This window comes from Herpailurus yagouaroundi, unplaced genomic scaffold, assembly GCF_014898765.1.
Source record: "Herpailurus yagouaroundi ecotype Mexico unplaced genomic scaffold, PumYag 28, whole genome shotgun sequence".
Lineage (NCBI taxonomy): Eukaryota > Metazoa > Chordata > Mammalia > Carnivora > Felidae > Herpailurus > Herpailurus yagouaroundi.
Window position 1 is genome coordinate 99,893,698 of NW_024412376.1, and position 72,089 is coordinate 99,965,786.

Genomic DNA, 72,089 nt, shown 5'->3' on the forward strand with positions numbered 1-72,089 from the left:
CTGGAGCCTGTTTCCGATTCTGTGTCTCCCTCTCTCTCTGCCCCTCCCCCGTTCATGCTGTGTCTCTCTCTGTCTCAAAAATAAATAAAACGTTAAAAAAAAATTAAAAAAAAAAAACTGAGAACAAACTGAGGGTTGATGGGGGGTGGGTGATGGGTATTGAAGAGGGCATCTTTTGGGATGAGCACTGGGTGTAGTATGGAAACCAATTTGACAATAAATTTCATATATTAAAAAAAAAAAACCAAATGAGAGTAAAATCTATATAACTACATCTTGGATAAAAATATCATTTCTCTATCGCAAAGTTATAAACTTACTCCGCCGGCCAGAATTAACAGAATTACCAATTCAGGTCCACTGCTCCGAGTAAGGCAACAATCAGCTTTTTAGAAAGTCTAGAAACGATATAGAACCACCAGTATATCGGGTTCAGCCCTTTCTCAGGGGTCGGGTGCTGGGATTGTCCAAAGAAAGCCTGAGATGAGGACTTAGGGTAGGTAATTTTAAGGAGGAGATTTCAGGAAGCAGGGGTGAGAGATCAGGGAGACTGGAGGGGAAAAGATGGAAATTAGGGTTTGTTGCTGAGTTTACTACATTATGCAATGAGAGCACAGGTCTGCCAGTACTGGTGAGAAGCACGTGGGGTGCATCCCAGGGTTTTTCTTTTATTGCTCTCATAAGCCTCAGCAGCTCTCATTTTATAGTCACTTAATTGCCAGTTACAGTTTCTGTAAAGAACATCGACTTCAAGTAATATTGTTTTAAGGCCTGAAGCAATTACAGATAATGATTCTACTTATTTAAGCTCAAAAGTCACTTTCATAACTTTCCTGTCCCATTTGGGGAGTCAAATGATATCTTTTTTAAAATCTAAAACATCTCTAGGACTCACCCCCAAATCAGATGAAATGTAGTAGAAAAGTAAAAATTGGTCTAAGGATCAAATATTATGATGAACATAGAAGTACTTAAAATAGGTAAATCTGTAAAAATAAAGGATACATATATAGTAGTCTTCTCTTACACACAGGGGATAGTTTTCTAAGACCCCCAGTGAATGCCTAAAACCATGGGTAGTACCAAACCCTAAATACACTGGTTTTTTTTTTTTCTATGCACATATGCCTATGATAAAGTTTAATTTAGAATTTGTAGAGTTAACATTAAAAACGAATAATAAAATAGAAGTTATAACAATATACTATAATAAAAATTATGTGAATGTAGTCTCCCTCTCTCTCCCAAAATATCTTATCGTACTGCACTGACTCTTCTTCTTGTAGGGCACCCTTCTCTTGGGAAATGATAAAATGCCTGCATGATGAGATGAAATGGAGTAAATTATGTAGGCACTGTGATGTAGCCTGAGGCTACATCAGAGGCTGACCTTCAGATGATTTGTCAGGAGGAAAATCATCTGCTTCTGGATGACAATTGACCTCAGGTAAGTGAAACCACTGGAAAGTGAAAGCATGGAGAACAGAGGGGTTGGAGGGGGAGCAGATTACCATAAAATGAAGTGTTCTGGTTAACTCATCATTTAAACAAATATTTGTGGAGTGAATGAATTATTCACTATCTACTAGGTATTATGCTCCTGTTTTAAGTATCTAGAAAAATAAAACCAGATTATATATGTGTATATACATGATATACATATATATAGGATTTATTCTAAGAAATTGGCTCACATGAGTATGGAGGCTGGCAAGTCCCACATCTGCAGAGTAGGGCAGCAAGCTAGAGACCCAGGAAAGAGCCCCAGGAGACAGGAGAGAGGCAAGAGGCTGGAGACTAAGATCAATCACTGATGATCAATGATTTAATCAATAGTGCCTTTATAGTGAAGAATTGATTTAAAAAACTCTGGAACAGCAAGATTCAGAGTGCTTCCTGGTTGTTGGACATGTTGATATGGCGGGGGAGTGGTTCAATCTGACTCCATAGGGACATTTCTGTGTTTTGGACCCTTCTGAACTTTGCCCTATGTATGCCTCTTTATCTGGCTGTTCATTTATATCTTTTACAATAAAATATAATCATAAATGTGATGCTTCCTTGAGTTCTGGATTTCAAACCTGAGGGGGGATCACAGGAATGCTTAAATATGTAATCCATAAGGCAGAAGTAGAGTTATCCCGAAGACCCATTTGTTGCTGGCATCTGAAGTAGGGGTAGTCTTGGGGGACTGACTTAAATAATGGGGTCTGCACTAACTCTGTCTGGTTAATTACAGAAATGAGTTGAATTTAGGACACACAGTTGGTTTCAGAGAATAGGAGAATTGGGAATATTTGGGGAAACAACACAGAGCTTAACCTAGGAGCCTAGTTTGGGCTTAACCATGTGTCCATTTCAGGGAGATAAGAAATTTTATTATCTTTCTGGATCAGAGCAATTCACTAGACAAAGGGCTATAGATTGGATCTTCATGGTACATAAAAAGTAAAATATTTCTAGGAGGGGGAAGGTGAACATTCTCTATCATTATACTATACACATCTCTGTAGCCCAGAAGGCCAGTTCTTTTCATAGGAGCCCTGAGAAATTCAGGAGGATCTATTTCCCTACTTCTCAGAACTTTGTGTTCTTATTTTATTTATTTTTAAAAATTGTTTATTTATTTTCGAGAGAGAGACAGAGACAGAGACAGAGTGCAAGTGAGGGAGGGGAAGAAAGAGAGGGAGACACAGAATCTGACGCAGGCTCCAGGCTCTGAGCTGTCAGCACAGAGCCCAATGTGGTGCTCGAACCCATGAACTGTGAGATCACGACCTGAGCTGAAGTTGGACACTTAACCGACGGAGCCCCCCAGGTGCCCCTGTATGTGCTCTTAGACTAGCACGTCCTGCCTCCATCTCCTCTCCTCCTCCTATCCATCTTGGCTTAGTTAATTTGGCCCTGAACCTCAGATCTCAGACCACACATCACTTCTGGAAGACTTTCTTGACCTCACCACTCCAAGCTCAGGATATTCCTCCTGAGCGCGCCTACAGTGCCCTGGGCCTATATAACACAGCACTGCCACCTAGTATCAAATGCTGTCTGTTGTCCCCTCTAGTCTGTTCTCCTTGACAATAGCGCTTTCCCCCTTGACATACCCTGTGCTATGCACAGTGCTTTCATAAAACAAGAATTCAATAAACACCTTGTTAAATTTTGTTAAATGCCTAACTTTAAGGGGCTTACAATCAAAATAAGAACATAAAATTAGTATAATACAAAGGAAAATTACTTAAATTCTGTAAAACAGAATAAGCAAAGTTCTCCCGGTGTTTAAGGAGGGAACAATTGCATATAACTGAAGGACTAGGTCTATAACTCTGAAAGCCAGAGTGATAGTAATGGAAAGTCACTGCTCTCTCACATGAGTTTCAGTGGTAGAGAGTGTGGTCAAACAAAATAGAAAACTCAGAAACTCAACTTTCCCCTTCATCTCTTCCCCCTGACCCCAATCCAGTTCTAGGGCTGTTTCTCCAACAAACACAAAACCTGCTCTGTTCACAAGTCTAATGATTGCTCTAGAGCAATGAGCCCACCAAGCAAGCTGGAAGCCTAGCTCCAGATGAGGGCACTCACTGATGATGACAATTGTGGGACCACATCTGCAGTGAGCACTTTTTTGCATTGAGCTGCAGGAAAAAGGCTGTCTGGAGGCTTCAGTTTTCTTTGTATCTCCCCTGGGTTCTTTTCATCAAAGACAGGATAATGTGTATCATTGTCACTCCAAATTTAAATCTCCTAAAAATGATGAAAAGGAAAGGAAAAGGTGGGATTTTCTCCCCCAAATCTACATATATACTGAGAGGCTTCTAAGACGTATAACTAAGGATCACATTATATTGGCATATTCCGCTTCAGGGACAATCTAAGTCCTCGATATGCCTACAGAAACCCATCTTTCCAAAGGCCAAAGCAATGTCTTTGTTGGGCTTGAGTTTAAGAACTCAGATGAAAAATGCACTGAAACTGTTAAAGGAGAAACTGCGACACATTAAAATATTTAAGAGTTTATTTGAGCCTTTACTGGTTTGAATTGGGCAGCTCCAAATGCAAGTGGTTAGGAAAGCTCCCTGGACAGGAGCCAGGGCAAAGTCTTACATGGGAAAAGTGTAGAAGCAAAGAAATTATTTGATTGGCTATAGCTTAAAGCCTAATTGGCTATCTGTGATTGGTTGTTCTTAGTATTTTGATTTCATAATCCTATGGCATTTTATAGGCTTAAATTTTGGCTGTCACAGCATTGGAGCTACATCCATTTAATGGCTTCCTTGCTTAATGAATTTAGCAAGACGTGTATAAGAATGGCTGAATGGCCAGGAGTTCCCCTCCAGTAATGCTGGCCCTGTCTTCCAACTACCCGAGACATCCCACAACGATGCAGATCCCCCAAAAGCACCCTTATCCCAGTACTAATGCAGCCTCAGAAGTTTTTCACTGTCCTCCAATAACCTCCAAGACCTTCTTTCCTTCTGTAGCAAATCTGATCCAGCAAAATATTGTAACTTTCATAACTGGGTGAGAATAGGTAGGAAAAGTCCATGCCACATGGCTGGATCAGCAAGGGCTGTCACTTTAGAGCTTTCCTCATCCCCAGAGGCAGGTTTACAAGTTATTAATTGAAGTGCTTTATCTGTTTTATCTAATTGAAGTGCTTAATCTATTTATTTTGGCTTCAAAAGACTGGCAGTCTCTGTGTTACTGTGCATCAATATGCTCCAGTTACCTGCTCTTAAAAGTGAGCTTATCTGTTTCTAACTTCTGAGAGCAAGCTGCAAAGCCAGCAGGTACAAGTTAGGCTTCAAAATGCCACTGTGCTCTCTCTAAATAAATATTTATAGATTATATTGAATATTATATATATATATATATATATATATATATATATATATATATATATATAACTATGGTATAATAAATATACTTGGTCTTTCTCTCTAGTTCCTGGCACAAAGTTCCTAAACTCTTAGAACTTCCTCAGTGATAGGAGTGTCTTTTGTCATTCATAAGGAGCCCCTTTTGAGCACACCTGAGGTTTTGTTAACAAGGGGACTTTTGGAAAGTCCTGAAGGCTGGGAGCTGGTTGCCAGAGGAACCACCCCCACGTGTTATTAAAGGATTGGGACTTTTAGCCCAACATCCAACATCCAGGGAAGGAAAAGGGACTAGAGATTGAGTTCAGTCATCAATGGCCAAGGATGTCATCAATCATGCCTATGTAATGAAGTGTCCACAGTAAAACCCAGAACCACAAGGTTCAGAGAGCTTTACGGTTGGCAAACACATGAAGAGAGTTTAGGGAGAGTAGGAAATGGAAGCTCTGGGCCCTTTCCCACATATATTGCCCTAAGCATCTCTTCTATCTGGTTGTTCCTGAGTTACACACTTTTATAATAAACCAGTAATACAGTAAGTAATATATTTTCCTATGTTCTGTGAACCATTCTAGCAAATTAATCAAAGAGAAGAAGGGGTCTTCAGAACCTCCAATCTACAGCCAATAGGTCAGAAGTACAGGTCATAACCTGGACTTGCATTTAGCATCTGAAGTGGGGCAAGGAACTGTCTTGTGGGGCCAAGCCCTTAACCTGTGGGATCTGATGGTATCTTTAGATAGCAGGTGCCAGAATTGAGTTAAATGATAGGATTCCACATTTTGTCACAGAATTACTTGATATGCGGAAAACCCACACATCTGGTTTCAGAAGTGATGTAGTGTTGTAGCCGAGTACTGAGAGTAGAGGTAACACATACAGGAGGAAGTGTGTTTTTTCCTTTACAATTATATAGTAAAACTTCCTGATGCCTTGATCCCTCTGTCGGCAATCGGTGAACAAGTTGTGAGCTAGTTTTGTAGAATTATCAAGGACTGTCCCCTCCTACCACCACTGGAACCCCACGATATCACAGAATCACTGTTCTGGTTTTAAGGAAAGGGGTTTAAAGACTAAAGCAATTGAGGGTGCCTGGGTGGCTCAGTCGGTTGAGCCTCTGACTTCAGCTCTGGTCATGATTTCATGGTTTGTGAGTTAGAGCTCTGGATCGGGCTCCGTACTGACAGCTGAGCCTGGAGCCTGCTTCGGATTCTGTGTCTCCCTCTCTCTACCCCTCCCCTGGTTGTGCTCTCTCTCTCTCAAAAACAAATAAACATTAAAAAAAAAAAAGACTAACGCAATTCTCTATAATACTACAATGCAGATGAGTGACTTACCCATGGTCACTAAGTGGTTAAGTGGGATAATAACGTGCATAGTGCCCGTAACAGTGCCTGGCAAACAGCGCTATCCACGAATTGGCTGTAATTAAGAGCACGACCAGATGTTCTAGCTGCAGCCTCTTACCATCCCACAAGGCTCACTGCCTCTTGTTTACATTAAAGTCCTCTGAATTGACTGTCACATTTAAGATTTTCACTTGTGTAATGAATGTCCCTTAACTCTGAGTGCGGTTTTAATTTACATTCTTACATTTGGCGTTTGGCGCCCTTTTAGCTTTAAAAAGAAAACACCTGCCCGCAATCAATGTTTTGGTAGGTTTCCGAGCTTTTTTTTTTTTTTTCCTGGTACAACTGTTCCCAATAAATGAACACCATCCTTGTTCATTTATTGAGAAAGCGGATAATGGAATTCCCCTTAACTAAGAAACCGCCCCGGGTTAAAGCGACCACGACAATCCCTACTTCACCATAACTAGAAAGGCTCCGACTGCAACCCCACCCAGTCCGGCAGGCGTGGACCGTCATCCACTGACGTCACTGCGCAAGCCTGCCGCGACCTGACGCCAGAGAACGACCTCAGGCCTGTATGGAGCCACGCCCTCCCGAGCGCCATGCTGGGTGTTCGCGGCGCGGGGCTCGCGCGGGGCCTGCGGGTAATGACGCAGGCGTGGCTGCGGGATTCCGGCGCGCTGGCCCTCGCGCGCGCGGCCGGCACGCCCCGCGCCAGGCACTGGCAGCCTTCTGCCGGGCCGGGACCGCGCAGGCGTCGGCTCAGCCTGTCGGCCGCCGCGGTCGTGAACTCGGCGCCCCGCCCCTTGCAGCCCTACTTGCGCCTCATGCGTTTGGACAAGCCTATTGGTGAGTGCGAGCGGACACACCGCGGGGATGCGGGAGTAGCGGCGAAGCGGGAGTAGCGGCCGATAGTCTCGGAACGCCCGGAGGGGAGGTCCCTGGAGTGGCTCGCGGTCCTTCACATCCCCCTGAATCCTGAGTGCTCGGGACGGGCAAAAAGTTGGCAGAAAGTTGGCCCTTGTGTAAACAGTGAATCGAGCGGAAGTTCCGTTCTTGTGTCCCTTTTTGTACACAGATTTACAATATCGATACACGTCCACGTTCATTATGTTTGATCCTTCCTGTAATTCTTTAAGGCTCCCAAAGCAAAAACCTGGAACTGTCATTACAACTGAGGGAAGCAGAGCCAGACCAGGTGAACCTAGTTTTGATGCGGAGTTCTAGCTTTGCCCTCCACCACCCGTAACACAAAAGATTTAATTCAGGTGAATGCAGCAGGTACAGCACTTATGGACCGCCTATCAGCTGTCGCCTCCGAAGATTTCCGTGACCTTTCTATTTAAAATAACATCTGCCACCTCATTCTTTACATCTGTACTCTCCATTTTCCTTCACAATACTCACCACTAACTAACCTGATGCATTTATTGGTTGATTGAGTCTCCAATACAGTCTAAGCGCCACAAAAATGGGACATTTCTGTCTAGTGCCTCCTACATAGCTTGGCAATAGTATCAAACCAATTCGACCATATCACCTAGCCTCAGGGACGGAAAGAGCTATACACACTCACCGCTTTTAAGGAACTCCTAGTCTTGGTGGAAAAAGACAAATTATTGGGTGAGCTGGGAAAGAAGGAGATCAAACGTTAGTGGTACAGATGGCCAAGTGCTGTAGGAAAAGGAGTAATTAGTGTGGATCTCCATTGTATCTCAGAGGACAGGTAGATTTTGCAGAGGAGATATCTTCATGGTTGGGGGAAATGTTTTTGCAAAGACTCAAGGGTGGAGAGTTGGAACATCAAGAATATGAGTTGATCTAGAATGGCAGGTGGGTGTAGAAAATACTGGGAGGCGAGGCTGGATAAGAGCTGAACCAAAGAAGGATGGACAGTGGTGAGGGAGGGGCAGAGCTTAAACTCCAGGTCATCTAAGATGATAGCATTTGCCATTGCAATGCAGGGAAATACATTCAGATGCCTGGATGCATTCACTCCACCTTGGCCTAGCCAAGACCCAAATGTAGGTCTTGCTTGTGGTATTCTAGGTTTATGCACTACTTATTTGGGATCAGAGCACTAAGAGTTATAACGATTGGCTATTAAAGTATAAAAGCAAATTAATAGGGACAGTCCTGCCATCATAACCCCTTGTATTTTGGGTCCACATACAAGTTGATAGGCATAAATTTCCAAGCCTAGGTCTAATCTAAAGCATAACTATAATTCTGTTTTGGTGTCTGACGGAGCTGCAGTGTAGGCTTACAGACATCCAGGACAGATCAACAGCTGCCATTATTCCCATAGCCATAAACCTCTGGCTTTTTGCATTTGTGGCTGACCATCCCACCACATAAGAGGCTAGCTACATAGTTGTTCCAAGTAAAGCTCTGGAATCAGACCTCTTCTTTTCTCATCTATAAAATGAAGATACTGATAATACGGACTTTATAAGGTTGTCATGAAAATTATTTTATATATATATATGTGTGTTGAGTCCTTAGACCAATGACTGACATAATAAGTGCTCAAGAAAATGTTTGGCATTAATACCTGAGAAGAGGGAATTGGAGAAGACTGGGTTAATAGTTATGTATGTTAAGAAGATACCAGCTTGCACGCTCTAGTTCTAAATAAAGTGATAATTGTAGGTTTTTTTTAAGACAATTTACTAATAGTACTGTGTTGCAATTAATTCAACAAACATTTTTTGAGCCCTGTATGCCAGGAACAATAAATTGACAGAATTTATAAGTTTGGTATTTCTTCATTTAAATTCTTCTTTTGTGGGGTAAGTTGTATGTTCATTGTTTTACTTTGCTATAGTTGATTTGTTTTTATAAACCAAAGTGGGTTTCATTGTTTTTCAGAATGGATTGCAGCTTCTTTCAGATGTGTCACAAACTATAGTATTCCAGAAAGTTTCAGCAGGTGGCACTCTTTACACTAAATTGATGGTGTAATTTTTTGTTTTACTGCCTCTATGGGTAATTACGTTGTCTTGAAGATAATATGTAATTTAGTAAAGTTCTTGGAGTCAGTTTACACAGGCTTTTTGGTCTGCCCATTCTGCCCACACCTCTCAGAACTTGCTCATTTTATTTCCTCTCCCAGAGAATTTTTCCTTTTCCTACAATAGGCCTTTCTTTCTGTTTGCGTCCTCGTCACCTCTGCATCCTTCTTCATGGAAGAGAGAATAAGGACAGTGTAATAGGGAAGAAAGAAAAGAGCTGTTGCTGAGAATCAGGAGCACAAAGGAGCAATAGGAACTTAAGTGTTTGTAGAGATTTAGGTATACTGAGTTATCACTCAGCATTGACCTTGGACAGACTAGAACCAGACCAAAGTCTACAAACCTAACTTTACATGTCAACTCTGCCACTTTTTGCCTTTGTGACCTCGGGCAAATTACTTTTTCTGTGCTTCAGCTTTCGTATTTGTTAAGTGGGTATATTGAAAATAGTGCCTATCTCATAGGCTTGTCGTGAGAATCAAGTGTTCCATGACAGCACATAGTAACAGCTGTGTATTTGCTATTACTATTTTTATATTCATCATCACTAGTATTGTTTCCTCCTACCAACTCTGAGAGGTAGATATTCTTTCCCCTCATTTGTACTCGAGGAAGACTGAACCTTAAAGTTTAGTATACTTTAGTGTCCAGCATCACTCCATTTATTAGTGGCAGACATCAAACCGAATGTCTGACCTTCCCCTTGATTATAGAAACCCCCCTCATCCATAGGGATGCCCTACTGGTTCCTATAGGTAAGTGCCTATAGTACCTATAATATAGACTGATGGCAAAGGAAGTCTTGTTCCTGACAGGAAATGCTATAGGTGATTACACATCTTTTCTCTCCAGAATTCTTTTTTAAATAGACTCATTCTAATTGCACCAGGAAAATAATGCCTTTCAAGTGGTATTCTTTTGTTTCAGAGTAACCCTGCCCCTCTGAGCTGTCCTGGTAGGTCCAGGAAAAAGGAAGTAGTTCAACCCGTTGTTTCACTTGTTTCACGTAACCTCTCTGTGCATTTGTTTCCTCATCTGTAAAATAGAAACAGTAATAGAGTTTACTCTGTAAGGGTGTGGTTGAGGATTAAATGAGTTTGCATGAATAAAGCATTTAAAACAGTGGCTAACATTTCCTGAACCTGCAGTAAATGTGAGCGGTTGTTGCTGTTGTTTTATAAGGGACACACCCAATATGAGTCAGTCCCAGACACCCTGAACCCGAATTTGAGTCTGGACTCAAATTTCTTGTTTTCAGCCTCTCCTTATCTTTTCTTCTGTGTCTTCCCTGATCCCTCCCCCAGTGACTTGGGTGGCACTGTTTTATGCCTTTACAGGACCCTGTATTTGCCCTGTTTTTGAATTGATCTATTTTGTTGTTGTTATTTCTTTAGTTGTATTTCTTCCTTTTCATTTATAAGCTGGGTGAAGGCAGGAAGTCTCTCTCTTTTAGTCACTGTTGTATTCTTAGTTCCCATATGTGCTTTATAAATTCCTGTAAATGAATAAAGGTTAAACTTATGAAGCATAAATATGATTATAGGCACTTTGTCATTTGGCCATTTTTGTATAGGATCTCACCTTTATTTAGCCACATCCCCTTTTTCTCTTACGTGGCTGAATTGGGAAGGAAAGCTCAGAATTTATCTTAATAGGCACCATAGCCAAACATTTGTTGAAAGACTTTCTTTTGAAAGTAGAATATCAGAGTTCACATGTGAAGTCTCCCATCTGTATGGTCTATTTGGTTTTAGCTTAATTTCATCTAGCTTTTGGGCTGTGTGCCAAGAATGAATCCCATTTGTGCATGTAGCTGCAAAATATTTAAAAAACAGTAGGTTAATGATCTCTCTCCCTCAAGCCTATTTTATTTTATTGTGCTAGCAACAGTAAAGAAAGTTTTACTAACTTTTTTTTAGAGGTAATGCATGCATATGACACAATATTCAGAAAGTGCCAAGACGTAGAATGAAAACTAAGTCTTCCTCCCCTGTTTCCCAGCCACCCAGTTCCCATCCCCAGAGACCGATATTATTATCAGTTTCTAATATATCCTCCCTGACATGGTCTATGAACATACTGACATTCAAATACATGTATTTGGTGAGTGGGGGTGAGCACACACAGGGTAAAAATTTTTTGGTTGTCCTCCATATGGGTTGGACCACTTGGTGACCTCATGAGAAATGCGTATCAGACACTTCGGGGTGTGTTGTCAGACTTTGGGTTTTGCCCATCCGACACGTGAAAAATGTTATCTCAATGTAATTTTGATGTGTATTTCTCAAAGGTGATCTTTCATATAAAGAAGAATCATTTGTAGTTCTTTGTCTGTGAACTTTATCTTTTTTGTCTGTTTTTCCATTGGACTAGTGATCTCTTTCCAGTTTCTAGGAACCCTACATCTTGGGCCGAAGATTCATTTGTGATATGAGTTGTAAATTTATTTTCACGGTTTTGTCATGTGTTTTTGACTTTGTGTTCTTTACTTCTCTGGGATGTAGTGTTTAAACTAAAGACAGATAACTAACTTGAATATGCATCTTTTTTGTCTTTTATCTTTGCTTAGGAACCTGGCTGTTGTACCTGCCATGTACTTGGAGCATTGGTTTAGCAGCTGAACCAGGTTGTTTTCCAGATTGGTACATGTTGTCGCTCTTTGGCACTGGAGCTGTTCTGATGCGTGGAGCAGGCTGTACTATTAATGACATGTGGGACCGGGACTATGATAAAAAGGTAGTTTCTTGGGGCGCCTGGGTGGCTCAGTCGGTTGAGCAGCCGACTTCAGCTCAGGTCATGATCTCACGGTCCGTGAGTTCGAGCCCTGCGTCGGGCTCTGTGCTGACAGCTCAGAGCCTGGAGCCTGTTTCGGATTCTGTGTCTCCCTCTCTCTCTGACCCTTCCCCGTTCATGCTCTGTCTCTCTCTGTCTCAAAAATAAATAAACGTTAAAAAAAAAAAATTTAAAAAAAAAAAAAGGTAGTTTCTTCCTGGAAAGGAATAGGGAGGCTCCTCTCAATTCTGCAGAGTAACATGGTGGCATCACTTTCCACAAAAAGCAAAGGTTTTTTTTAGTGTACTTTAGTGTACCAGCATAATAAGTGCCATTTTTCAGTTGAATGGCAGGTGTCGCAAAGTGCAATGTACTTCCTTTCTCGACAGGAGCAGCCATGCAGGCAGGGCGTGTACTTCATTTTTACAAAATGAGTTAGAATTTAGAAGGCCAAGGTACGGATGTGAGGAGCGAAGGAAAAGTTCATCCTGAACCTTCAGGGATCCAAAACAACCATCATTCTTTCCTGTAAGATATATATTAGGGTCATGGGCACCTGGGTAGCTCAGTAGGTTAAGCTTCCGACTTTGGCTCAGGTCGTGAGCTCACAGTTTGTGAGTTCGAGCCCCACGTCGGGCTCTGCACTGACAGCTCAGAGCCTGGAGCCTGCTTGTGATTCTCTCTCTCCCTCTCTCTCTCTGCCCCTCCTTCACTCATTCTCTCTCTCTCTCTCTCTCTAAAAATAAATAAACATTAAAAAACAAAGTTACTCGGGGCACCTGGGTGGCTCAGTCGGTTAAGTGTCGGACTCTTTGATTTCGGCTCAGGTCATGATCTCACGATAGTGAGATCAAGCCCCACTTCAGGCTGTGTACTGACAGTGTGGAGCCTGCTTGGGATTTTCTCTCTCCCTCTCTCTCTGCCCCTCCCCTGCATTTTCTCTCTCTCACTCAAAATAAATAAACTTAAAAAAAATTATTATTCAAGAATAGCAAAATTAAAAGTAAACCACAGGAGAAATATGTGGGATACAAGAGGCAGTGGTAATCAACTACACAGGTGCCTGAGTCACTCAGTTGGTTAAGCCACCGACTTCGGCTCAGGTCATGATCTTACCACCTGAGTTTGAGCCTCATATTTGTCTCTGTGCTGACAGCTCTGAGCCTGGAGCCTGCTTCAGAGTCTGTGTCTCCCTCTCTGTGCCCCTTCCCCTGCTCACGCTCTCTCTCTCTGTCTCTCTCTCTCTCTCTCTCTCTCTCTCTCAAAAATAAATAAACATTTAAAAATATTTTTTAGGATATATATTAGAGTTGTAACTATTCTTCTATAAATCAAATATTTATTTACTTAAAAAATTTTTAATATAATTTATTGTCAAGTTAGCTAACATACAGTATCTACAGTGTCCTCTTGGTTTTGTGAATAGATTCCTGTGATTTATTGCTTACATACAACACCCAGTGCTCATCCCAACGAGTGCCCTCCTCAATGCCCATCACCCATTTTCTCCTCTTCTTCACCCCCACCCCATCAACTCTCAGTTTGTTCTCTGTATTTAAGAGCCCTTATGGTTTGCCTCCCTCTCTGTTTGAAACTATGTTTTCCCCTTCCATTCCCCTGTGGTCTTCTGTTAAATTTCTCAAGTTCCACATATGAGTGAAGTCATATGATTTTTGTCTTTCTCTGACTGACATATTTCACTTAGCATAATACCCTCCAGTTCTACCCATGTTGTTGCAAATGGCAGGATCAAATCTTAATTTAAACAAGCCAAGGAAGCCCCTGTTAGCATTTGCTATGATTATTTCTTTTAAAAAATGCAATTTTATTATTATTTTTTCTCCTTAGAAAAATAGTACTTGTTCGTTTAATCTGAAAAATTCAGACAGTACCAAAATAGAAAGTATAGAAAGTACAAGTGTTCCTTATTTCCTCTCCCAAACGCCCAGAGAAACTTCATGGAACCATTCGATGCATTGTATTTCTCTCAATTATTTTCTATGCATACTCTAATGCATGTGTATAATTATTTCTTTCTTCCTCAACAGACTGTTACTTTCTCAAGGGAAGCGTCCATCTCGTTTGCCTTTTATCTTAGCAATTGTGCATACCAAGTACAAGATCATTCATTAAATCTTTGAATAAATAATCAAGTAAACTTTCGATTTATTTATTTATTTTTTAAAAAGCACTTTATTTATTTATTTATTTATTTTTTGAAATTTATTGTCAAATTGGTTTCCATACAACACCCAGTGCTCATCCCAAAAGGTGCCCTCCTCAGTAAACTTTCGATTTAGAAGAAAGCCATGGTGGGGGCCCCTGGGTCATTCAATCAGTTAAGCATCCTAGTCTTGATTTCAGCTCAGGTCATGATCTCTCAATTCATGAGATCAAGCCCTGCCTCTGGCTCTGCACTGACAACACAGAGCCTGCTTGGGATTCTCTCTCCCTCTCTCTCTCTGCCCTTTCCATGCACGTGCGTATACTCTCTTGAATAAATAAACATTAAAAAAAATAATAAAGCCATAGTGAATATATAAAGTGAATACTCTTCTATACATTTATGTAAAGTGAATAATCGTCCCTAGTTTGCCTTTCATACTGGTCTGAATTTTCCTTCAGCAGGGCACACCTGTAACGATTTTTAGTTCATAAGAATGGTATCATAATGTATTTTTTAATTCAAAAAAATGTTTATTGAATACTTGCTGTGTGTGAGACGCAGTGACAGGTTTTAGGATTGCATGGATGAGAGACAGTATTTCTGACCTCACAATTTCATGGTTACACTACAGCAGCACTATCGTGAGAGTGGCGTCCGCAAGGGAACTTACGGAAGACCACCTACCTCAGCCTAAGAAGCAGAGAGAACTTCTTTCCAGGGGCGTGAACTTTGAACTGTGTCAGAACAAGATGGCAAAAAAGGGTGGGCTGTAGGGCAAAGGTCACTCTGTGCAGAAGGAACAGTAGATACGGAGGCTTGGCTGTGAGATGAAGTATAAAGCTTAACAACTGGAGCATTGTGGTTGGTGTGTGGCTGGAAGATAGGATAGTGGCAAGTGGCAGGAACTGCCTGATAAACACATTTCTGTCCCGCTGGCCCCATTGGGATAGGTTAGTCCATGCCAGGAGAAGCATGCTTGGTTGATTTGGGGTTCCTACACCTGGTTAGTTTTTCCTTCTGCATAACCATAGGATTGCAGCTTCTGGGATGTATCGCTTCAAAATACTTCTTGAACGTGTTTAGAGCAGCTGATGTCAAAGTCCTGGCTGTAGTATTTTACTGTAATGTAAAGTTTTGCAAATGTGAGTTACTCTTGGGGGAAACTGGATAAAGGGCATATGCAATCTCTATATTTTTAAAAACTAGAGATTTGGGGGGGGTTTCTTTTGTTTGTTTTTTAGATAGAGAGAGAGAAAGAGCAGGGGAAGGATAGAAAGAGAGGGAGAGAGAGACTCTCAAGCAGGCTCCATGCCCAATGCAGAGCCCGATGTGGGGCTGGATCTCATGACCACGAGATCCTGACCTGAGCCGAAATCAAGAGTCAGATGCTTAACCAACTGAGTCACCTAGGCACCCCAAAATGCAGAGATGTTTTTAAAAACTGAATATAAATCTACAGTTATCTCAAAAGAAAAAGGTTAATTAAGAAAATATTCAAACCAACCAGCTTTTAATTAACAGAACAGAACGATTTTAGTTTCCCTTTAAGTGATTTTTTTTCTCCTTTGGTAAAAGGTTATTGATTAGGTATATCTCCCCCATGACATTTTTCTCTGATTAGAAGATTCCAGTTTCTATTTAGTTTTTTAAAAATTTTAATGTTTGGGGCGCCTGGGTGGCGCAGTCGGTTAAGTGTCCGACTTCAGCCAGGTCACGATCTCGCGGTCCGGGAGTTCGAGCCCCGCGTCAGGCTCTGGGCTGATGGCTCAGAGCCTGGAGCCTGTTTCCGATTCTGTGTCTCCCTCTCTCTCTGCCCCTCCCCCGTTCATGCTCTGTCTCTCTCTGTCCCAAAAATAAACGTTGAAAAAAAAAATTAAAAAAAAAAATTTAATGTTTATTTTTGAGAGAGAGAGACAGAGACAGAGTGTGAGCAGGGGAGAGGCAGAGAGAGAGGGAGACATAGAATCTGAAACAGGCTCCAGGCTCCCTGCTGTCGGCACAGAACCTGACCTGGGGCTTGAACTCAGGAACCGTGACATCAGGACCTGAACCGAAATTGGATATTAACCAACTGAGCCACCTAGGTGCCCTGAGTCTAGATTCTATATAGACATATAACAAAGTTCTTAAATGAGTATTTTATAACTATTAAAGAGATTTTGCTAGCATGACTTAAAATGTTATTGGGGGGTGCCTGGGTGGCTCAGTCAGCTCAGATCATGATCTCAGAGTTTGTGGGTTCGAGCCCCTCATCGGGCTGTGTGCTGACAGCTTAGAGCCTGGAGCCTGCTTCGGATTCTGTGTCTCCCTCTCTCTCTGCTCCTCCCCCGCTCATGCTCTCTCTCTCCTTCAAAAATAAATTTAAAAAAAAGACATTAAAATGTTATCTGCATCTCTCTTTTGTAATCCAAGTTCTTTTCTAAAAAATTGTTGTTCAATTTATTTAAACTGGAGGAAAAAAAATCAGTTCACCCATTTCTCCCATTCCACTAGGCCTTCGGCCTCTGGCAACCACCAACCTGTTCTCTTTTTCTATGAGCTTGAGTTTTTGTTTTGCTTGTTTTAGATTCCACATGTAAGGGAGATCATATGGTGTTTGTCTTTCTGTAGGACTTATTTCACTGAGCATAAAGACCTTGAGATGCAAAATGGTAAGATTTTTTTAATGGCTGAATTGTATTCCATTTTGTGTATATGTGTGTGTGTACCACATTTCTTTTTATCCGTTCATCCATTAACAGACACTTAGATTGTTTCCATATTTTGACCATTGTAAATAATGCTTCAGTGAACATGGGAGTGTATATATCTTTTTGAATTAATGTATTTGTATTCCCTGGATAAATACCCAGAGGTTGAATTCTGGATTAGTGGGTAGTTCTATTTTTAATCTTTTGAGGAGCCTCCATATTGTTTTCCACAGGGGCTGTGTCAATTTACACTCCTGCCAACAGTGCACAGGAGTTCTCTTTTCTCCACATCCTCGGCGATAGGTGTTATTTCTTGTCTCTTTGTCTCTTAGCCACTCTAACAGGTGTGAGGTGATACCTCATTGTGGTTTTATTTGCATTTCTCTGGTGATTAATGATGTTGAGCATCTTTTCATGTGCCTATTGGCCATCTATATGTCTTCTTTGGAAAAATGTCTATCCAGATCTTCTGCCCATTTTTTATTTGGATTTTTTTAGGTTTTTTTTTTTACTATTGAGTTATATATGAGTTCTCTATATATTTTGATATTAACCCCTTATCAGGTACACGATTTGCGAACATTTTCCCCCATTCAGTAGGTTGATTTTCATTTTGTTGTGGTTTCCTTTGCTGTGAAGAAGCTTTTTCGTTTGATGTAGTCCCACTTGTTTATTTTTGCTTTTGTCACTTTTGCTTTTGGTCTCAGATCCACAAAATCATTGCCAAGACCTGTGTCAGGGGGCTTATTGCTGTGTTTTCTTCTAGGAGTTTTATGGTTTCAAGTCTTACATGCAAGTCTTTAAACCATTTTGAGTTAATTTTGTGTATGCTATAGGATAGGAGTCCAGATTTATTCTTTTTGCATGTAGCTGTCCAGTTTTCCCAGCACCATTTATTGAAGAGACTGTTCTTTCCCCATTTTATAGGGAATATACTACAGTCTTGGCTACTTGATCATAAATCAACAGACCATATATGTGTGGATTTATTTCTGGGCTCTCTGTTGTGTTTCATTGATCTGTTTTTATGCCAAAATCATACTGTTTTAATTATTGTAGCTTTGTAGTCTAGTTTGAAATCAGGAAGTGTGATGCCTCCAGCTTTGTTCTTCTTTCTCAAAATTTCTTTGGCTATTTGGGGTCTTTCATGGTTCCTTACAAATTTTAGGATTGTTCTATTTCTGTGGAAAATGCCATTAGAATTTTGATAGGGATTGCATTGAATCTGTAGATTGTTTTGGGTAGTATGGACATTTTAACAATATGAATTCCTCCAGTGCATGAGCATGGGACATCTTTCCATTTATTTGTGTTTTCTTTAATTTTTCTCATTAATGTTTAGTAGTTTTCAATATACAGGTCTCGCACCCCCTTGGTTAAATCTGTCTCTAGGTATTTTAGTCTTCACTGCAATTGTAAATGAGATTGTTTTCTTAATTTCTCTTTCAGATAGTTCATTATTAGCCTAAAGGAACACAACAGATTTTTGCATTTTTTTTTTAAATTTACATCCAAATTAGTTAGCATACAGTGCAACAATGATTTTAGGAGTAGATTCCTTAATGCCCCTTACCCATTTAGCCCATCCCTCCTCCCACAACCCCTCCCATAACCTTCTGTTTGTTCTCCATATTTAGGAGTCTCTTATGCTTTGTCCCCCTCCCTGTTTTTATATTATTTTTGTTTCCCTTCCCTTAGTTCATCCGTTTTGTCTCCTAAAGCCCTCATATGAGTGAAGTCATATGATATTTGTCTTTCTCTGACTAATTTCCCTCCAGTTCCATCCACGTAGTTGCAAGTGACAAGATTTCATTCTTTTTGATTGCCGAGTAATACTCCACTGTATATATATACCACATCTTCTTTATCCATTCATCCATCGATGGCCATTTGGGCTCTTTCCATACTTAGGCTGTTGTTGATAGTGCTGCTATAAACATTGAGATGCATGTGTCCCTTCGAAACAGCACACCTGTATCCCTTGGGTAAATACCTAGTAGTGCAATTGCTGGGTCATAGGGTAGTTCTATTTTTACTTTTTGAGGAACTGCCATACTGTTTATCAGAGTGGCTGCACCAGCTTTCATTCTCACAGATTTTTGCATGTTAAAGGATGAGTTAAAAAGCTTGGCCATGTTGTCATGCTTATCTCATGGTTTCTTAAAAACTCTATATCAATAAAGATATGTTTGTGGCTTGGGTTTTGTTTAGTACATTAGATAATAAGTAAATTGCTCATATATTGAATGATAAGTTGAATTACTATTCGGATATATGGGTTAATGTGTTTTTTTGACATATATAATCTGCCAACCATGCAATGAACGTTAGGTCCGTAAACATTAAAATAATCTCAAGGCACAGGTATTAATGATTTAATTTTACAAGCTGTGAGCAATCTGGTTTCATAAAAACCACACGGAATATGTTTTGATCATCAAATTACATCATTTTTAGTCTTTTGATGGAGTGCTTGTTTATTTTCAGCTTTCGAATTTAGCTAGGTTAATTATTTCGAATTTAGCTAGGTTAATTAATTATCACCACTAAAGCAACAGTATAATCTGTGGTTACTAGTGTGGTCAGTGGGCCTAGACAGACTGTTCTACTAACCATCTGTGACCTTGGAAAGTTACCAAGCTTCTTCTGCCTCATTTTTCGGTAACAAATGGCAGGAACTTGTGAGTGGCTAGAAGTCAGGGTTGTTGTAAGGATTCAGTGGTGTGATGCATACATAGTTGTCAGAATAGTGTCACATTGTGAGCACTCACGTACTAGCCGGAATAATTGTAACATCCTACAACAAATAGGACATAAATATATTTCCAACTAAGACTCTAGGGACAAAATCAAAGGTAAAAGATCCGATTCTGGCACTCTAACCAAGGCGAGTCATTGTAGCTTTTGACAAACTGTTGTATTGCACAGTGGGGCATGCTTATAAATTGGGTCAGCAAATTTTTTCTGTGAAGGACCAGATAGTAAATATTTTAGGCTTTGTGGGCCATACCATCTTTGTTGCAACTGCTTGATTCTGCTGGAGCACAAAAGCAGCCATATGCAATATGTTAACAATATGTTCGTTTCAATAGAATTTTATTTATGGATGCTGAAATTTGAATTTCGTATTATTTTCACATGTCATAATACATTACTCTTTTTTTTTTTTTTAACTTACTTTCAACTGTCTAAAAAAGTAAAATCCATTCTTTTTACTCATGGGCCAAACAAAAATAGGCAGTAGGCTGGATTTGGCCCACAGGCCATAGTTTGCTAACCCTTGATATAAATCGGAATCAAAACAAAAATATGTTATATTAATAGTAGCTAACATTTATTACATACTTACATGCTTTAGACACTGCATTTACTGTATGAGGTAGGCGTTCTTAATACCCCTTTCTCTTCTTCTTCTCCTTCTCTCTTTCTGTTTTTCTTTTAGCAGGAAAGTAACCTAAGCCCAAGAGAGGTTAAGTAATTTGCCAAAATTCATACAGCCAGTAGGTGATGGAACACTGGGCTCTTGGATCCCAGATCCTGAGTTCTTCTAACAATGATGACAATTTTGGTTTTTTGTTTTTTTTTTTTAATGGTTCAGTGTATAATAATCACATTTCATGATCTCTACACAGGAAAAGAATAATGTATATTATTTGTCCAAATAATAGCTCTGTCTGTTCATATTCTTACATTGAGTCTGCTCTTTACATTTGGGTACAATTAATATTAGATTATAGACGCATTCTTAAATACCTGGCAAAAGCACTCCCAGTTTCAAACCCAGATAATCTGTCTTCTTTCTGTATTTACATTTGATTTCTAATTGCAGTGCTTCCTGTAATCAAAACATTCACTGCAATTTCCTTTTTCCTGAGAATTATCATTATTATTGTCTCTCCTTGCTCTCTGAAAATTAGGCATATACTTGCTAATAAGCTGGGTAGCTAAATAGCCAGATAAGGAAGTTGCTTTGTTTTGTCTGTTTGGAGATGGAGATGGGAGAAGGAAAGGAAGTGGAATGAGTGGTGGGAATTTTTGGTACTTTTCAAAGCTGTTTTAAATATGAAGTTTTCATTTTTGGCAGTGTTTCCAATGTTGATTTCACTTTTTATTCATATTTTTGCTTTAGTGCTTGCCATGGCCATTCTCTTGATTGCATGTTTAAATCCATGATGGAACCATTACATGAGGCTAAGGTATCTGGTTTTATGTATTAAGGTTGTAAGAACAGCAAATCGTCCAATAGCTGCTGGAGACATCTCAATTTTTCAATCCTTTATTTTCCTCGGGGGACAGCTGACCTTGGCACTGGGTGTTCTTCTGTGTCTGAATTACTACAGGTATAGTGAATGTCTCTTTCAGAATCGTGTATAAAAATCTCTCTTTTGGAAGTGGAGAAAGTAGAAATAAATAAAATAGAAATATCTTTGTCACAGAATTGTTTATTGGTTACCTATTGAGCATCTGTAAGTTAGCAAGTATAAATAAGTTGCCACATGTTGTAAAATCAGGAATGTTTTCAGCCAAAGGAATTGGAAGAGCAGCATTTAATTTATCCTGAGCCACCATTATACTTTCATTGCATGTTCCCTGGGGAACACACGGCACCTTCATAGCTTTTCCAGATACATACATGGATGTGTGTATATACCCTTATGTGTAATTTTATTTATCCTGACAGTATCTCTAAAGTAGATAGAAGTAATTATACTCATTTTGCAAAAAGATTAACTGGGTCTTTCCCAGAGTCATGTTCATTATCAATGACAAAGGAAAAAAAATGGAAGAATTCATTCCTATGTCTCTTAAATAGAGACAGAATTAAACTTTTGTGCGTCAGATAGCTGCTTAGAAAGTACTTAAATGAGGGGCGCCTGGGTGGCGCAGTCGGTTAAGCGTCCGACTTCAGCCAGGTCACGATCTCCCAGTCCGTGAGTTCGAGCCCCGCGTCGGGCTCTGGGCTGATGGCTCGGGGCCTGGAGCCTGTTTCCGATTCTGTGTCTCCCTCTCTCTCTGCCCGTCCCCCGTTCATGCTCTGTCTCTCTCTGTCCCAAAAATAAATAAACATTGAAAAAAAAATAAAAAAAATAAATAAAAAAAAAATAAAGTACTTAAATGAGAAAAAAAAGGACAAAAAGTGTCACTTTATAGAAACTAGACTTAACTGCGTACTTTGCCCTGATAGCATCACGTGAAAATGCTTTTGGAAGGTCTGTCCTGGGAGGGCGGTGTTAGATGAGCTGGTGCCTAAGAACATCTTATGCTGTCATCCTTTTATAGGTGCTTTGTGACCTTGTCCTCTTCTGAGGAGTAGCACCCATCGTGCACATAGGGAGGAGTGTGTTGACTCTGATTCTGTTTGGACATCTCCAGTAATCTAAAACAACATTTAGAGAGGCACTAGCATAGAGTGGGTGTTAAGTTGGACTTTGGAGCCATCCTGCCTTAGGTTTGAATCCTGGCCCTGCTACTGACTGGCTCTGTGACAGTCGAGAAAGTACTTAATCTCTTTGTGCGTTAGTTTCCTCTTCTGCAAAAGCAAGTAGAATAAAACTGTCTGCCTCTTAGGTTTGTTGTGAAGATTATAATGAGTTAGCATATGTAAAGCAGTAAGAACAGCACCTAATGTATGAAAGCACTATATGCATTATTATTTTGTTTGGTTGTTTTATAATACTTAAAATACCTTCTAATCATCTTTTATCCTAATCAAGGTCCAGGAAAACAATTTTATGTAACAAAATATATAATTTAAGATCAATCATTTCCAATTAGTATTATTACTGTTGTCTTATTTAGCAATTTCTAACAGATGGTGACATTAATCTTTAATGTTTTTTCTTGATTTCAGTATAGCTCTGGGAGCAGCATCCCTACTTCTTGTCATCACCTACCCGCTAATGAAAAGAATTACATACTGGCCTCAATTAGCCTTGGGTGAGCTTGAAATAACTACAAGTATTTCCTTGGATACCCTCAAACTTCTTTGTGTGTGTGTGTGTGTGTGTGTGTGTGTGTAATGTGGCAGTGATAAAATGTCCAGTCAGTCATAAAGTTTTCTAAACCAAGAATAGAATTTCATATTTTAAGGTAGGGTAATTAGCCATTTTTATTGGCTAAGAAACCTTATATATTTATTAAGATTATCATCATTATTATTTCCTGAAATGCTTTTTTTAAAATCTGGTATGTCATGAAGAAGAAAATTAACGGATTTGACCATACCCTTCTCTTTAGGTGACTGACCTGGATGCCCTGAGCACTTGGAGGGTTGGGGTGAAAAGCACACTCAGGCAGGAAGGGTTAGTATGTGACAGCTTAGACAGCCCCTGTCTGTGAAGTCTTCCTTAGCCCTCCCAGAGAAAGTTAGCCAGTCTCGCCTCTGGCTCCCACAACACTCCGGAGTGGCACTTCCTCATTTCACCAGCAGTAACTAAACAAGAAGATGCTGGGGGCTTCCTCTGTCTCCCCAGTTATAAATAATAAATGCCTAACAGATAAAGCTTTCTTTGCATGTGGATGGCCCACCACCTACCATAGCACCTGGCACATCACAGGTATTCAATAAATATTTGTTGGTAGAGCAAACAAAAGACGGGTAGGTAAATCAAAATCTATTGCAAAAATGCCTTCTACTAGAATAAGCTAGAATATTCCTAAAGGTATTCTAGATGCTTGAACCATTTTTTCAGTGAATAAAAGAAGAAAGGGGGTTTCTGAGAAAACACCTGTGAGACCCACTGAGTATGAGGTACCTGAGGGACTTGCAGGTAGAGATGTCGAGCAGACAGTTCTAGGTCCAGTCTGAAGTGTAGAGCCGATCAGAATGCACATAGAGATTTGAGAGTTGTCCGCATGTCGATGTTCGTTTACAGTCCTCAGGATGGGCTTACAGAACGAATAAGTGTTCCCGTCTGTACTCATGTTTCTGTCACTTATGGGGGAAGGAGAGTGATTAAAGGACAGACCACAAGGTTTTGGCTCAGCTAGATCTAAGTTGAAACCCCAGCTTCTACCATTCATTGACTGCCAGGCACCGTGCTAGGTAGGGGGAATGTTCTCGTGAAACCTCCTATTAGGGTGATAGTACTTTTTCTATTACCTGTGTTATTTGAATTGTCAATTAACCTCTCTGAACCCGTTTCCTTTTTTGTGCAGAGTAGCTTTTCATCACCACAGAGAGCTGAGAGAATTTCAGGAATCGACCTAGTAGCAAACCGTGCACAGAACCTGATGCGTAGAAGCACTTGGTACATGCCAATGCCCCCTCCCCGCTTTGGGAGTCTAAAGTGTCTTTGCCCTCTCCCTCTGTCTCACCAATTGTAGGGTTGACTTTTAATTGGGGAGCATTACTTGGATGGTCTGCTATCAAGGGCTCCTGCGACCCATCTGTTTGTCTGCCTCTTTATTTTTCTGGAATTATGTGGACGCTAATTTATGATACTATCTATGCTCACCAGGTAAAAAATGTCTTTTTTCTTAACTCTGGTTTAGTTATTATCGCCGTTTAAGAACTTTATGAACCACATTAAAGGGAAAGTATGTTTTCTGAAAAGAAAATCATGCACACTTCTTTGGCACCAACAAGGTATTTTTGTTTCCTGTATATGTATGTTTACCAAAGAGATCAACTCTTTAATTTACAAGCATTTAAATTGTATATACTGTATTGCCAGGCACAGTTTAAAAAAAACCTTACAAATACTAGTTTAATCCTCTTAACAACCTGGGAGGGAAGGTGCTTTTAAAAAATTTTTTTTTTCAACGTTTATTTATTTTTGGGACAGAGAGAGACAGAGCATGAACGGGGGAGGGGCAGAGAGAGAGAGGGAGACACAGAATCGGAAACAGGCTCCAAGCTCTGAGCCATCAGCCCAGAGCCCGACGCGGGGCTCGAACTCACGGACCGCGAGATCGTGACCTGGCTGAAGTCGGACGCTTAACCGACTGCGCCACCCAGGTGCCCCGGGAAGGTGCTTTTATTATCCTCATTTTATAGATGAGGAAACATGTGGAGAAGAACCATATCTGTGTCACACAGTTAGTGGATGGCAGAGCTGAGATTCAGACCCAGACAGTCTCTACAGTCTGCACTTCTAACTGCCACGTTCTCCTCCCTTCCTTGGAGGCCTCTACCAGGCAGATCTTTTTCCTAGTCATGTGGGTAGTAAGCACTTTCCCATATTTTTTGTCATTACCACTCTAAGACTGCAGAATAATAATCCATTGATTTAATATGCCATAAATCTTTTTTTTGCCATAAATCTTTTTAATAATTTGTCCATTTGAGCCATTTAAGTTCTGAGAGTTTTTGCAATTATAAATAATGTTGTTCTAATCACTAATATCTTTATGTGTTTGGGGATGAATTTTTAGGAGTGTATTACTTAGTTAAGGAATATAAACATTTTTATAGCTTTTGATACTGCCTTTTTCATATGGCTAATAAAAAAACCCCACTTTTGCTTTTCTTGATTTATGTTCTTAATTTTCCTTTTACATTACGAACTTTGAAACAGTTTCTTCTCAGTATTTTTCTGAAATGTAACTGTCTTCTCAATTATTTACTTGAAGAATATATGTTGGTTCGATGGAATGTTTTCTGATATTCCAGTCTGGAATTCATCGTGCTTTCTTTCATTTACCCCTCTCCCCCACTGAGTTTGTATTGTCATGAAGAAGATTGCTAGGTCTCTAATCAGCCTGATTTCCTGAAGTGAAACTTGATTGACAGTTCAGAAGAGATGCCTATACTTTTCACAGTAATGTCTGGAACCAATGATGAGGATATCTGTATTTCAGTTAGATTCACTTCTTCAGTAAAACACCACACACTCATTCACACTTTGGTACTGCGTGTAATGAAAGACAGTTTGCACCTGAAGGTGCTTACAGTATGAAGGGAAAAACATACGTTAATCCTGCATTTGTTGTTACTTGGATTTGGAAGCCCAAAAGATAGCCTATCAGATAGCTATCTGGGTGCAGAGTTGGGCATTACAGCCTCTGACATCATGTGGCTGTAATCACAACAGTATGTGAAAGTTCTTAGAAATAAAATTGCTGGAAGAGATCGGGCAGGTGGATGGGAGTGTATCACCAGAATCGACCTTTACTTAGAGGATTTGATGGGAGAGGTGAGGAATAAACCACACTAGTAGTGAAATGTGAATAGATGTGGTCAGGTGCCAGTGGAGTGTTTTTCTGCATCTGCGGCTTCAAGATTGAAACTAAAATGTACAAGAAGTTTTTGGGACTTGAGTACTCAGAGGGAAGAAGGAGCTATGTGAACAGTTAGACTTGAGTTTGACTCTAATGTGGTCCGTGTAGAGTTAAAAGTCATTCATAGGGTGGTAAGCAATACAGTGACATGTAGCAATGTATAGAGCTGGAAGATAGTTTTAGCAGTGACATTTAACCTGGATTTGGCCTGCACATTCGTTACTGATCAGCCAGTGTTTCTAAGTTACTGTCAGCTTTCACAGCGTATGTCCTTTGAAAGACCGTTTCTTCTGGGGGGGTGGGGGGGAGGAAGATAAAGACCCTTTCTTCTGGAATTGGATAATGGTGGTAGTTATACAACCAGAATGGTGAATTTTGTGGTATGTCAATAAAAACCACACAGTTTATTATTACTTTCTGATGTTAGGACAAAAGAGATGATGCTCTGATTGGTCTTAAGTCCACGGCACTGCGGTTCCATGAAAACACCAAGCGGTGGCTTAGTGGCTTCGGTGTGGCGATGCTGGGGGCGCTGAGCCTGGTGGGAGTGAACAGTGCTCAGACGGTGCCCTACTACACTGCTCTGGCTGCTGTAGGAGCCCATCTGGCACACCAGGTTTGACCGTTTTCTTACGCTTTCCCTCATTGTTCCTTGGGTTATAAATTGTAAAAACTATTTAAACAGAAACAACCTCTTTGTTTACCAAGCAACGTACTTCTTTAAAACAAACAACTACTTGGCTTATACTATCTTGAACCACCCCCTCCCGTGCCTCAACATATCATCTAAAAAAGCTCACTGTATTACTTTAGACAAATAATCTAAAACTAAACCTAGATTTTTTTTTTTTTTTTTCCACTCTGATTTTTCTGGAATTACTTCTGATTGATGTCTGGGAGAATTTCAGCAATGTCTGAAGGTTGTGGGTTGAGCTGAATTGCTCTGAAAGCAAACTGATCAACATAACTGTACTTTTAATATGTGGGCTGCTGTGATGGTTAGCAAACTAATCATTCATAGGGATGGGTTCCACTGGCATTAGCAGTCAAGGCCAGATAGTACACGAAGTGCTCACATGTCAGACAGAATTCTGCCTACATAGTGGGAAACTGTCATTTCAGCGTGTTCAGCCATCATCCACAAGCTTATATTGGGATCTACGTTATTTACTTTTGTAAAATGAATGAACCAAATCTAATTTTAATGAAGTAGGTTGCTTGTAAATGGACTCTTTTTTTTTTTTCTTAAAATTTTTAAGTTTATTTATTTATTTTGAGAGAGAGAGGGAGAAAGCAGGGTAGGGGCAGAGAGAGGGGGGAGAGAGAGAATCCCAAGCAGGCTCTGCACTGTCAGCTCAGAGCCCAATGTGGGGCTCGAACTCACGAACTGTGAGATCATGACCTTAGCCGAAATTAAGAGACAGATGCTTTAGAGCCACCCAGGCGCCTCTAAATGGACTCTATTTTTGTATCAGTGTTACTGTTACTTTCTTTGAATGGATTCGAAAAGGTGTTAGCCTCTCTGTAGATGATCTGTTTTATACACATCATTACAAGTTACTTATCAGTGTAAACAAGACTTGCATAACATAGTAAGAAGGAAACCAAAACCTAATGTCCACAAAGTAAACCTCATGCTGTATCACCTTCATGGTTTTCCTCACAATGAAATTTTAAACGGTAGGAATTGGTGATTCTCCAGAATTCTCTAGATTTCACCATTTTCCTCCTCAGCATTTCTTAGCATCCCCTTTTGCCCATAACGCAGCACTGTGGGGGTTGTCACCATCAATTGATTGTCTTGCCAGGATAATGGATGTTTAGCCATATTTAAGCACCTGGATATTAGTGGACAAAGGCAAAAATTACGAGGGCAATTACAAATACTGTAAGCAATATTTAAACCCATCTTGAAATTCTAAATTGCATTTGTGGTCTTCTATCCAGTCCTTGCCACAATATTTTAAGATGGACATAGACTTCTAGGGGCGCCTGGGTGGCGCAGTCGGCTAAGCGTCCGACTTCAGCCAGGTCACGATCTCGCGGTCCGTGAGTTCGAGCCCCGCGTCGGGCTCTGGGCTGATGGCTCAGAGCCTGGAGCCTGTTTCCGATTCTGTGTCTCCCTCTCTCTCTGCCCCTCGCCCGTTCATGCTCTGTCTCTCTCTGTCCCAAAAATAAATAAACGTTGAAAAAAAAAAAATTTAAAAAAAGATGGACATAGACTTCTAGTATTTGGAAGAAAGGAAATCATGATGATTTGAAGTCTGGAGGCCGCATAATAAAGAATATTTGGGGAAATGAGGGATGCTAACGGTTAAGCCTAGGAATGAATAAGACAGGGACATGACACTTTTTTGACATATCTGCAGGACTGCCATGGAGAAAAAGGAACGTATTTGTTCTAGGTCACTAACAGTAGGTCTAGATTGCCAGGTCCCCTTCTCTGTGTGGGGATGGGAAGGAGATTTCCACATGCATGGGGGTATTTTCAGTTATCATAAATAAACTCGGCGGGGTATCCACAGTCATTTAGTGAGTGAGGGCCAGGTATGTTAAATACCTTCCAGTGCTCTAGACAGCCCTGCACAATAGACTTGTCCTTCCCAAATGGGATTTGTTCACCTGCTGGGAACCATTGCTCCAAAGAATAACGCTAGAACTGGAGGGTAGGAATTGTAGGAGGCAGACTTTAGATCAGTGTAAATATTTAGAGCTTTCTAATTAGTTAGAACTAAAAATAATGTGGGTTGCCTTTCAGAGCATTCATGCACCCCTCAAGTGGAAGTTTTTAGGACACAGCTTAGATAATACCTAGCCAGTGAGAGATAACAGTAGATTTTTCTACACTGGAAACAGTTTGGGGTACATTAAAGGCTTCCCACTGCTTAAAATCCTGTAAGAGAGTGCAATTTTCTTCTCTGTACTGATGTGTTTATTTGTGATGCCAGAAAATTTATTTTAAATACTAATGCAGCATTGTGATCTTCTCTTACAGATTTACACTCTAGATATCCACAGACCTGAGGATTGTTGGGATAAATTTACCTCCAACCGAACCCTAGGACTAATAGTTTTGTTAGGGATTGTCCTCGGGAATTTGTGGAAAGAAAAGAAGACAGATGAAGCAAAGGAAAGTATGGATAGTAGAATAGAAAATTAGCAAATGAAGTGGATCTAGGAATGTTGAAAACAAATTGTACAAAACACTCTCAGGTCTTGTTACCACATAATTAGATTTGAATAAACAGTCTTGCAATATGTTAAAGCATTAAGAACCACGAGATGAAGACGTAGACCATATTTGCCTGGATTTAGTTCAAGTATTTTCTAGGAAAATCCTTCCCCTGTCTCAGAAACCAGGAGCTCTTTAGCATTTGAGTGACCTTGAGTACCTAAGTGGATGCATTCTAACTGCTCATAATTCCCATCTGCAGTACGGTAATGGTAGGAGTTTGGGCACTTTAAAAGACACCTGATTTGTATCTCATTAAATGAATGAATGTAGGAAAATGGACTTTACTTTTAGGGAAAAATAAAAGCTGGCAAGTTGGGGTTTATTGTGCTTTGTTATGACCTTTACTCACTGCCAAAAGCTGTAAGTTAGGAAACCATTCTGTTTTTTTATATTTTAGGAGAATTTAAGTAAATAAAAGCTTTTATCTACGATATCCATACGGACTTCTGTTGTTACCAGTCTTGACATTTATTTCATACATCCGGTCTCTGGGTACAGCCATGGTAACCAAAGTAGGCAGGCAGGCAGTCACCAGGGACTGTTTTAATTCCTGTTGATTTCTTTTTTTATCTTACTTGCTTATGATTTATAGGATAATGGCATATTGGTTAAATGTGCTAACAGTTTCTTCCCTTGCTGTCTTCTCAGCATGGCATGTTCTCAGCACGGCAGCCAGAGTGATTTTCTTAAAACCTATACGAAGTTCTGTCATTCCTCTGCTCAGAACCTTCCAGGATCTTCTGAGGTCCCTCAGGACAAACCAAAACTCCTGTCACCTGTCAGGCCCTTCACGATTTGGCCTCATCTGAGACTACTTTCCCACACCCCTCTCTAGCTCCACTGGCTTCGTCACTGCTCCTCATCAGGCTGGTGGACTTCTGCCCCAGGGCCTTTGCATGGATACTTCCCTTTGCCTGGAATGCTGTCCTTGAATTATGTCAGTCCTTCACAGCAGGTCTTTTCCTAAATGTTACCTTCTCAGGCTTTTCTCAGCCACTGCTTGTAAAATTTCATAACAAATGCTACCTACACTTTGTATTTCCATGTTCTTTATTGTCTTTTTCTCTTCAGAACCTAGCAATATTCACCTAAAATATATTTTACTGGATTTAAGTGGCTCTCGTGGACCGTGGGATGTAAGGCAGGCGGCTATTTGTGTGTGTGGATTGTGGGCAGCAGTGAACACTAAATTGCATATTGGTGATAATGGTCGTGGTGGTAAATGTAGCTGACACACCAGGCAGGCCCTGATAAATAAGCACAGGAAAATGTAGTGAACTGTTTATTCAGCAAATACTGAACCACAAGAGTATTCAGACTTAATAGAAGTAGCATCCATGATTCTACTCTGCTATAGCAACAGTGAGTTGAAGGGGAGAATAGAAATGTACCCTACTTTTAGGGAAATATGATTAGCTCCTATGATTTGCATCTGAATAGATAAACTTTAAATCTGTTGATTTCTGGGTTTTGTTCGTTTTTACACAATTTTTCTAAAAAATGCAATAATAAAAATATGGAGTATAAACAGATGGAGGGATGTCTTCAATATTGAAAGAAATGAGAAATGGAAAAAATTGAGCTTAGAAAAGGGTTATGCCTCTTAAAAATATACCAGTTCTCATAGAAAAAAAATGTTGATTTCTGAATGCCTTTTCCCATGCATGGGCTCTAGAAGAATGTTGGCGAGGATAAATGGTGGAGGAGCCTGGCCAATGGGGATCTGTGCTTAGCACAAAGAGGCCTGGTGTGGCATCCCCTACATTGTACCCTAAAGGAAACCTTAAAGCAGAATGCCTTTTGCATGTAGGAAAAAGCTCCAGTGTCTAAAAGGGGCAATAGTTCTGTTGAGAACTGGCTGTATGATTTGCCAAAGTCTATGTAATCTGTTCTGGACTAGCTACATAATTTGTGTATCACCCTATATTTTAAAATGCTTAGAATCTCAACCCATTAGCGCTGATCCAATTAGCTGTAAGTACAACGTGTTTTGATTTTATTTTCCTAAGTTCGTTGATGAAAGTGAACATGGGACAAATCCTAGAATCGGCAAAACTGCAGTCATTTATGATAAATAGGAACAGGAGAATATAGGTTAAAATTCATAGATTGCCTTGCTCTCAAAAAGCTGCTTAAACCTAACAGAGTTATTTTGGTTCCTTTTCGTTTCATTTGTTCTTCTCCCAGGTATAAAGCTGAAAAAGTAAGGAGCAGATTGGGGTGGGGGAGGGGGGAGAGGAAGTAGATTATTAGCCTCTAAAATCATGGACTTCAAGCAATTCAGCATCGGAAGGAAGTGCAGCTGTCCTCCATCTAGTGATCTACTGCCAGGGTGTCTGTCTCCCGCTTGGCCATGGCAGGTACTGTAACTTCAGATAGTGAAATTACCAGTCTTATTTTGGGAGATTCATTCAGTGGAGAAGGTGCTTGCCCTAATTTTCTGCTGCAAAATCGTTGTGAGGTTGTAAACAGAAAGACATGTGAAAGGACTTTGTAAACTGAACAGTTACCTAGTATGAGTTTATGGTGAAGGGTAGACGTGGGATACGAGCTATAGAAAATTTCTATTCTATAGAAAATACAGAATCAAGAAATAACACGTCACAAGTGCTAGCTCTCCTCTTCCTGGACTTTGCGAGATCGCTCTATGCCTCTTCCAGATTGTAAAGCCTTCCACAGGTCACACCCTACTATTTCCCCCAAATCGACACACTCTCACCCACTCTTCACTATCCACAGGCCACGCTCATCTGCCCAGCTCTGCCATTGCCACTGTCCTGGAAGCCGGTCCATGACGAGGGCTTGGCCTCTGGAGCAGGCAGGCCCGTGCATGAATCCTCCCTGTAGTATTTGCCAGCTGGAGACCTCAGGCAAGTGATGACCTGCCCTCCGCCGCTACGTTCTCACCTGCCCAAACTGGGCAGTTGTAGAGCGTGAAACAGTTGGCATATATGTTAAAGCCTATTACGGACTGAATTGTATTGCCCCAGATTCATATATCGAAGTCCTATCCCCCGATAACTTGGAATGTAACCGTGTTTGGTGATGAGGTCAATAAAGAGGTTATTAGGTTAAAATGAGGCGTTAGAGTAGGCCCTAATCCATTGTGACTGGTGTCCTTATTAGAGGAAGTCTGAAAACATTGACACTCGCACACAGAGATGACTGTGAAGGCACAGAGAGAAGATGGCCACTTAACAAGTCAAGGAGAGAGGCCTCAGAAAAAAACCAACCTTGCCCACACCTCGATCTCAGACTTCTGGCGTCCAGAACTGAGAAAATAAACTTCTTTTTTAAGCCATTCAATCCGTGGTATTTTGTTACGGCAGCCCTAGCAAACAATACAAAGCCCTGGTACTAAGCTTAGCATGGAAAAGACAACTCTTCAAATGCAGTTCACCTGAAAGCTCTTCCTTTTCCACCCAATCCTACCTTCTTGTCCTAAAGCACATGTTTTAGCCCTTAGAGCAATCACAACAGTGGTAGGCTGAATAAAATCCTCCAGTGTCCATGTCCTAATCTCCAGAACCAGTTTATATGTTACCTTCTATACTAACTGTATAGTATATATACTATATATGTATATGTATAGTATGTGTACTTATATGTATATATATGTACTATATACTAAAGGGGCTTTGCAGATGTGATTAAGAAGAATCTGGAGAGAGGGCGGTTATCCTGGTTATCTAGGTGGGCGCACCGTAATCACAAGGCAAGAAGGTCAAACGACGGAAGTAGGAAGTTAGAGTGAAGTAAGGGTGAGTCATGAGCCAAGGAATGCAGGTGGCTCTTAGAAGCTGAAAGAGACAAGGATGCAGAGTCTCCCCTCAGAGACTCTAGGGAACCAACCCAACTGACACCTTGACTTCTATCCAGTGAAACAGAGTTTGAACTTCTGACCCCTGGAATTGTAAGATTGTAAATTTGTGTTGTTTTAAGTCACTAAGTTCGCGGTAATTTGTTATAGAGGCAAAAGTAAACTAATGTAACAACTATTCCAGCTCTGACTGACCTGTCTTCTGACCTACCAGAGCACTTGGTTGGTACCAGTGGGACAATTGCTAAGAATGCAAGTCCAGGAAATAGCTTGTATGGGTTAGAATCTCTGCCTGCCAGTTGGGTGAACTTGAGTCAGTTAGTGATCTCTCTGTGGGTTCAGTCCCTCAAACGGGGCTACCCTTCTCATGGAAATCATCAGTCTCCATCTACTAGAATATAGATTCCAAGGCAACTGGGACTTTGTCTTAGTCACTAAAGTAGCCCCAACACACCATACTGTAAGCACTCAATAAGTATTTGTAATTTATCATACATTAGTCTACTGACTTTTTTTCATTTTTATTATTGAAATAGAGTTGACATACAACATTGTATTAGTTTTAGGTGTATAACACAGTTGATTCAACGATTCTATACATTACGCAGTGCTACTGTGCTAATATTTGAGTACTTCCAAGACCTAGTGTTAGGTACAACCATTAGAAATTATTCATGCCAGGGAGGCTGGGTGACTCAGTTAAGCAACTGACTCTTGATTTGGGTTCATGTCACGATCTCATGGTTCGTGAGATTGAGCCCCATGTCAGGCTCTGCACTGACAGCACAGAGCCTGCTTAGGCTTCTCTCTCTTCTCTCTCTGCTCCTCTCCTGCTTGTGGACATGCACTCTTTCTCTCTCTCAAAATAAACTTTAAAAAAATTATTAATGCCATTCAACAACGTATGAAAAAATCACCATGTGAGACACCATAATAAAAATGCACATTTTCATGTACACATGATTAGAACTATGTAGAAATATATATCTAATGAAGGCCTAAGAAGCAGATAGAAAGCTATGTCATGGGTTAATAAGTTATTATGCTTTATAATATAATTAGGGGGGCACTTGTCCTAAATTTCATGTTTCAAGCTAATCTATGAATGTAACAGTTCTTCCAGTATTATTTTCACTTTTTAATGTTTACTTTTAAAAGATAGACTTCAATGCAACCTATTTGTAACCCCTATAAAAACAAAGGAAAGAAGATTATCATTATTTTAGTAACTTCTTTCCAAAATAAAGGATGAGATTGTGTACTAACGGAAGGGCTGTAACTGCAGTTTCAGACTTCCATGTCTTCCTTTAAGCGATAATCCTTGCCCACATCTGCAGCAGAGTTATAATTCTAACAAAGAAAATAAACCCCAACAGAGTACCGAAGTTGAGACACGCTTTTAAAGGCTACCAGTAAGTCACACTGTAGAACAGTCACTTCCTCATCTCCCTGTGAAGCCAACGGTTTCTTAACCAATGATGTCCAAAGTCTTCTTGTAATGTTGGGCAATGAATCGCCACACCTTCCTCATTATCAGAAACATATGACAGGAAATAGCAACACCATCTTCTTGTCCTCGGGAAAAATTGATAAAAGGCATGAAATAAAATGTTGCCCATAGCTTTCTTTCCTTCTTTTTAAAATAATATTTACTGCACTTTTTTCCTAATGCAAACGTAACATGTACGTTGTGGGAAGTCTAGCAATACAGAAAAGCACAAAAAAATAAAATTGGTGGCTTAACCTCATCGTCCAAAGGTATGCACTATTACCAGACTGATACTCTTCTAGATTTTTAATAGGCATATAGACATATTTTTAATAAAATTGGAGTCACATTGCACTTCTTTTTCAAAATCTATTTTTACTTAATATTTTCCCATGTCACTAAACCTTTCAAAATATGAGCGTTTATTGGTTGCATAGGTTATCATATGTATGTACTATTATTATTTAATTAATCCTATTATTGATTACATAGGATTTTTACTTTTTTTCCTCCCTCACAAACACTAGTGCTGCGAATAGAGTCATATCTTTGGGCACATCTCTGGTTACTTCCGTAGGATAACTTCCTAGAAGCAGAATAGCTCTGTGTGCATATTTCCAGGGAGTGTAGGGTGGGGGTAGAGGGTGAGGCATGGTGGTGTGCACATTTTTAAGAAAGGGTCTATATTTTTACCTGCGGTACATGGGGGCCTCTTTCCTCAGAGTCTGGCCAACACTAAGACACAATTTTTGAATCCCTGCCAATTACAAGGCAAGATAGTGCATTGTTCCCTTTAGATATAGAGATATTCAGTTATTCCTCCTCATCTATTGACACTTTAATCAGAAAATAGGAAACGCTCCCCAGCTTTCCTTCACTCTCAACGTTGAGCTAGAATCGTAAGAGCAGAGAGCACAGTGACTAGAACAGCATGAGCACTGATTGCTTCTCGGGTGAAGAAATGGAACTGTTGCAGCAGGTAGGGGTCATAGAGACCACCGAGACCAGCGGGTTTCTCTAACTGCTGTGAAACAGGCAGCAGAAGTACATTTTTCAAGTAAAATCTTACATATGGCCCCAATGTATGAACCCAGATGAAAGCAGAGGATGGAGATACCTGAATCCTCCCTTCTGAGCACCCCTTTCTTGTTGAAAAAAGCCCCCGCTGGACTTCTCGGGAGCCTCGAAATTAATTCTCACACAGTCCCATCTGAAAACTGTTTATCCCCTAATTTTGTTTGTGAGGAAGCTAAGGCCTGGAGAAATAATTTACTTATAATCACAAGTTATTGTCAGATGAGAATTGAGTTAAGAATGAGCTTTTTTTTTTTAAGGTTATTTATTTATTTTGTGAGAGAGAGAGAGTGAGCAAGCAAGGGAGGCACAGAGAGAGAGAGAGAGAGAGAGAGAGAGAGAGAGAGAGAATCACAAGCAGCTCCATGCCCGGCATAGAGAGCCCCTCAGGGGCTCAATCCTGGGAACCCTGAGATCACGACCTGAACCAAAATCGATACTCTATGGCTTACCTGACTGAGCCACCTGGGCACTCCAAGAATGACCATTTAAGTTCATATGGTCACTAACTGTATGACTTGGAACAAAATATTTCAACTTTTCTGGCTTCAATTTCTTTAATATCTAAAATGAGGATTAAAATAATATCTACCTCAGGGTGGCAGTGTGAGGGTTGCGCGAGAAAATAAACTCCAGTCTCGGGACTAAATGCAGTCTATATGTTTATTAATCCCAACTAAGTCTGGCTTAAACTCCCCCCTTGAACTTGAACTGGGGAGAGCTGGATACTGAACTGCCTACTTGATATTTCTCTTTGAATGCCAAAGAGGCACCTCTAGCCTAACCTGTTTGAACTCCCCACCTTCCCCCTCACACCTCCTCCCACCCTTCATTCCATCTCAGTAGTGGCATCCATGCTTCCCGTTGATCTGGCCAGAACCTTGGGTTAGTCCACGACTCCTCCCTTTCTCTCACATTCCATATCCAAGACGTTAGAAGAGCCTCTTGGCTCCGTCTTCAGAAGGTATGCAGAACCCCACCTTTCTTAGCACCTCCCCTTTTCCAACTGTACCACCTTCTGTCCCCGGATTAGCACTTCCTAACTGGTCTTCTGTTGCCCCTTGCATTCTATTCTCACCACAAGAGCCAGGGGGATCCTGTTAAAACATAAGCCAGCACCTGCCATGCCTCCACTCAGAACCTCTCAGTGGCTCCCAAGTTCTGCCAGTGTAAGGCCAAAGTCCTATGCATGGCCCTCAGGGCCCGTCTGCCCCAGCCACCTGTTACCTCCTGACTCTGCCACCCCATCCCTCTCTGCCTTGTAGAGCGGCTCCAGCCTTCCCTCGCATCACTGTCCTTCCCACGAAGGGGCTTCTCCCCGTTTCCATCCAGGCTGCCCTCCCCCTCCTGCAGTCTGCAGTCTTTGCCCACATAGCATCATCATCTCAGTGAAACCTTGTCTCCCCTCTCTAAAACCTCACACTTTCCGGGGCGCCTGGGTGGCGCAGTCGGTTAAGCGTCCGGCTTCAGCCAGGTCACGATCACACGGTCCGTGAGTTCGAGCCCCGCGTCAGGCTCTGGGCTGATGGCTCAGAGCCTGGAGCCTGTTTCCGATTCTGTGTCTCCCTCCCTCTCGGCCCCTCCCCCGTTCATGCTCTGTCTCTCTCTGTCCCAAAAATAAATAAACGTTGAAAAAAAAATTAAAAAAAAAATAATAAATAAAAAAAAATAAAATAAAACCTCACACTTTCCATAGACAGATGTCCCTTTCTCTTTTTCTGCTTTACTTTTCTTCATAGCGGGACATACAATATAATTTGTTTTTACTTCTTTCTTGTCTGACCTCATCATCTAGAATCTAATTTCCGTGAGGGCACAGATGTTTTCTGTCTTGATCAGTACTTTATCTCCAAAATCTGGAGTAGTGCCTAGCACAGAGTAAGTGCTCACTAAATATTTGTTGAATGAATCATATATGTGAAGCTTTTAATAACGCAGGATGTGTTCATTAAATATTGTCTCCATTTGCAGGCATTTTCAGGTTGGCTTTCCTGTCCAAACTCTCTCTCTCTTTAAAAGACATGTAGGAAGAACTACTTAAGAGACAGCTGATTTCAAGGTGCTATTTTAGGAGAACAGTTTTACATTCAGTTCCTAAGCCTAAGCTTCTTAAATGGTTTTGGTTTATTGGCAATGGGGAATGTGGAACACAAAATGAAGAACTTAAGATGATGGATGAATTTTCAAGGGGATAGTCTACTCACTAATAAAGTGTAAATTCAGTGTAAAGAATCAAAAGTAACAATGCAAATGCTAATTGGATTTGTTTTCCTTGGTTTGAAACTCCAAGAATCTTCTTTTAAAAATTAAGGTTATTATTTAACTTTTTCCTTAGACATCATTGAGCAATGTAACAAAAGTAAGTTATCATGACTCTTACTTCCTTTATACTTAGGCCACAAAAATATGAAACTGTATCTGGGAGAGAATTACTGGTATCCAAGGTCAGGCCGTGTTTCGGGAATGCCTCATAAACACAGATTGCTTTTGGTTTATGTTACTTCCTCCAAGATAGATAAGGACAACATTAACACTTTCGAATCAAGAGTGAGTTTCTACCTGCGGTCAGTATTTTAGTACTAAAACTAAATACTCTATAAATATTTTAAATTCACTTTAAAACATGTTACCAATGAGAAAGTTTTTAGCACAAACTAATTATTCATTGAAAATTGTTGTGGTCTCAGGATATGCAGAAGAATCTAGGAAAAAGATATCTGGCTTTATAATTTTTCCCCATTCATGTTTCTGGTTTTCTTCATTTTGTTTCTGGCTGGTCTTTATTATGTGTGTAGACAGGCCCTTGTCTACAGTCAAAAGTCAATGAAAGTTACAAAAACACATGTAAATGTGTCCTAGAAAGAAGGAACCACAAGTGTAAATCCTTGAAATAGGGACAAATCAAGCAGAACAAAAAGGTCACATTTCTGATCTTATTTCCATAGCCATGCTACATTATAAAAAGTGGTAGTGAAAATGCGGGTAGAAAGGCAAAATTGTGTGGTCACTTTGGAAAACAGTCCAATAAAAACAGGGATGGGGACAAAACATAAGAGACTCTTAAATATGGAGAACAAACAGAGGGTTGCTGGAGGGGTTGTGGGGGGGAGGGATGAGCTAAATGGGTGAGGGGCACTAAGGAATCTACTCCCGAAATCATTGTTGCACTATATGCTAACTAACTTGGATGTAAATTTAAAAAATAAATTAAAAAAAAAAAAGAGTTTCTTATAGCCAACTATGCATTGACCATATGACCCTGCAATCCCACACCCACGTATTTACCCAAGAGGAAATAAAACTTAGGTTCACACAAAAACCAGTACATGAGTGTTAATAGTAACTTGATCCATAATCGTTCAAGTTGGAAAAAATCAAATGTCCTTCAATTAGTGAAAGGTTAGCAAACTGTGCTGTGCTGTGTGTATGTGTGTGTATCAGCAATAATACGGAACGAACTGATGATACATGCAGTCACATGCGTGGATTTCAAATGCTAAGTGAAAGAAGCCAGGCTCCAAAAGCAATGAACTGTAGAATTCCAGTTTTAGAACATTCTGGAAAAGGCAAAACTGTGGGGACAGAAGACAGAGCAGTGGTTGCCAGTAACTGGAGTTCAGGGAAAGGTTAAACACAAAAGAGCACAAGGAAATTTGGGAAATGATGAAGCTGTTTTATATCTTTTTTTTTATTTTTATTTATTTATTTATTTTACTCGAGAGAGAGTGGGTGAGTGGGGCAGAGGAAGAGGGAGAGAGAATCTTTAACAGACTCCACACCCAGCATGGAACCTGACTTGGAAGTTGATCCTATGACCCTGGGATCATGACCTGAGCCAAAATCAAGAGTCGGATGCTCAACGAACTGAGCCACCTGGGCACCCCTGTTTTATACCCTGATGGCAATGATTTTACAAAATTGTATATATTTGTCAAAACTCAGAGAGCTGTACACACACACACACACACACACACACACAAAAGTAAATTTTACTGTATATTAATTATACCACACACAAAGCAAATGGAACTCATTTTCATCAAGTTGGGGTGAGAATAACCGAAGTGCAAACACTTCGTTGCTGTGCTAATTCAGTTAAGGGTTAAAATTCTATGGCTATAGGTCTGTCTGCATATGGCCTTATATTGCAGAAGAACTACCCCTTTTCTGACACCTACAGTCATTCACATAATCAATGTCTATCGGATACCTATTCCATACCATGAACTGTTCTAGGTTTTGAAGATGCCTCAACAAACAAGATGTGTCCCTTCCTTCCTAGAGCTGGTGAATGAGTGAATCATTAAATAAATGTGCATAGGTAAATAAATAAATAACTATGCTATTTAAAATAATATATTTTGGCATAGTGGTAAGTTTTCATGAAGAAAAATACAAGGCTTGATAAAGGGAAAGAGTTCCAGGGAACACAGGCTGTTTGATAGAGTGCCAGGGAACAAATTCTGAGTGGCAGCTGGACAGAGGCTTGAATGATGTGATGGGGAAAGCCGGAACAACAAGGTTCCAGGAAGAAAGAACAGCAAGAGCATCAGCCTTGAACCAGAGTGCACATTAAAGCAAGCTGTCAGCCCCATCGCAGCGACCACCAAGCTGCAACCATCCTGACATTAGGCTTCAAGACTCTCAGCTGGAAAATGGGCTCATGATGGCCTAAATCCTGCACAGTCCCGTCTACGAGCCTCCATTTTCCTGCACTCTGGAGTGGTTTGTCAGCCTTATCCACATGTACCCCAGAGGATGTTTCCTGCTTGCCAGTCCAGCTCTCCTACCCTCCAGAAGGGTTTTCCCTGCTTGTCCAGTATCTATAGACCAGCTTCGGCCAGGGGCCACCCAGCAACTTGGCCACCATCTAGTGGGCTGAAACCACTCCCCAACCAGGTTTGAGTCCCAGCTCCAGGAGAGGGACTCCTTCCAAGTTGGTGTCTTCTTTGGGTACTTTCCTCCCTAGGGCATTCTTTCGCGTTCTCCTTATTCCTGATAGTTCTCACCCTGTTATAATGAATAATTCTTTATAGTAAACTTTTCCCTAGTCGAATATTGCTTGGACTCTCCCGGTACAGTCTGACTGACACAGAATTGGCACTGGGCACAGCCCCAGGAGGTAGACCTGTAAAGGTGGGATGTGGGGGTTGGCTTGGTCATGCCTTTTGGTTATAGCACAGTGCTGAGCTTGTTGCCAATGGGAGATGGGAAGCTAGTGATCCCTGGCATGCTGGGACCTCACAGGGCTACTATCACCTGTGTTTAATTGTGATGAAATGCAAACTGAAGCGTGTCTTAGGATCCCAAGCGGTCATCGCATTTGACTGTTGTAGCAATTGACGACTCTAAGGAGTGTGGTGTGAGATCGAGTTTTGGGAGTGCACTTGAATACTCAGAAAATGACAAACTCGACTCTTTGAGCTCTCAGCTCAAGTCACAGTTGGAGAACCAGAAAACTTCCCTGACGGCCCTAAAATAATCTTTTCTTTTTACTCAGAGGGCTGATACTGCTGAAAACTAACATAAAATTTAATTGCGTGGGTTGCTGAATTAAGACAATGGTTGCATTTACAGTTTCTGAGCCTCTCTCCTATGGAAGCAGCTTGCAAACTAAGTCCAAGCAAACTGATCTTCCTTTGCCTAACCTGTGAAAACCTCATCTGGGGCAGACTTCTTGAAAGCGATCTTCAACTCCATTCTCCTCAAGGCCCAGCCCAACCACCTCCTATTATGACTAGATGCATAACTAGAGTTAAATCTCAGTGTATCCAACAGGCCCGGTACACACTCTGACCCAGGAAGAAGTAGTTTACATGCCCAAAGAACGGCCATATTTTTCTAATATATAGCTTCAGAAACCCGAGGAACGTATGTGGGAGTTCATGTTAAAAATATGAGAACAAGAAGTGTGGAATATAATGCTGAGTCAGGCCAAATTCACTGGTAGGAGTGCACTTACTAAGAGTTTCCTGGCATGATGTAGAGGAGGCCAGGCAAAGCTCTCGAGAGTTAGGAATGTTGGACTGGATTTATGGTATACAACCTGCACATCCACCTCCCATCTGTGTTCTGGGAAAATGCCTGGAAGACAACTCCCTTCACTGAGGCACCTGCATCCCTGAAAAGCTCTGCCGTTGCTCTTTCTATAGGCGAGCTGTGACTGTAGGAGGTGTCATCATGAGGAAGGGTTGGGGATTTCACCGGGGATGATGGGATCCCAGAGTATCAAAGGCCAACTGGCAGCATTTGATAGCCAAAGGCAAGGTGTGTGGCCATATTTATCACAAAGGGTGCAGGGACATATCAGTAATCAGAATGCTTTGCCTCGTAAACATCTTGGCAGCAGCTAAGTGATCAAAATAGATGGGCAGCTGCCATACGGCTTGAGCTGCACCACAGGGAGTACTCTAAGTGTGGAAGCCAAAACCGGGCTTGAGTTATTTCAGTGGCAAGTCACTGCCTTTTTTTTACTCAGTTTCTTGAGCCAAGTGAATTTGCAGACTCAGAGGTCCTCAAATGCAGGGTGGATCTAACCAGAGCCTCATAGGAAGAGGAATTCTGAGCTAGTAAGGGGCAGAGCGGGGGCTTGAGTTCCCCTACTCTTAACCTTTATTATCTTTTGTCTCCGTGTGGGGCACAAGGTGATAAAAACCTCAGCCCTGGTCTGAAAGACATGTAAGTCCAGCTGAAGGTCGCCATGATGTGAGTGTTGAGGAAGGTACACGGCATTCAAGATCCTTGGGGGCAAATTTGCAATTTGGAGGGAAATAAATATGGCTACTTCTCCTTTCTCCTTCGGGAGAAGAGGCTTCTAGGAACCTGTGTTTGGAGGACAGTACCCGATGCCTATTTGTTCACAGTGCTGCTGTACCAATAAACTCAGACCTTTTGAGGCTGGCATGCAAGGCCTCCTTACCCTTTAGCTAGGTGACCAAAGGTCCGGATTTGCCTGGGACTGAGGGATTTCCTGCAATAGGAGACTTTCTGTGGTACCACTAGGGAAATCCCAGGCAAACCAGAATCCTTCTAATCCATTGTCCTGCCATGATTCCAACAGCGGCATTGCCTAGGAATACAAGAAAACAGAAAAATGAGTTGCTGAGATCTTACCTGATTTGGGCTCTAATTCAGAATTGAATTAACTATGTTAATCTATGTGTAATTCTTTGATAAAGTACACTGTAAATTTTATATATCTTTTAGGCATTCGTACTGGTTCCAATCAGATAGTAAAATATTTACCATAAACTCAATGGATGAATAGTTAATGTGAAGCAGCCTCATGGCCCAAATTACATAAAGTCCGTCATATACAAACTTGACTTCAAAATAATGTCCTCAGAATTTTCAGCATATCTTAACACCAGTAAAAGTCTACGACTATTAAGGGGAACAAATAGTATATAGGAAAACTTAATGCACAGGCAACATGGAAACTTTCAGACTTTCTTTCAACAACTGCCCATTGAGGCTTTTTTCTTTAAAAAATTATTTCAGTTCTTTTTTTTTTTTTTTTACCCCTTTATTTCTTCGTATAGAAAGACTAATAATCAGGTAAATATTTAGAAGACAAACAACAGATAAAGGGCAATAAAAAAGCAATTTTCTTTCATGCTAGAATTACATGTTCAAGCCTGTTAAACTTCAAAAAACCCCAGCAGCCATCACCTACACCCTGCAGCTACTTAATGGAGAGGTAGGTCATGTGACATATTAAGACTGATAAAGTATAAAGTATTTGTTACTGGTTTACTTCTTAAAATAAAAGTAAAATGTGGAGAAGATTTAAGGTCTCACAACCTATAGGTCTATCAGGAGAAAGTAAGTAGCCAACACCCTTATAGTGCTAAGCACTATGCACTTATTAATTGATTTCACAGGTAGGAAACAGTGGAAGAGGGAGTTGAGTAATGGCACCAGGTCATGCAAGGAGTAAATGACAACACTGGGATTTTGCCACCCATGATCAGGGTCCAGAGTCCTTGCTTTGACCATCAGTCAGATTTTCCCTTCAGAGGCAATAATACAATTACACACAAAGGAATCAAGAAGGACTCAGTGGCTGCAGAGTATTTTGAGTAAGGGTTGAAGGAAAAAAGCAAGAACCACTTTTTACTTATAATAAAGATCCAGAAATAGGAAGTGGAAATCCCCAAACTGCAATGAGAACTGCGTAAAACAATGAAAAGAGGATCCAGGCCATCCCGGAAATATTCCTCTGGCCACAGAGGTTAACAGTTACGGCCAGTTCCTTAGAGGAGAGGAACTGGAAATTGACAAAAAGACCTTTAGAATTGTGTAAAGCGAGGAGTTTTCCTCCTCCTCCTCCTCCTCCTCCTCCTCCTCCTCCTCCCCAGCCCCCCTCCTCCTTCTTCTTCCAGTTTTTTTAACTGAAGTATAATTAAGAGTGTTATATTCATTTCAAGTGGACAATATAATGATTCAACAACTCTCTACATTTCTCAGTGCTTATCATGACAAGTGTACTCTTGATCCCCTTTACCTATTTCACCCATCCCCCACCCCCTTCCCCTCTGGTAACCACTAGTTGGTTCTCTGTTCTTTGGAGTCTTGGATTTTTGGTTTATCTCTTTCTCTTTGTTCATTTGTTTTGTTCTTTAAATTCTACATATGAGTGAAATCATACAGTATTTGTCTTTCTCTAACTGACTTATTTCACCTAGCATTATACCCTCTAGGTCCATCCCTGTTGTTGCAAGTGGCAAGATCTCATTCTTTTTTATGGTTGAGTAATATTCCATTGTATTTATATACCATATCTTTTTTATCCATTCATCTATTGATAGACACTTGGGTTGCTTCCATATTTTGGCTATTGTAAATAATGCTGCAACAAACAGAAGGGTGCATATATTTTTTCAAGTTAGTGTTTTCATTTTCTTTGGATAAATACCCCATAGTGGAATTATTGGATCATATGGTAATTCTATTTTTAACTTTTTGAGGAGCCTCCATACTGTTTTCCACGGTAGCTGTACCAATTTGTATTTTCATCAATAGCGTATGAGGGTTCCTTTTTCTCCACATCCTTGCCAACACTTGTTATCTCTTATCTTTTTGACTCTAGCCATTCTGACTGATGTAAGGTGATAATTGCATAGTGGTTTTGATTTGCATTTCCCTGATGATAAGCGATGTTGAGCATTTTCATGTGTCTGTTGGCCATTTGTATGTCCTTTTTGGAAAAGTGACTATTCAGGTCCATTTAAAAAAATTTTTTTAATGTTTATTTATTTTTGAGAGAGAGAACATGAGCAGAGGAGGGGCAAAGAGAGAAGGCGACAGAGGATCTGAAGTGGGCTCTGTGCTAACAGCCCTATACGGAGATTGAACTCATGAACTGTGAAATCATGACCTGAGTGAGCCAAAGTCAGACACTTAAAAGACTGAGCCACCCAGGAGCCCCTATAAATTCTTTATATACTTTGACATTAACCTTTTATTGGATATATCATTTGCAAATATCTTCTCCAGTTCAGTAGGTTGCCTTGGGTTTTTTCTTCAGTGGTTTCTTTTGTTATGCAAAACCTTTTTACTTTGGTGTAGTCCCAATAGTTTAATTTTGCTTTTGTTTCCCTTGCCTGAGAAGATGGATCCAGAAAAATGTTTCTACGGCCAATGCCAAATAAAATTACTGCCTATGTTTTCTTCTAGAAGTTTTATGGTTTCAGGTCTCACTTTCAGGTCTTTAATCCATTTTGAGTTTATTTTTGTGTATGGTGTAAGAAAGGTCCAGTTTCATTCTTTTGCATGTAGCTCTCCAGTTTTCTCAGAATCGTTTGTTGAAGATAAGTCTTTTCCCTTTGGATATTCTTTCCTTCTTTTTCATAAATTAATTAACCATATAAGCATAGGTTTATTTCTGGGCTCTCTCTTCTCTTGATCTATGTGTCTACTTTTATCCCAGTACCATGCTGTTTTGATTACAGCTTTATAGCATATCTTGAAATCTGGGATTGTGATGCCTCCAGCTTTGTTCCTTCTCGAGATTGCTTTGGCTATTAGGGGTCTTTTGTGGTTCCATACAAATTTTATTATTATTTGTTCCATTCTGTGGAAAATGCTGTTGGCATTTTGATAGGGATTGTATTACATCTGTAGATAGGTTTGGGTAGTATGGACATTTCAACAATATTTGTTCTTCCTATCCAGGAGCATGGATTATCTTTTCATTTTTTTGTATCACCTTCAGTTTCTTTCATCAATGTTTTATAGTTTTTAGAGTACAGGTTTTTTGCCTTTTAAAAAAAATTTTTTTTAACATTTATTTATTTTTGAGACAGAGAGAGACAGAGCATGAACGGGGGAGGGTCAGAGAGAGAGGGAGACACAGAATCTGAAACAGGCTCCAAGCTCTGAGCAGTCAGCACAGAGCCCGACACGGGGCTCGAACTCACGGACCGTGAGATCGTGACCTGAGCCAAAGTCAGCCGCTTAACCGACTGAGCCACCCAGATGCCCCGGTTTTTTGCCTTTTTTAGTTACACTTATTCCTACATATTTTATTATTTTTTGGTGCAGTTGTAAATGGGATTGTTTTTAAATTTCTACTTCTGCTACTTTATTATTAGTGTATAGAAACACAACATATTTCCATATAGATCTTTGTCTTCATAAGACCCTGAATTATACAATCTCTCTAGAAATATTTTTATGTTGATAACTGGACAGAATAGACCCTACCTGCTAATTACTATCTCTATTGTGATACCTTATCTTCTATATTTCCCGTGTGTGTGTGTGTGTGTGTAAATGTTTTCGATATACATTAAGAGCATGGACAATGTTGTCATATATATATACGTGTGTGTGTGTGTGTGTTAGTTTTAATCTAGAGAAAGTAATTCAGCATTTAAAGTCCCTTAATCAGGAATTTACTCTCCAGGCTATACTTGAAATGCCTTTATCCGGTCTTCATATTCCAGAGGACCTATTAGAAGTGTTTCAACACTTTCCATTTCAATAGACTAATTGTTAATAAGCTAAGAAATGATAGGATAATTTTTAATTGGCAAAGCAAGTGATACTTAAGACATGTATATCAACTAGCAATACTGTAAAGGTACCTCTGCCCTTATATGTACAGGAATATATGAATTTATAAGCCCAGAAGACCAATTCTTTTATAATGGTATTCTTGGCTCTGCTTCTGATCTAGACCTGAAGGAAGATTCTGCTACCTATTCTGACTCGTAAGTGAGCTGAACTTGCCTGTACAATGTTATCACATCTGCTTTGATTAACCTTTTCATACAAGATAATTTGGCAGTGTGCCAGTGGTGGAAACAGCTGGTTGCCCATCAAAAAATCCATTCTGCCCTTCTTCCTAGGTGTGTGGCTACACAATCATTACAGCCTGCCTAACAGGTGTGGTCACATGGCTACATGTTGTCTGATGGAATGTGAGTAAAAGAATGTGTGCCTAGATTTCTGGCCCTAAACCCTAAGACCTAAGACTTCCCTTCTTCCCACTTGGATGGCTAGGACCTTGGCCCTGCAGAGAACAAAAGTCTCTCAAGATGGTGGGGCATCATTTTAGAAGGAACCTGAGTCCCTGAGTGACTGCATGGTGTAGAGCCACCTGCCAACTTGAAATGTTCACCTTAAACTGTTGCTTTAAACTACTATAATATTGTTGGGTCTCTGTTACATCAGCTTCGCCTTATCTCAACTAGTACAATACCTAATGGATTGAGCTGAGCTTATGGAAACAGGGTGCCTGCTTGCTAAAATGACAGGTGGAGCGGAATTTAGTCTGAGGCTTGATACTAGAGTAACACGCTAACTTTTAAGTAAATTTCAGGCACAACAACATGCAATCCTCACCAGCCTCTTAACTATTAAAGACCTTCAACATCTGCCACTGAGAATCTAACAGTTGTTAAAAGCCAATTAGATTTAGGTCAGTTTGCAACATGCTCAGTCTGAGTTCAGTGAGAGAGAGGGGGACACCAGGAATAGGTTTCTGGCTTGAGCAACTGGGAGACAGGATGGCATTTGCTAAGTGAAGGGGAAAGACGATGAGTTCAGTTTTGGATATGTTGAGTTTCAGGTGACTGCAAGATTTCCAGGTGGACCCAGAGTGGAATATTCAGGCTTAGAAATCAAAAGAAAGAGATCTGGTCTAAAGATAAAAGCTGGGGACTCATCCACATATAGAGATTACCCTAGAGACAGAATGGAGTGAAAAGAGCAGAGGGGCTGGGGCAGAGCCCTGAAGACAGCAGGCATTTAAGGCACGGGGGAGGAAGAGAGGCTGCCATGGAGATGGAGAGGTGGTAGGGTATTAGAAAGTAATCAGAAAAATGAGTTCCTGGAAGCTAAAGAGGGGGCATATCAGGAAATGAGAGAACAGTTAATCGTTCCAGATTCCAGAGAGAAGTCAAACAAAGGAAGGGCTGGAAAACGTCTTCTGAATTTTGATGGCATAATGACAGTAAGAGCCAGATTTAAGGTAAGAGTGAAAGAAAGAAATAGAGGCAACTTTTCAAGAATTTTGGCTCTCAGTATTCAGAAAGAAATAGGACAAGACTTGACAGTAGAGAACTAGTCTAAGGAAGTTTTGTTGTTGTTGAGTTCAAATGAGAAAAGTTTAAACATATGTAAATACTGACGGGAAGGGACCATTGAAGAATTAGGGTGGAAGATATAGGGAAGAAGATGGCTAGTGGACTGAGGTCCCCGAAAAAGCAAGAACAGGTGGAAAAAAATAAATTTTTTCAATTCAGGTTAGCTGGAACTTCTAGCTCCTGATGCTCTATGTGTCTATATATATGGCCTCTATTTCATTCTGTCTCAACCAAGGACCCAGAACTCATTTGTTCTCCAGTTTCTAGTGTGTGTGTGTGGGGGGGGGTGACCTAGCAACCCAGGCATTTCATAATTGTGTACAGTTTGCTTAGAATTTGGAAGATCCATAGAGAGGAGTCCATTGAGCAATGCCCAGCACAATACCTCCTTAGACGTAGCAGGAAGAGAGCCTACACTATATACCTTGTGCTTTAGAGAGACTTACTCTGGCCCTCTTCTGACTACACCCTCCCTACAGGCCAAGGAGTCTGTGAAGCTGAGGAGACATGCCCACGTGGGTCCTGCACCACTCCCTTCTATATCATGTTCCGGGTGCCCGAGAACCCAGGATTATCTGCCCAAACAATTCTGAGCCTACCTCAGGACTTGTACAGCCTCTTTCTTGGTTCAGTCCTCACAAGGGCAGGCTGCCCAGAGACAGTACACACTCATAGACCCCAATGGTGCCAAAGACACATGTTTTATGAAGGGGGTGTAGATAGAGCTTAGATATGCAGCTCAGGCTGTCCCTATATGTGCACACAAGGCCCTTCACAGTGTGGGATGGGGCCATGGGTAGAAATAGAAGAGGCACTGCCTACAACCTAGGGAGGCTCATACAGGGAGCCAGCTGGGTCTGTATATTCTGTTATGGAGCCCAAGTAGTCTGTTGGAACCTACACTTCCAGGTCATTCTAAAAGTATACTTGTCAAAGTAGGAGGGTAACATATATTTTATTTAACAGTTTTGTTAAATAAACCCTGACTTACAACTCTTAAATACATAGGCATATGTTATGTTGGCTTCTATTTATACTCCTACCCCAGACCCAGAAGTGTTCTAACAAACACTTGGAGGATGGGTGAAGTTCGTGAGCCTTGATTTGTAGCATTTACTGATTTCTGTGGTATAAATACTTCAACCTTGGGTTATTTTGAGCTTTCTACATGATGTCACTGATGGAAGTGCACAGCCATCTCTCCAGGGCCAGTCAGAGCCCGTCACACCCCTACCCTAACCCACAGATAGAGACCCGACTGTCCTGTATTGCAGCATTTTCTTGCCTCTCTACTTTACATCCTCTGTCTCTTCCCCTTTTTCCCATCTTTTTCCTCTTAGGAACAACGTAACCTCTCACTGATGTATAATAATTGTACAACCATCTTCTGGTGCTTGAAGTGTGATTCTTCACCCTAGCTGGTGCAAGCAGGGGAGGGGCAGAAAGAAGGGGGCAGAGGATCCAAAGTGGGTTCTGCACTGACAGCCGGGAGCCCAATGTGGAGCTTGAACTCACAAACCGAACCCCAAGACCATGACCGGAGCCAAAGTCGGAGGCTAAACTGACTGAGCCACCCAGGCGCCCCTCAACGTATTTCTTTTAAACAAATTTGTTGAATCAATAAAACCACATTTGGTACAGCAACAACAACAACAACAACCAAATTTGCCATTCTTCTCTAGAGAACGTAGTGAATTTAAACCATCTCCCGCCTGTTCCACTGCATACTGGCCTGTATAATAACTTGGTCCAGAGATAATTAACCTTAATGATGATGATAAACTCAAAACAGAGAGGATATTCGGAGGCTTTTGAAACTGCAAAGCTGACTTTTGTCATCCCTGTTTACCAGCTCCACGAATGACGTACAAAGCTCATCACAGTCGCTTACCTGGCTTCCATGTTGTGAGAAACATCTAAAGAAAGGAGTCCAATGTGAGGAGAAATCCAATATTCATTTTATTATGAGACGACAGTTGTCATTTGCAACAAGTGCCCCCCACTTGGGTATCTGCCTCTGAGCCCAGGTTCTGAAAGCTGGTTTTAAATACCTTCCTAGAGTCTGTCTGCTGGGTGTCTTAGTGACATTGGTGGACATCCTGGACACAGGATTCTGTGTCTCCCTCTCTCTCTCTCTGCCCCTCCCCCACTCATGCTCTGTCACTCTCTCTCTCAAAAATAAACATTAATACTTGAGAAAATAAAAACATATATTAAAATCTAAAAAATTACTAAAGATCATATTTAAAACAAAGTCAATAATAAAGTTTCTGTGGGGCGCCTGGGTAGCTCAGTCGGTTAAGTGTCCAACTCTTGATTTCAGCTCAGGTCATGATCTCACAGTCATGAGATCAAGCCCTGCGACTGGCTCCATGCTGGGTGTGAAACCTGCTTAAGATTCTCTCTCTCTCTCTCTCTCTCTCTCTCTCTGCCCCTCACCCACACTCATACATACACACTCTCTCAATAAATAAATAAATAAATAAATAAATAAATAAAGTTGCTATGAATTTATCTCTTTGGAAACAGTTCTTATAAATTTAAACATTTAAGTATACATATCAAAAATAGACTATAAAAATAAGATAGGTTGTTTCTGCTATTTCAAGCTACCTAAAACAAAAGCCTACATTTTCTAAGATTTAATAGTTTGCATGGGATTTATCACATACTTTAGATTTGGTTCTTCTAAACCTTTCAGTAAAAGAATGACCTCAGTTACTGTTACATTCCCAAGAAAATTTGTCTGCAAATAGCTGAATTTTAGATGATCGCCCCTTTCCAAGATGGGTTTGGAGGGAGGATGAGGTTGGCAGACAGGTTACATATGTTAATCTCAGTTTGTGTCAGGTGTACATAAATTTAAAAAATAGTCCCTTCATCTTGTTGAATCTTTACATTCATATCATTTCCAATGGTGTAGATGCCAACTTAAATGTTTGCATCTCAATCTCTTCTCATTACCAAATAAACTTATCCAATGTGCAGAAATAGGTGCTACTTACATAAATGGGTTAAGGAAAAGCTTAGGGCAGAAAGCCTCCACCATGAGGCAAAAACACCCAAGGTTAGCTAGCAAGATATTGTAGTGGGATCATGAGTACTTTCCATCTGACACCAATATACTACTGTACTTTGATCACAAACTCCACTTGCCACTCCCCCGCCCCCCCGACCCTTCTCTTCTTACACACAACTTAATGATTACTGTCTGACTTTTTCTCCATGTTCATGTGTGTAAGATCTTGTTTTCTTCACGTTCACCACATGGGTAATAGCTTGTGAACTCAATAAATACGGAGAAAAAAACCCCTGCTCCAGGTTCTTGTCTTCTCCCGGACGTTAGCCTCTCTTGTATTCAATTCTGCATCTGCTCTCTTGCTGGACAAGAGAACTCTAGACTCATAGTCTGTGACAATCCAACACTTAACATTGCTATTAGAATAAATTAATTGTGGTATTGACAATGCTTTCTTAGAAGTGGTAACTAAAATCTGGCAATTGGTTAACATTAATAGGACTTATAATTTTGAAAGACAGTGAATAATATTCTATTTCTGCTAATTAGTATACTCTTAAGCTTGATAACTCTCAATATGCATTACAATTCTAATTATATACTCCTTGGGAGCAGCAGCCATGTTTATATTTTCTCTGTCATTGCACCTACTGACAATCAAAGCTCCTATTTCCTAGTCTAGCTTTTCTTTTGTTGTTGTTGTTGTTTCCTGAGAAAGCTTTCTTTTTTAGAGATTTGTGTGCTGGGAAGATAGTTAATGGTACAGAAATCCCATCTTTATTGTGGGAACAAGGAAAGGAAATAAGACATAGAGGTCTTAATGGCAAAATTGACCAAGTAGGGGACAATCTTTCAAAGCATCACAAAATAAGATAGTCCTCAAATCATAATCTAGTAAAATCCCCACCTTGTTTCTAGGAAACTCTTTACAAGAAACTAATACTAAAAATGGGGTTACAGGAAAAAAAAGTATTTTCCATGCCAAACATACATATACACATGTAAGTTCTTATTGAAGAAATTCTTTCTACCCAAAGATGATGCCTTAGAGATTCTTTTTTCCCATTATCCTCTCTCACAATTCCCTCCCAATGATTAGTCCAGAGGTAGCTGTGGGTTTCCATGATGGCAAAATATTCAGGTATCTCAAGATGGTTCACCATGTCCTGATTGACACCTTAATTAATCACACTCTTCAAATTAGGGGACACAGTGAGATAAGGACTCCAAGTCTCCTGATCTCAAAACAAACTTGAAAAGTTAAGAAAATAGGAATGACACTTTGGCGACTTCCTATTTGTTAACTGTTCATTTTTATCTTCTGAGGAAAGTCCTCTCTTGTGAAATTCTAATGCCTTAGAATATTCAGAATTTCTTGGACCTTGTCCTAGGATATTTCTTTGGCTTTCTCAGCGGCAAATCCTATGTGAGGCTTGCAGTCCTGGGATCAGAGCCAGGTGTCCCATGGGAACACTGCTCTACCATACAAGACATTAGCTTTGGTTCTTGCCTTGAAATCCATTAAGTGAGGTCCTAGAACCTTTGTTACCTGAGCCATCATTCCCAGTTGAGATACTTTGGATTTCTTAACTCTAAGTGTCTTTGTACTCAGGGCAGGGGACAAGATGGGAAGCTTCTTTCCAATTTCTTAGGGGACACTCACAGCAAAATGTATCCGCATTCAATTGCAATTGGTTTGGTCAAATAGCATGAACATTCACCTCCTCTTGATGGGGTGCCTGGGTGGCTTACTTGATTAAGCGTCTGACTATCTCAGCTCAGGTCTTGAGCTGAGGGCCGTGACTTCAAGGCCAGACTTCCATGCTGGGCATGGAGCCTACTTTAAAAATAACAAACAAAAAAACCAAGTCAGCTCCTCTTGAAAATCTACTAGATTAGAGGCTGTCTCTTCCTTATATGATATCTATGGTCAAAACTCTGAAACCAGCTATCAACAGCCGGCCTTGGTGGTACCACACTGTTTTTAAATAATCTCTTACTTGGGGCGCCTGGGTGGCGCAGTCGGTTGAGCGTCCGACTTCAGCCAGGTCACGATCTCGCGGTCCGTGAGTTCGAGCCCCGCGTCGGGCTCTGGGCTGATGGCTCGGAGCCTGGAGCCTGTTTCCGATTCTGTGTCTCCCTCTCTCTCTGCCCCTCCCCCGTTCATGCTCTGTCTCTCTCTGTCCCCAAAATAAATAAAAACATTGAAAAAAAATTAAAAATAAATAAATAAATAAATAATCTCTTACCAACTCCTCCCTCCCTCTTATCAATGGGGAAATGGTGGAAGTTTGTTGGGCAGCAGCCAGAGGCTGATGAAGTTTTATGAGCCTTCAATTTTAAGGTCCATGGGCTTTACACACATGGCCTCAAAAGTCCTCCTTCATCTCAGAGCATCCTAACCCAATATAAAGGAATTCCACATTTCTTCATTTTTGATGAACTCCAGATCCTCAGCCCCAAGGGTAAAACCTTTCTTTGTTCTTAGTTCTTTCCACAATTATGCTAAGAAAACAAAGGGGGGCATGCAGACAGTATAATTCTATGTACAGGAAATTCTGGAATAAGCAAAACTAATCTATAGTGATAGAAACCAGATCAGTGGTCTCCCAGGAAGCCTGGGGGAGGACTGAGTGCAATAGGGCACAGGGAACTTTCAGGTCATTGCACATGTTCTGTATTTTGACGGCTGTATACACTTGTCAAAGCTCATCAGACTGCCCGCTTAAATGTATGTGTTTTATTGTACATAAATTATATCTCAATAAGTTTGATTTGTAAGTCCTTTTTATTGCCTTTGAAATTTTTCACAAGTATCACATCATTCTAAGGATCGAGTTTCCTGACAATTGCCTTTCAGTTCAGGGCCAGTTGAAATTAATCCTCTTCCATCTTTTGCATATCTGAGTTTTCTTTGATATCTGAGTTTTCTAGAGAACTAGGCTGCCAAGCATGCCTCTTTAGATAACTCTCCCTTTTCTTCCTACCCAACATCATCCTTATTTACAAGATTTAGAATTTAATTTTGAAGCACTTCTTCCGGACACTTGTCATCTTCCCTTTCCAGGTCTCTGTTCAGGGACTCCTCACATTTATCAAAAAATTTCAAATCTGTCTCACCGAAGTCTAGGACATGTATCTGATCACGCCCAATTCTTGCTGACTACCATGAACCCTAGAAGAACCGGATCACTTTTTTCCTGTGAGTTCATATCACTTCTACTTCTCCAATCAGTTCCTTCTTGTGGCTAGCGTTTGGTACTTACTTCCTCTGCTTTCTGAGAAGATTTCCACTTAAAAAAAATTGCTGACGCTTAGAACATGGTATTTTTTAATTTTTTTTTTTAACGTTTATTTATTTTTGAGACAGAGAGAGACAGAGCATGAACGGGGAGGGTCAGAGAGAGAGGGAGACACAGAATGGGAAGCAGGCTCCAGGCTCTGAGCCATCAGCCCAGAGCCCGATGCGGGGCTCGAACTCACGGACCGTGAGATCGTGACCTGAGCCGAAGTCGGACGCTCAACCGACGGAGCCACCCAGGCGCCCCAGTTTTTTCTTTTTTTTTTTTTTCTTTTTTTTTTTAACATGGTAATTTTTAGATGAAAAGGGCCTTTGAGGTCAGTAATGAGTGCTCCACTTTGTTATATGAAACATAGAAAAGTCTTAAGGGCTGAGGTGTTTGCCCAAAGGCAGACAGTTAATAAAACTCTGCTCTGAGACATCATTTTCATCAGGCCACAGTGTACTGTTGGGCAGGATGTTTTGCCTAGGGGCAACCAGCTGAAGGCTGAGTGGGAACTGAATTTAGCGTGGACTCCACCTCCTTTGCCAACGTGGGAGCCCTGCTTAATAAGGCTGCAATCCTCCTCAGAGGCAACAGCTCCTCTCTAATTTTCATAGAGGCATGATTTGGCTAATAGTGGCTCTGATCTATAGGTAAACGTCTCTTCCAAATTATTTCACATTTAAGTGTCTGTTTTTGTTTTAATTTTATCAGGAAGAAAGTTAGCATTTTTATTTTAAAAGAATTAATATCCTATAACTTTCATAGATCCTAACAATTTTTATTACATCTTTGTCAAATGCTGTTTTGTGAATTCTTAAGCAATGCAGGACATTCATAGATTTGATATATTTTATTTCTGCAGAGCCAGGCCAGGGACTCTGCTTGGAATAAGAAGGGTTGGCCCCGGACTCTGGGGCAGGAGCAAAGGAAGACTTAAGACCTACTGACCAATAAGGCACCTCTCAGTCTGATACACAGGACATGGTTCAAGGGCAGGAGAACTTAATCCCGAGGGAAATGTCTGGAGTAGAAGATAAGCAGAACAAAGAGAGTAGCTCAGAAGCAGAGTCTGGAAGGGCTCCCTGAGACAATGGGAGGTGTCCTTTTGTAGGGTGCCTCCTGTGTGCCATCAAAAGTAGAAAGGCCTAGTGAACCTGCAGAGACCCAAGTCAATGCCAGATTGCCACTGGATGCCAAGAGGATTCAGCAAGAGCAGGGACCAATATCCTGGTCTAAATGGGAAACAGCAGTGCAACCAGAGCCTAGTCCTTACTAGGCTTTGCCCACTGGGCCAAACAAAATCCTGATTTGGACCAGTCATCACTTCACCAAATGCCATGTGGATGCCCAAACTTTTCCCCTCCCAGATGCCATCTTGGCTAAGGGATAGGGGAGAGAGGAAAATACCTGAAAGACGGAGCACCTAACACAGAAAATATTGGGTAACTCAAAAGTTGTCTTTGGTTATCACGAATTGGAAAGTTTATGTTCGGTGACCTGCCCTCATTCCACCATCCCACTTCCCCATCAGAGAGGAAATGGGACTTTCAGAACAAGAGAATCATTACAAGAAGGAAGGCTGTGTTTCTCTGCCTTTGAGAGCAGTTTAACCCGTTATACCCAGCCCCTCCCGTTCCAGCATTCAATGCTGTGCACATTATCCAGGAGCCACAGACCTCAAGTATAAATTGTCAGTGTGAGTCGTTTGATGCCCTTGAGGTTAGCTTTTGTGCATAGAAAAAGATTATTCACTCTTATGTGGATCCTGAGAAACTTAACAGAAGACCATGGGGGAGAGGAAGGGAAAAAAAAAAAAGGTTAGAGAGGGAGGGAGGCAAACCATAAGAGACTCTTAAAAACTGAGAACAAGCTGAGGCTTGAGGGGGGGGGGGGGGGGGGGGGGGGGGCGGGGGAGGCGGGGGGGTGAGGGGCATCGAGGGGGGCCCCTGTTGGGATGAGCACTGGGTGTTGTATGGAAACCAGTTTGACAATAAATTTCGTATTAAAATAAAATAAAAATTTTTTTAAAAAGAAAAAGATTATTCAGGGGTTACTTTAGTTTTTTGTTTTTATATGTTTGTTTTTAAGACCGGAGTTTGTGGTGGCTACAGTTTAGAGACACTTTATTTATTTATTTATTTATTTATTTATTTATTTATATTTATGGGGGGGATGGGCAGAGAGAGAGAGAAAGAGAGAGAGAGTCCCAAGCAAGCTCCACGCTGTCAGCACAGAGTCTGACTAGGGCTCCGTCTCACAAACCGTGAGATCATGACCTGAGCTGAAATCAAGAGTTGGATGCTCAACCGACTGAGCCATCCAGGTGCCCCAGAAGTTACTTCAGTTTTAAAAATTAATATTTAATGTATTGGTGTTGCAATTTAAAAACATAGCTTACTTTAAGGTTTTAAGTTCAACTTAGAATTCTTATTGTTCTTTTATAAATATAACAAATTTTAAAAATGACTTTGAAGGTCTTTAAATATTATTTGGTGCCATTTATAAATGTTATTACATAAACTCCCTAACACCTTTTAAGGTACATTTATAAATCTGATATTTTATTTTCCTCATAAGTATATAACAATTTGATTAATATTAAAGCTTTCCTGGGAATCTAAATAATGAATACAAATCTAATAAATCAAACTTATAAATACAGTGATTTTTAAATTAAGAGATTTGATAAGAATCCGACTAAAAACCAAAAGTGTAAATAATTACTCTCTTTGACATTTAAAAAAAATTTTTTTAATGTTTATTTTCTTTTGAGAGAGAGAGAGAGGCAGAGACGTGAGTGGTGGAGGGGCAGAGAGAGAAGGAGACACAGAATCTGAAGCAGGTTCCAGGCTCTGAGCTGTCCGCACAGAGCCTGACATGGAGCTCAGACACCGGAGATCATGACCCAAGGTGCAGTCAGATGCTTAACCCAGGTGCCCCAGCCTTTGATTCTTTAAAATGGAATCACAAGACTGTAAACTTCAAACTCGAAGTGAGGTCAGAAGGCTTAATTTAACTTGATTTAAATTAATTTGGGGGGGAGGGGAATACAATATTCCCTACTTTCTGAAAGTTCACGTTATGCCACTTCACGAAAGACCTAGCGTAGTACCTGTTTAGCTAACCAAAAGAAATTCGAAGAGGAATTTTTCTTTTATGTAAAGAATTATTACTGTACTAATGGCACGGTCTTTTAAAAAGGCGAAGAGGCATAAGGCAAACTTTCAGAAAGCAGGAGATACTTCCCACTTTAAGCCATCTGGGTTTACAAAAGGTTTCATAAGGAACAGTCTACTTTCAGACAGAGGGGGAAGCCTGCACTCCATCAGTGATGCCCTGAGCTTCATGCCACACTTCATCGGGAAGCATAAGATCAAAATGCCCCATTGTTAATGATTAGACAAGTTCAGTCACTTGTCTAAGATGATGAGTGCCAGGTCTGTCTATGGTAACAGTACTTTTCCCCTTTGCAATTAGTAAACAAGCTGTGGGGTGATCCATTGGCACCATGGGGATATTCCATTCCTTAAGAAAATTCACCTAATCCACTGATGGTCGCTGCCTAAATCTATTTTGGAGCACAAAATGATTTGTTAAATTCTATTATTCTTTCTATATTATTAATTGGTGTTCTTCTCCCTCTTCTTGTCCCTTTTATTTTTCTCTTTTCTTATCCCTCTTTTTTTCCCCCACTTCCCCCCCCTTTTTTTTTTAAATATTTATTTATTTTTGAGAGAGAGAGCAACAGAGCACAAGCAGAGGAGGGGCAGAGAGAGAAGGAGACACAGAATCTGAAGCCGCTCCAGGCTCCGAGCTGTCAGCACAGAGCCTGACGTGGGGTTCAGGCTCATGAACCACGAGATCATGACCCGAGCAGAAGTCAGATGCTTAACTGCCTGAGCCACCCACGCACCTCTCCCACTTCCTTTTTTAAGTAACGTTATAGATTCATGGGTTGTTACTGGTTCAATGAGTTATAATTCATTCATTTTTTTTTTAATGCTTAAATTGTTCCAAATTTGGTCAATAAGACCCCTTCAAGTTGGATTTTGTGTCCTTTGAAGTTTTCATCATTTTGTTTTTAACCTACTTCCTTACTTTCTGGCACAAGAAAATGTCCTAGGTTCACATTGTACCTTCCTTGCCCCAGACATGGAATCAGCCATTTCTCCAAGTAAGCCTGGCTTCTTTTTACTGAGAGGAATCTTTCTTAAAGACCAAGACCTGGATACTAGTCATACTTCTTGCTACTGGAGCATCATTACTTCTAGACTCAGTGGACAGATCTATGGAACAAGTGAGCCACGGCAGGGGGTGGGAAGAGAGAGAGAGAGAGAGAGAGAGAGAATCCCAGGAGGGTCAGAGAGACAGAGAAAGAGAGAGAGGTGGGGTTCATGCTCACCGGAAGCAGGGCTCAAACCCAGGAACCACAAGATCATGACCTGAGCCAAAGTCAGATGCTTAACCAACTGAGCCACCTAAGGCGCCTGAGAAGTGCTGGCTTTAGAGTACATATCTGTATTTTCCTATTAGGAACTGGTGGAACCTTTCTTCTAGTCTCCTGGGGGTCTAAAGGAATCACCCTTGTTTCCAGGTGAACTACTCCGATCCTGCTGACCGCCCTCTCTCAGTTTTGATAAGGTGTTTGTCAAGCTACCCAAGGTTTATGTCAAATACACTGGGATGGGCCTCCTTGGTTCATAGTTCTTACCACTACTTGCAGATTTTCTTGGGCTTTTTCAATGTGATTATTCAATGTTTAACTTAAGTGCCATTTATCTGTTGATTTCTGTAAAGCTTATGCTCTTCCATCACCTTTGGAGATGCCGGGACCGGCAGGTCCCGGGGCCTTGGTTATGACAGGAACAACACCTCACACCAAAGTGTGCTCTTTCTGGATCAGCCCTCCTTGTCCAGGCCACCAGCAGATGCCTGATCCAGGAAGAGAAACCATCACAGCCAGGTACCATCACTGGAACTCTGCTCCCTTGGGCAGTGAGCTTGACTGAGCTCCAAAATGAAACTGGATTTCTCTCATTTGCAATACCCTAACCAGAGCTGAGCTACCCAATAGGCTACTTGAAGCAGAGGTATCCAAACAATGTTTTTGGTAATATAATTAGATATTTTCCCCAAAGTATCAAATTTGTCACCACAGGAAAAATCAAAACTTTGGCTGCCTAATAATTATTTTATGATTTGCTAGAGTTTTAAATTTTAATTACATAGAAGGGGGAGAAGGGAGAAATCATTTTTTCAGTCTCAAGGTCTCTGCTGGTCTTAATAGGACTCTGGCCATGAATGCCCCTGTAATGTCCCAAGCATCCTTCCCTTGCTGGCCCAGCTCAGGTTAACCCTGTATGATCACTCTCCTGCATACTCTGGAACTATTAGAAAAGTCACACGTTTGGGAGCATACATACATTTCCCTTCTCTGTAATCCTATGTTAGAAATATACCTGTGATCTATTACCCTTGACATCACCATGGTTAGGTACTTATAACTGTGACAACTAAGCTCATGGGTCATTCGCTGTCACCTTAGTGCCTAGCCATGGAAAAGGAAGTATGAGTGGCACAGCTCTACGACAGAGTCCTAAACTGGGGAATGTGGGGGAAAATACACCTTTATGGTCACTAGCCTGAAAATGAAATTGAGCATTTTTTTCAATAATGAATGTAGGCAACAAACTCCAGGAGTTTTCACAGAACCCATGACATTTTCACCAGTAGAAATCACAGATATTTTCATATCCAACCCACTTGTTAGAAATATCTTGAAGTATAACTTCACTCATCACTACTTCAGATCTACTGAGGTGTTCAGATCCCTAATAGATCATCAGTGGAGCAGTTCTTGTGTATCGTGGCTATTGAGCTATGAGCCCAAATGTCCTATATTCTACATTGGCTGTCCAGAGGTGTACATTGCTTCCTGTCCATTTCATACCTACAAAATTCCCTATTTCTTTAAAAAGAGAGAGCATCTGAACTGAGCTGAGAACATGCAGAAACACTTAGTAAAACTCTCAACACTTATTTCTATTGTCATGGCATCGAAGTTGACCATGAATTTAGAATCATTTTCTTTTTAATAGAAGTTGATCTATTGAGGAACTATTGATGTTACTCTATAGATGTCTGATAAAATGCTTATTTCAAATAGAGTTGTACTTAAGTCTTGGATGATTCTGGCACTCCTTGCAAGAAGCCTCCTACATTTGGTTTGAAAAATGGAAGCTTTCACTTCCTTTGCAATAATACAGTTTTGTGGAACAGCATTCTTAACCCTCGTAATATCAAAACCAAAAATGAAAATGCACTGAATGTCTATTATGACAGGCACATCGCCTTATTCTTTTAAAATAGGGTTTTAAAATTATTATTTTTATTAATAATTTAAATTAATATTTAAAATAATTATTCAGAGCATGGCAAGGCCAGGATATCAGGAGACGATTGCCATTGACAAGATAGTTGATTTTTGATCTGCTCAGGCTGCTATAACAAAACAAAACCGTCTGGGTGGCTTAAGCAACAGAAATTTTATTTCTTACGGTTCTGGAGGGTAAAAGTCCACAATTAAGGTGCCAGCAGAGTTAGTATCTCGTGAAAGCTCTCCCCTTGCATCGTAGACAATCAGTCACCTTCTCCCTGTGTGCTCACAGGGCCTTTCCTCAGTGCAAGTACACCAGAAGAAAACAGAAAAGGAGAGACAGACAGAGAGAGAGGATATTCTGTGTCTTCTTATAAGGACTATCAGATACTAATCCTTTCAGATCAGGGCCCCACCCTTATAACCTCATTAAATGTTACTTCTTTAGAGGCCCCATCTCCAAATGCAGACACACTGGGGACTAAGACTTCAACACATGAGTTTGGGGAGACACACATTTAGTCCATAACAGTTATACTTATGGGTCCCAAGAGAAGAGGTACATCATACCATGGGGTTGGGGGGTACGGAGGGTCACAAGGAAAGCCCTGGAGTCTGTCAGGAGGCAGAGCTTGTAAGGAGAAAACATGAACAAGAGCCTTTTGTAGTTTCCCCGGGAAGGAACAGGTGGCGCAGGGTAAGCAGGTTTAGGATTGGTTAGTTTGAGTAACTTCAGTGATTTCTGGGGTGTAAGCGCTGTCCCTAGTTGTCCGGTACCTGGTCTGGGTGATTAGGGCCAGTGGGCACAGCCTGGAGTATGAGAGGGTGTGGGCTCTGGATCGACCGATTTGCATATGAGAGGCATGTCACTTACCATCTCTGGGAAGTGGCTAGCCCTAGGAGAGGTCATAACATCAAATACAGAAATGTGGCTACTACCCATGTCAAAGTTTGGCCCGCTTTTTAACGTTCTTATTCAGGCTAAACAACAACAGCCTTTATATGGTTGTGTCTTACAAACTATGCAATCTTAACTTTAATTTGCATATATTTGAAACACACTTTCTCATCACCACATACCACACGTATATCCCGAATTTGCTTTATTTTAACGTGTTGATGTGTTAGCTAGATATCGCTGTATACCAAGTTACCCCAAAACTAGTGCCTGAAAACGACAAACACTTGTCACGGTATCTGTGGTCAGGACTTCAGGTACAGGTTAGCCAGGTGGTTCTGGATCAGGTTCTCTCACAAAGCTATAATCGAGGTGTCAGCCAGGGTCTCAGTCTTCTTGAGGCCGGACAGGAAAGAATCTGCCTCAAAGCTCACGCATGTGATTGCCAGCAAGCCTCAGTTCCTTGCCACATGGCCTCTCCACAGAGCTGCCACAGGACGGGGAAGCTGGCTTCCTGCAGCACAAGGAATCCGTGGGAGAGCAAGGAGAAACAGCCAAGAAGCCACAGTCTTTTTACAACCTAATCTCAGAAGTGATATCCCATAATTTCTGCCATATTTTGTCATTAGAAGTGAGTCATTATCCTAGGTCCAGCTCAAACCCAGGAGGAGGGAACTATTCAAGGGCATGAGTACCAAAAGCAGGATCACTGAGGGTCACCCCCAAGGCTGCATATCACACTTGAGAACTATGCTCCAATAGAATTTCTTTTCTTTGTCAATCTTTGTATTTTATTTTTGGAGTTTAAAAACATTTTTTTCTAAGGGGTCCAAAGGCTTCTCTAGCTGTAGGTAGCACCAATGGGTTAGGAGTCCCTGCTTTAGCACCAGATAGATCTGGATTCAAACATTGCTTCACCCACCAGCCATGTGGACCCTGAGCGATCACTTGGCCTTCCTGAACACTGGTAGCTCCAACAATAAAATGGAGACAGTAACAGCATGTGTCCCAGACCTATTGCAGGGATTAAATGAGACTGAGGGATGCCTGGGGGGCGCAGTTGGTTAAAACTTCGACTTCAGCTCGGGTCATGATTTCACAGTTCATAGGTTCGAGCCATCGGTAGGACTCTGTGCTGACAGCTCAGATCTGCATTGGATTCTGTGTCTCCCTCTCTCTCTCTGTCCCTTCCCTGCTCATGCTCTGTCTCTGCGTCTCTCTCTCACTCTCTCTCAAAAATAAATAAACATTAAAAAAAAGATTTATTTTAAACATTCTGCCAGATTATATCAAACATCCAATAAATAGTAGCTTTTAATCAATATAGAAAAGAATGTGCCTGAATTTCACATATCTGCCTAGTTTTCTATTTCACATAATTACAAAGCCCAGGGATCATGTTTATTAATGGTTGGGTTCCACTCTTTTCCCCTGTTGTATACCTTAAATATCTTGAGGAATGTATGTCATGAAGCCCAATTTGTACCTGCTTCCTCACAAAAAGTACCATATAAATAGTATTATTGTAACCAGAAGTATCATCACAAACAATGACAGCATAAGAACCAAATGCTGGGCCAAGTTCATCCACAGGGAGGGTATGTATAACTCAAGAAGTCACAAAGAACTGACAGAATCTCAACCCCGGCAATTCGCATTTTCAATCAATAAAACACCTGCGATGCAAGACAACCAATAAATAGTGGAAGGTGAATTGGGGGAAGATCAGCCCCCTTTCAGTCTTTCCAACTAGGTGTCCCTTCTTGCCAATGCAGTTGAAAAAGGAAGAGGCAGGAAGGGACTGGGGCTACCCCGTTACCGTTTTGTGATTCTTTTAACAGAGGGGATGCGTTATTTAGGAATCCAGTAACAAATCAGAAACGATGTGGGAACCCAAGAGTCAAGAATGGCTTGCTGCCTACATTTGTTTGTTCCTGAGAGTCTGGAAATCAGAAAGATGGGATTTGCAACAGCAGGGCTCAGCTCCTAACCTGCAGCCTGGGCACAGCTAGTAGAAATTGCTGATTCAACCAACCTCATGAAAGAAAGCGTCATGCTCCATTTGGTGTCCCTCACCTGGTGCGGCCATGACTTAGAGTGCGCGCGCGCGCAGACACACACACACACACACACACACACACACACACACACACCGGACAACTATGTTAACAAAGAGGGGCAGCACCTGTCCCACGGAGAAATAAGCACATTAGCATGTTAGTTTTGATTTCTCAGAAACTACAAGGGAAACCGAAACACTTTGTTTCCCTCACTCCCTACCCCTCCCTGCTAGCTCAATCTCAGTTCCCATGCAGTTTTTATTTTTTTTTTCAGTATATGAAATTTATTGTCATATTGGTTTCCATACAACACCCAGTGCTCATCCCAAAAGGTGCCCTCCTCAATACCCATCACCCACCCTCCCCTCCCTCCCACCCCGCATCAACCCTGTTTGTTCTCAGTTTTTAAGAGTCTCTTATGCTTTGGCTCTCTCCCACTCTAACCTCTTTTTTTTTTTTCCGTTCCCCTCCCCCATGGGTTTCTGTTAAGTTTCTCAGTTTTTAAAAACCTAGTGTACCATGGGGCTTCTAGGTGGCTCAGTTGGCTAGGGGTCTGACTTCCACTCAGGTCATGACTTTGGGTTTTGTGGGTTCCAGCCCCGTGTCAGGCTCTGTGCCGACAGCTGAGCCTGGAGCCTGCTTCGGTTTCTGTGTCTCCCTCTCTCTCTCTCTGCCCCTCCCCCACTCCTGCTCGCTTGCTCGCGCGCTCTCTCTCTCAAAAATAAATAAACATTAAAAACCTAGTGTTCCAGAGAATTGGATTGAAATATCTTGATTAGCACCAGGATTAAAGTTAAGCCCCTTAGGCAAAGGGTATGTGGGCTATCCTTGTATTGTTTGTTACAACTGCATGTGAATCTATAATTCGTTCAAAATAAAAAGTGCAATTTTAAAAATCAAGCTACTCAGAATGTACTATGACAGGAAGAAAGAAAGAACAACCCCACTACTCCAAAAAAAGAAACAAACAAAAAAAAAACCCCAAAAACAAACTCATTCTGAGAATCCACTTTTTGGTTTTTTTATTAAGATGAACTTCCCCATCAAGCTATACTTATCTAGATGCCATTCTGTGCCTACTGGAAGATGGTTTAACAGAAAATAATACCTGTTCCTTTTTTCTCCTTTCCCGTTGCCAACTGACAAGTTTCCTAATAGCAACTGAGACAGTGTCTCTAGTAATATAAACAAGAACCAGTAAGACTTTTTGCTCCAGAGAATAGAGGAGGGGGCCCGGAGAGAGAAGAGGTAGATAAACTTTTCATGATAGATACTTTCAGACTTTTGAATTTTATATCATGTGTACACGTTGCCCAGCCCAAAACATTATTCCTCAAATTTTACATATCCCTTAAAAGTCTAGCACAGGGGCGCCTGGGTGGCGCAGTCGGTTAAGTGTCCGACTTCAGCCAGGTCACGATCTCGCGATCAGTGAGTTCGAGCCCCGCGTCAGGCTCTGGGCTGATGGCTCAGAGCCTGGAGCCTGTTTCCAATTCTGTGTCTCCCTCTCTCTCTGCCCCTCCCCCGTTCGTGCTCTGTCTCTCTCTGTCCCAAAAATAAATAAACGTTGAAAAAAAAAAAATTAAAAAAAAAAAAAAAGTCTAGCACAAACATAACCTTCTCTGTGAGTGTTTCTCATCCAACCAGTTTGAATGCACCATTCTCTCCTGTGTGTTACAGTGCACAATGGTTCTCAACCCTGACTGCCAGTTGAAAACTCTAAGAGCTTTTTAAAAAGAATGTCCGTACTCAGGCCCCTCCTCAAACAACTGAATGAGCATCTCCGAGGGGAGGAGACTAACAGAGACTTTTTTTTTTTTTTTTTTAAACTCCCCAGGTAGTGTTAAATATGTACTCAGGACTAAGAACTTCTGCCCTGGCACTTTATGGAGCCAAGACTCCAGTACTCACCCTGAAAGTAAACACTGAATAATTGATTGCAAAATTAAGAAAAAAAAACACTTTCCCACGTTTTATCTCATTTTGTGTGCAAAACCTACCTGTGAACTGGGCGTCATTGCCCTATGCTCAGAAAAGAAAGGGAGTGTCAAAGTGCTAGAAGTCACAAAGGGTGCCTTTGCGCTTCTTGGTTCTATACTTGGTTTGACCATCTCCCCTGAGTTTAAAACTGGATTCTGTGTTCCCCGCCCATATCCTAACGAGACACCTTGTGCACAGGTGGTGTTCAACCATGAGTTATCAACACAATAAAAACTGGGTGTCCCTCAGTCACCCAGAGCTCCATAGGGCAGTTTGCCAAATGTCCTCCAGGCAGCGTTCCCAGATAGTAATTTATCTCCTTGTATGTCTAACCCCTTGTTTGCCCCTATCCACATCGCCTCACTTGCTTGCTCAAAATGCAGATTCCTGGGCCCCGGGGTTTACAGTCTCAGGATCTCTGGAGATGACATTCAGGACTATCTGTGTGTGTGGTAAAATATACATAACATAAAGTTCACCATCTTCATCATTTTCAATGGTACAGTTCAGTGGCATTAAGTTCACATTGTTGTGCAGCCGGCTTCACTCTACATCTCTAAGACTTTTTCCATCTTTCCAAACTGAAATTCTGCACCCATCAAACAATAACTCCGCGTTCTTTTCTCCCCCAGCCGTTGGCAACTTTCATTATTTCCGTCATTATGAACTTAACCACATATAACCACATTAGACACCTCATGTAAGTGTCATCACCTAGCATTTGTCTTTTTGTGACTAGATTCATTTAGCATAATGTCTTCAAGGTTCATCCACATTGTATCATATGACAGGATTTCCTTATTTTTTAAGACTAAAAAATATTTCATTTTATGTATATGCCATATTTTTTTAATGCTTTCTTCCATCAAAGGACATCTAGGTTGCTTTCACTTCTTGGCTATTGTGAATAGTCTACGAGGAATATGGATGTGCAAATATCTCTTTGAGATACTGTTTTCAGGGTTTTTTTAATGTATACATACCCAGAAATGGGATTGTTGGATCATATTGTAATTCTATTTTTAAGTGTTTAAGGAAACTGTTTTCGAAATGGTTGCACCAATTTACATTCCCACCAATAATGTGCAAGGGTTCCAATTTCTCCACATCCTTTCTATTTTCTCTCTTTCTTTTCTTTTTTTCTTTTTTTTGATATGGGACATCCTGCTAGATGTGAAGCGATATCTCATTGTGGTTTATATTTGCATTTCCCTGATGATTAATGATGTTGAGCATCTTTTGATATATTTGTTGCCCTTCTTTGAAGAAATGTCTATTTAGGTCCTTCATCCATTTTTTAATTGGGTTGTTTGGCTTTTGTTGTCGAGCTGTAGGAATATATCCTGGATATTACCCTTTTAACAGGTATTTAACATAAATTTAACATAAATTTAACATATTTAATATGATTTGTAAATATTTTATTTAATATGATTTGTAAATATTTTCTCCTAATTCTATATATAGCCTTTTTACTCTGTTGATTGTTTCTTTTGCTGCACAGAAGTTTTGAAGTTTGATATATTCACATTTGCCTACTTTTACTTTTATTGACTGTGCTTTGGCACAGTGATTCCCAAAAAATCACTCCAGAATACAGTGTTATAATGTATCACATGTTTTCTTCTTTTTGAATGAAAGAAAGTTTCAGGTCTTTCATTTTGAGTTAATTTTTTAGTTAAGTTTTGCATATGATGTAAAGTAAGGGTCCAACTTCATTTTTTTGCGTGTGGATATCCAGTTTTCCCAGAACCATTTATTGAAGAGACTATCCTTTCCCCATTGTGATGTCTTGACACTTGTGTTGAAGATAAGTTAACTGCATAAGTAAGAGTTTATTTCTCGGCTCTGTATTCGGTTTTACTGGTCTATATCTCTGTGTTTATGCCAGTCCCATATTGTTTTGCTTACTGCAGATTTCTAATATGTTTAGAAATCAGAAAGTACAAGGCCTACAGCTTTATTTTTCTTTTTCAAGATTGTCTCACTATTCAGGGTGCTTTGGAATTCCATATGAATTTTAGGATAGATTTTCCTATTTTCCAAAAAAAAATGTCATTGAAATGGATTTTTATAGGGACAGCATTGAATCTGTGGATCACTTTCAGTAGTATTAACATTTTAACAATATTCAGTCTTCTGATCCATGAACATGGGATGTCTTTCCATTTATTTGTATCTTTTTAAATTTCTTTCAGCAATGTTTTATAGTTTTCAAGGTACAAGTTCTTTGACTCTTTGGTTAAGTTTATTTCTGAGTATTTTATTACTTTTGATGCCATTTACAATAGTATCATTTTCTTAATGTCCTTTCCAGGTTATTCATTGTTAGCATATAGAAATGCAACTAATTTTTGCATGTGAACATTGTATCCTCCAACTTTGCTGAATTAGCTTCTCAGATCTAACAGTTTTTGGTGGTGTCTTTATGGTTTTCTACATATAAGATTATGTCATCTTGAATAGGATGATTTTACTTCTTCCTTTCCAATTTTAATGCCTTTAATTCTTTCTCTTGCCTGATTGCTCTGACATATAGTACTATGTTGAACAGAAGTGGTGATAGTGGGCATCCTTGCCTTGTTCCTGAAAGCTTTCAGTTTTTCACCATTGAGTATAATGTCAGCTATGGAATTTTCACATATAGCCTTCATTATGTTCAGGTTATTTCCTTCTAATATTAATTTTTTGAGTAAATGAAAGAGTATTGAATTTTGTCAAATATTTTTCTGCATGAATTGAAGTGAACATGTGGGGGTTTTTCCCTCATTCTGCTAATATGGTATATTACCTTGACGGATTTGTGTGTTAAACCATCCTTGCATTCCAGAGATAAATCCCCCTTGGTCATAGTATAAAATCCTTTTAATGTGTTATTGAATTCAGTTTGCTAGTACAGTAAAACCTTGGTTTGAGAGCATAATTCATTCTGGAAACATCCTTGTAATCCAAAGTACTCGTATATCAAAGCAAAGTTCAAGAACCATTGGCTCAGTTGTGATCATGTGACATTCAGCATCACATGCTACTTGTATTGCAAGACATTGCTCATTTATCAAGTTGAAATTTATTAGAAATGTTTGCTCAGGGCCCCTGGATGGCTCAGTTGTTAAACATCTGTCTTTGGCTCAGGTCATGATCTTGTGGTTCTTGGGTTTGAGCCCCATATCAGGCTCTCTGCTGTCAGCACAGAGCCCACTTCAGATCCTCTGTCCCCCTCTCTCTCTGCCCCTACCCTGCTCATGCTCACTCTCTCTCTTGCTCCCTCTCTGTCTTTCTCTCAAAAATAAGTAAATAAGCTTAAACATTTTTATAAAAAAGAAACGTTTGCTCATCTTGTGGAACACTCGCAGCACAAGTTATTCACAATCCAAGTTTTTAGTGTATTTTGTTGAAGGTTTTTACATCAGTAGTCATCAGGGATATTCGCCTGAGTTTCTTTTAGTATTTCGTCTGATTTTAATCTCAAGGTAATGCTGGACTCATAAAATGAATTTGGACATGTTCCCTTTTCTTTAATTTTTGAGAATAATTTGAGAAAGATTGGTGTTAATTCTTCTTTAAATATTTGGTAGAATTATCCAATGCAGCCAGTTAGTCCTGGGTTTTTCTTTGTTGGGAGGTTTTTTGGGTTTTTTTAAAGATTTTTTTAAACGTTTATTTATTTTTGAGAGAGAGACAGAGTGTGAGTGGGAGAGGAGCAGAGAGAGAGGGAGACACAGAATCTGAAGCAGGCTCCAGGCTCTGAGCTGTCAGCACAGAGCCTGATGCGGGGCTCGAACTCACAAACCATGAGATCATGACCTAAGCTGAAGTTGGATGTTTATCGACTGAGCCACCCAGGCACCCCCAGGAGGTTTTTGATTACTGATTCAAAACCCTTAGTAATTATAGATTTATTCAGATTTTTTAACTCTTCTTGATTCAGTCTTGGTAGGTTGTATGTTGGCAGGAAGTCATCCATTTCTTTTAGGTTATCAAATTTGTTAGCATATAATTGTTGATAGGAGTCTCAGTCTCTTCTGATCCTTTTTATTTCTGTGGTATCAGTTATAATGCCTCCTCTTTTGTTTCTGATTTTTGTTATTTGAGTCTTCTTTCTTTTTTTTCTTAGTTTAGTTAAGGGTTTGTCAATTTTATTGATCTTTAAAAAAAACCTCTTAATTTTGTTGATTTTTTTTCTATTGTTTTTCTACTCTCTATTTTGTCTATTTCTTCTCTAATCTTTATTATTTCTTCCTTTTGGTAACTTTGACTTAGTTTATTCTTTCTCTAGTTTCTTGAAGTGTAAATAAAGTTAGGTTATTGTTTTGAGATCTTTTTTTTTAATACAGGCATTTTTCACTGTACAACTTATCTCTTAGCTGTGTTTTGCTACAACCCACAAGTCTTAGTACGTTGTGCTTTTGTTTTCATTTCTCTCAAAATATTTTCTAATTTCCCTTGTGATTTATTCTCTGACTCACTGGTTCAAGAGCTAACTTCCTAATCTGAGGTGGTGGGGAGATGTTTCTATCTCAACGATTTGAAGGCCAGGGGCAAAGTAGGGCAGAGCTCTCCTTATGCACAGCATGGACTTGGAAGACCTAGCCTGTGAGATGCCCAGTTTGGAGAAGGGTCATCAGAACCAGCTGTGGAGACCATGGTGCTTGAGCATCTTGATCACCATCTCCAGTTGAGGCTTGTGTCTATTTGTGGTTCTGTGCAGACAGAACTTTGGTTTGTGGTGCAGTGACTGTCCCCAGAGCATAGCACAGATGTATCTGTACCTAATCTTGTCCCCAAGCTCAGAGAGAACTAGCCACGGGCAGAGACAGTCCATTTGGTCTCCTTATTACTTCCTCTACCTACCCCTTCCTTGGAAACCACTGCTCCCTTTTCTTGCCTCTACTCTCTTCCCTCATTCAAAGGTGGGGCGGGGGGGGGGGGGGGAGAAAGAGGAAATAATATACCACGTGATTTATATGTATTATCTCATTGAAGCCTCACTAAGTATTACTATCCCCATGTTACAATTGACAGAACGAAGGATCAGTTAACTAACTTGCTCAATCAATGTTAAATAAATAGACAGTTAATAAGAGGAAGAGATTGCGGGTGCCTGGGTGGCTCAGTCAGTTGAGCATCCAACTCTTGATTTTGGTTCAAGTCATGATCTCATGGTTTGTGAGTTTGAGCCCCTATTAGTGCAGAGCTGCTTGGATTCTCTCTCCCTCTTCTCTGCCTCTCTCTGTCTCTCAAAAAATAAAATAAATGCATTTTAAAAAAGAGGAAGAAATTGGACCTTGAAATAAGTCCTTCTGGATCTAACACCCAGACTCTTCCCATTGTAGCTACCTTCCCATTGCATTCAACAAATACCCACTAGGTACTTGCCCTATGTAGCTCAGGGAGCTACAAAGGAAAACAAAATATGGTCCTGGAATCCAAGGAAACCACTGCTAATAGAGAGGACCGATACCAGACCTGTAATTACAAATGCTTTTTTCTTAAGTGCTAAAGAGTTGTAAATACTACGGGAGCACAGAGAAGCAGGGATTCTAAGTTACAAGTAGAGAGAAATCGCACATTTAGGGCAGAACTTCACTAGGGGAAAAAAAAGAGAAGGAAGAAGGACATTTGGGTGGTTTAAAAACATAAATGCCAGATAGGAAATATCTCAGGCTCCGCAGGCTAGACAATCTCTGTTGTAGCCACTCAACTCTGCCACTGTAGCACAAAAGCAGACACAGACAAAAGTAAATGAATAAGCATGGCTGTGCTCTGAGAAAACTTAATTTACAAAAACAAGAAGGCAGATGGATTTTGCCTGGAGGCCATAGATTGCAGACCCCTGAAAAATCAAAAGTGATTAAAGCAGAGAAGTAATCACATTTTCACTCTCAAAAGATCACTCTGGACAATGTAGTGGAAAGAGTTTATGTCTTCCCTATTCTTTCTTCAGAATAGCTCAGAGAAATGTGCACTACAGTGGGCCACAGGCTTTGGATTTTTTTAAATGAGGAGAGTAATGGGTTAGGAAATTTTCACACAACTTTCTCACTCCCTCGTTCTACTCATCTTCCCAATTCCATTTCATCCTATGTATTTTTTTAAGTTATTATTTATTTATTTTTGAGAGAGCAAGGGAGGGGCAGAGAGAGAGAAGGAGTGAGAGAATCCCA

The 72,089-nt window shown here is 40.6% G+C and overlaps 1 protein-coding gene and 1 long non-coding RNA gene across 4 annotated transcripts; both read left to right on the top strand.

The window, feature by feature from the left end:
* The first annotated feature begins 6,801 nt into the window (after positions 1-6,801).
* Positions 6,802-30,367, top strand: COQ2 (coenzyme Q2, polyprenyltransferase). 3 transcript variants are annotated; one of them, XM_040479530.1, is made up of 7 exons: positions 6,802-7,078; positions 11,813-11,979; positions 21,091-21,212; positions 22,724-22,809; positions 24,199-24,332; positions 26,522-26,710; positions 29,978-30,367. In XM_040479530.1, the coding sequence occupies exons 1-7, from the start codon at positions 6,832-6,834 to the stop codon at positions 30,008-30,010; spliced, it is 978 nt and encodes a 325-aa protein (XP_040335464.1). In that variant the 5' UTR covers positions 6,802-6,831; the 3' UTR covers positions 30,011-30,367. The 3 variants fall into 3 exon arrangements, with proteins under 3 accessions (XP_040335464.1, XP_040335459.1, XP_040335460.1); XM_040479525.1 differs by lacking the exon at positions 29,978-30,367 and adding an exon at positions 29,090-29,772; XM_040479526.1 differs by lacking the exon at positions 29,978-30,367 and adding an exon at positions 29,090-29,772 and having other exon boundaries at positions 21,169-21,212.
* LOC121033319 (uncharacterized) lies at positions 24,339-25,689 on the top strand. The gene is made up of 2 exons (XR_005791834.1): positions 24,339-24,610; positions 24,846-25,689. It is a non-coding gene; the product is annotated as an uncharacterized LOC121033319 (long non-coding RNA).
* Positions 30,368-72,089: the final 41,722 nt, after the last annotated feature.

Bases quoted from the DNA above. Each gene is read 5' to 3' on its own strand.
- COQ2 (XM_040479525.1), top strand. From the start codon at position 6,832: ATGCTGGGTGTTCGCGGCGCGGGGCTCGCGCGGGGCCTGCGGGTAATG. The intron at 7,079-11,812 runs GTGAGTGCGAGC...ATCTTTGCTTAG, and splicing joins GCGTTTGGACAAGCCTATTG to GAACCTGGCTGTTGTACCTG. The intron at 24,333-26,521 runs GTAAAAAATGTC...TTCTGATGTTAG, and splicing joins ATACTATCTATGCTCACCAG to GACAAAAGAGATGATGCTCT.